The following is a 59432-nucleotide window of genomic DNA, read 5'->3' on the forward strand; positions in this document are numbered from 1 at the left end:
AGGATAGTGTGTGGGGGCAGCATAGTTACTGAGGGTTTATGATTGGGAAATTGAGGCTTACTAAGGAGAGGCGTTGTATAGTCCTTTCTATTTGTCCGTGATACCTGCTTTTCAGTAAACAATAGCTCTACATTAAAGATATTGAATCCCGGCCTTCGCTGGTTATTGGGTGCCCAGCTGTGGGCACATGAATTGATCTGAACAGTCGATCCAGCACTTTTCACCAGCCCTGAGTTCACAGGCAAACTCTCGTAGCCTAAGGAAATAGTGCTTTATTGCACAGGGGGACTTTTTACAAACAAGTAGAAATAGCCATGAAAATTTACTGTCCCCTCTTCTCGCCCACCCCCACTGTGCTCTGAGTCCTGGGGAGGGAACAGCCCGGCATGCTAGGAAGAGGCCAGGCCAGAATCTCTTCTCAGAACCACCCCTGAACATTGGTGGTTTGGGGAAAGTGGAACTTTCCCCCATTTAGAGTTTGCAACACCAGAGCAATTGCTTCCTCAGACCTTCCCTACAGCACATCGGTGAAAGGTCTGTCCCACAGGCATCTCCTCCAATGATCTATGAGAACGTCTTAGCAAGGCCACCTCTCTGATAGCAACTGCTCTGTAGAACAAAAGTAGCAGGTGGTTGTCCAAAGCTCTGAGAGGCAGAGCAAATGAAAGCGGGGATGCCAAGGTATGCTATCTCCTCTCCTGCCTCCATCCCATCAGAGCCTCCCGAAGAGTGATCCTTTCACTTGTGCCACCACAGTATCCTAACTTCCCCATGTTAATGTCACGTGGGCAATAACGTTCCACACGCAACAAGACTGATACTAGACGCCTTCTGAATCCCACTAGTTTCAGCTCTTCCACAAGGGGCTCTTAGTGACACACAAGGAAGCCCATCTCCTGCCGCCTAACTCTGATTTACATATGGCTGAACTATTTGCATAGACAACTTGGGAAATTTTCATCCCAGCTACATTTCTTTGGTTTCCAGGGCCCCTGCCTCCTCTGCCCTTGTTTAATTCACTGCAACCCCGTAGCCATGGTTTGTCACACCAACCACATTGTGACATCTCCAGACCAGGCTACGGCTTTAGTAGGCTGCCCGCCAGTCTCCGATCTGCCGAACAAAGCAAGACAGCTGGCTGCAAGACGGGAAACACCCTGCTGGCTATGGCTTGGCCTCTGCATCCCAGCTGCTGGCTCAGTTCTGTTGGCAAAGGGTGACTGCTCTGCCTTCGCACAGCCAGAAGACTGGGTAGAGCGGTTCAGTGAAGACACAGTGGAAAGAGTGGAGGAGCTTCATGTTGTCCCCAATGCCATAGAATGAGAGGACACCTGTGCCATAGTCCAGGCTGACGCCGAGGGACTTGTACAAGGGCTCTGTGATCTTATGCGACCGGTCCCCGTGCCACGCTAAGTAGCAGTCCTCCCGGACCTGCAGCCCCCAGGACGATCCATCCAGCCCGATGCTGAAGTTGCGACCGGCTCGCTTCTTCCTCTGGATTGTCTTGTATGTTACACCGATGATGACGGAGTGGCTGGAGATCCTGACTTCCCAGTAGTGACAGCCTTGGCTATAGCATTGGCTGCACAGAACCTGCCACAGCTCAAACCTGTCTGCATGATCTTGACTATAGCAATCAGGAGTAGGGGTGTGCTTGGCCTTTTGGTTCTGATTGGACAGCCGCAGGTACTTATTGGCTGTGTCCGGGTCAAAGGTCAAATTTCGATGCTCTGTGGGCAAAATGATCATTAACAGGATAAACCACGGAGGCTAGAACAGTTTAATTTTCCTTTAACCTTGCTCTTCCCTGACTCCCACCTCCTGCTGACGTCAGGAGTCCGGCCCCGGCCTCGCTCAGCTACGTAACATGCTCTGAAGATGGAAAACGCAAAGCACGGTTGATGGAAGGGCGGTCTGGAGGGCAAGGCCCGGGACTGGGAGTCATGAGCTCAGATCCTGGCTCTTGCATGGGCACAGTGCGCAACTTCGGGCAAGTCATGTCCATGCCCCATGCCTCAGTTTCCCCCCGCAGTAAAATGGGAATAGAGATACTCATGGGGGTAGCAGAAGGTTAAATGAATGAATTCTTGCCAAGTGCGTTGAGATCCTCTGATAGGAGGAGGATGCTGGCAGTGGCCTTCTGCCAGCACCGTCTTTGTTCTGGTTCTAAGAACTATTTCAGCTATCATAAGCCCTATCCACACCAATTCCCACTAGAGGCCCTGACCCATGTTGGGATGCTCGCTGCATCCCAACCATTAGCAACCCTGGAGATAACCTTGCTCAGTTAGCTACTATGGACTTTCATTTATTAATAATAAATAACACTATTACTATTAAAAATGTTTAGAACGTTATATGGTGCTGCTTATTAATGCATCTCTTTACAGACATTAACTGATTTATCCCCGTAACACCTCCGCGAGGCAGGTATTAACAACTGATCTTCCAGGCACTGTGGTGATGGATATGTTAGAAACGTGTAGTAAATAGCAATATCCCTCTTTTACAGATGGGGAAGCCGGGATGAAGTGGGTTAAATGGGCACGCTGGAAATTGGCGTCAAAGCTGAGAATAGAAGCCAGATGTTCCTGGATCTCAGCCCCTTGCTCAGAGCACTAGGTTATGTCACTTTCACAGAGACGTAGGCACAATAGCCTGCATGGCCCATTATTTGAAAGAAGGAGCTAACCAAGCCAAACAGGATGGTCTGCTAGACCCAGCGGGGTGACTGCTACTTGGAGAGGTAGAAATGGGAAAAGATCGTAAGCCGATAACATCCGGGGAGACGTGAAGTTCTTAAAACAAGGGAGCAGAGTCCAGGAGACTGCCTGGATCAGTTAAGATTTGGGGCAGGGAGGACTGGGGAGGGTCAAATGTATTGAGGGGGTGCAACCCTTTTCCCCTATCTCTGGAGCAGCTCTCTGTGGACTGTGCGCCCCGTCTCTTCAATTCTACATTGTGCCCTGGGACGTGCAGATCAGTTGTGACCAGCCAAGATGAATCCCCGCTCTGTGCCAGGCTGCTGGGTGCCTCGCAGCTGCCAGCATTCCCCTGGGAAAGTTCTGTGCCTAAATATGGCTGGGTGGGAGCAGGCACTTGACTCTTGTGGGGGAGAAAAGCCAGAGAGAGAGAGAGAGAGGGAGAGTGTGCGTGTGTGTAAGAGAGGGACACTCACCCATCGGCTGCACTGTGGAATTACTCTGCCTCCACAACTTACCCTGGGCCCCATTCTCCCATCACAGGAGACAAGGAATTCCTGCCGATGGCAGTGGGAGAATTGGGTCCCTTGTAACTAAAACGGTCCACTAAAGTCTCGTGAAAGTGCTTTAGTGAAGACTCTACTACGCCGACAAGAGAGCTTCTCCCGCTGGCGTAGTTAATGCACCTTCCCAAGAGGTGGTAGCTGTGTCGGCGGGTGAAGCTCTCCCGTCAACATAACGCCATCTGCGTGGAGGGTTAGGCCGGTATAAATACGTCGCTCAGGGGGGTGGATTTTTCACACCCGAGTGACGTAGCTATACCGATATAGGTCTGTAGTGTAGACCTGGCCTGAGTAATGGTAGCGGACGGATCTGTGCTTTGTAAGCTGCTGACAATGTTAATTTCTATCTGAAGATCTCCTTTGCACACATGGATGAATGGAGTAAAGTCCCACTCTGAGGCAAGGGTGTATTCTTCTCCCCGTTTGTGAGGGCAGCGGAGATACAGATGTGGGCAAACTCACCCAGGAAGCCAGTGTCAGAGGCAGGCGCAGAATTCAGATCACCTTAGCCACACAAGGCCGTCCCGCCTAGGGATTGCAGATTTTCCTCTAAAAAGTTTTCTGGAAGCTCTTTCAGATCCTCTGCCCACCCCCCAGGCACAGCCTTGGCTGCTAAATCGTTGTGTTGTTACCAGTCCAAGAAGGAAACACCGGTCCCCTTCCTAGGTTATAGACACTTTCATACGCTTCCCACCCACCAGCGCCTGTTATTCTGAATTGCACTCAGACACAGAACCGCCTCACCTTGCAGGAGAGCCGCTCTTAATTCACACTTGGGAAGGGCTGGTCCTGCCTTCACAACAGCAAGCACCCTTGGCTCTGTTGACTCTACAGAGCAAAAGAGAAAGGGAAAGCGACAGAAACAGGGAGGGAACTGGGCACACAGACAGAGGCATCTGGGAGGGATTTGAAGCCGTGCTGCCCAGAAGCATGGCCTGGGTGTCTCTGAAGGAAGGAAATGAGGGTTGAACAAAAATTCCAGCTTTGTCACTTTGATGTTCTTACAGCCAAATGAGCGGGTCCAGCTAGGCTTGCCAATAAGCCCAGGTCTATACACAAAGACCCCAGTGCATACAGGAAAGCACACCTTGATCAGAGCTAGACAGTGGGGAGCTGTAATCACTCTACTGACCACCTAAGAACTGGCAGATCCCATTATATCTACTGGCTAGTCCATCTCCCTCACCCCACCCGGCCTGTTTGTTCAAGAGGAAGGATGGCCCAGAGGTCAGGGTGCCAGCCTGGGACCTGGGAGACCTGCGTCAATTCCCTGCTCTGCTACACGCTCCCTGCATGACCTTGGGCAAGTCACTTAATCTACTCCAGGTCTCTGGTTCCTCCTCTGTCGCAGTTGTGAGGCACTAAGATGTTACAGCAATGGGGGCTAAGCACCTGACAGACATGTCTGTCTCTTCCACCTGTTGTCTGTCTTCTAGACTGTAAGCTCTTTGGGGCAGGGACTGTCATTTACTATTTGTTTGTACAGCCCTAGCACAATGGTTGTGACCTTTAGGCTACTGGTAGCGAAAGCCTGGCCATGCCAACAAGGGGGCCCTCTAGTGCCATGCGTGGGGAGGGATTCTTGTGATTCTTCACCCCACAACCCCTTGCACATCGGCCCAGCACATCTACAGCAGTTCCACCGCAGAGAAGTGATTAACACAGGTGCCGGGGAGTGGGGGAAAGGTCCCTAAGGAAAGAGCTTACCTTTGCTTTCAGCGTCAGCTGCCTTTGGGTTCAGGGAGTTGGGCAAATCCTCCAGCAAAAGCCTAGAGACCTCAGTGAGGATCTTAGCCGTGGAATCCACCGCGCTGGCTGCGTTGAACTCAACAGCTGGCAAAACGTCCAGGCTCCCTGGAGAAGGGAGCAGCGGGAATTCCTGCATGAGACAGGAAGAGGAGCACGTACAGGCATTTGGATCGGAGGCTCAATGGCACAGCAGCTCGGAAATCCCCTTCCCTTTGGAAGGGGGAAGGCACAGTCATTACATCCCCTGGCCTCTGCATTTACTTCCCCAACAGATCTGCTCTGGGGACTCACAGTAGCCCCGCGACTGTGGTGCTGAACAACTTGTCCTGGGCTATGCCTGTAGCCGAGCTGTGTTCAGCCGCACCCACTGCTCCAGCAATGGGTGACGTTCCTCTGTGGAGGGGCCTTTATGGAGGAACACCTGGGTAGAACAGTCTAATCCCCATCCTTTTCCCGCAGGCCTCCAACCGTTTCCCTTGCTCTCCTCTGGATTCTTCCACGTTCTTTTGGAGAGGGAGGGATCCGCACTGAACACAGCACCGGCAGCAAGGATATGCTGTCAGCTGGTAACGTGGCATTACACAAATGAATTCGCAGGCCTCAATCTATGCAGTTCTCTAGGGGGAGCTCACGTGCATCATCTTCCTGCCGGGAGGTGTTTCCCAGTAACAGCCGCAGCAAAGCTGAAGAGGCCACAGCAGCAGTGGCGTACTGAGGGAAGGATGGGGGGGCCAGGCCCCCAGGTGCCGGCCTGTGGGGGGGAAGGGGGTGCCAGCACCTCCAGCGCCTCCTGCCCCCTGCATGACATGAATGACCGGCCTGGTGCCCACCCCCACACAGCCCAGGGGGTGAGGCTGCCCCGTCCGAGCCAGCGCCGGGCTGGAGCCACAGGTAAGTGCAGGATGGCAGGCCAGCCCTTCAGGATGGGCCGGGGGAGGGCACAGGAGGCTTGGCCCTCGGGCGCTGGAGAGCCACGGTACACCACTGCACAGCAGTGCTTAATTTGTTGTGCCAGGGCAGAGCTCCGGCACCTCTGGGCTTGCCATGTCAGTTATGAAAGTAAAAAAATAATGGCTTGAGCGCTGGCATTATTAGAAACTGGATCCTGACGAAAACATTCAGGGTGCTCAAACTGGACTGGACGTTCACGCACTGGGGGTTATTCATAAAACACTGGATCCGTGCCCAGGATTAGATTTCAGGCACGCCAGAATTCTGGGGTCAGGAATTTGATTAGGCCCATCTCTAGTCCATACCCTACAATATTAAAATTGCCAGCCAGCCACTGTACAGCCTCAGATTTAGTCTCCACTGCATGCACGCAGGGAGGGGAGAGATGGCGGGGAGTCGGGGGGTCGTCTCTAACATGGTTCTGGCTGGACACAGTGCAGAGGGTGATCCGTCCCGTCAGCCACTCCTAGCTTCTGGAAGTGAGAGGCTCGGGACATCCACAGCATGGGATTGCATCCCTGACCGTCTTGGTTAACAGCCATTTTTATGGACCTATCCTCCATGCATCTGCGTCTCTCTTCCTGAGCTGATGTTGTTCACCCTCTCAGCTGGCTTTGAGACTGGTTCAGCTGCCCTATGTGGACGGGGCATTATACACAGAGTGAAATTGCCTTCGGAGTACACGTGACCTGGCCACTGACCACAGAGTAGTCGCAGCTCTCCCCGCTCTGGCTGGGCAGGTTTCAATACCTCTAGGAATTTCACGTCGTCCACACAGGTCAGCAGCTCCTGGACCTTCTGCCTGTACTGGGTGAGGTTGGTCAGATGATGCTGCAGCTGGCTCCAGTTCTCCTCCACTTGCCCTAGGGCAGCGGCCTGCTCTTGCTCTATCTTGTCCAAGGCCCCTCTCTGGCACTCCTCCAGGGCTTTCACCAGGTGGGCAAACTTCTGCAGGATCCCCGATTTCAGCCTCTCTGAAGAGTCCTGGATGGAGGGGGAAAAAAAAGAAAAAAATCAATGGAAACAATGAACCGAAGAAGTGAGGTGAGGGCAGCTTGGTGGCTTCCCCCCAGCAGAGGGAGAAGCACTCAGTGCCAGCCCCCTGCATCCCCAGCTGTGGGGAGGGGTCGCGGAGTTTGCCTTATACCTTTATGGTGCCGGTTTGTTCCTCCAGTTTGTGGATCTCCTCCTCGGTCTTTACCGTCTCCTCCTGGGTTTTCGCCTCAGACTCTTCTAAAAGGGCCTACGAAAGGGGCCAAACCCCAAAGTGGCATGTGATACAGTATTCAGTGTTACCGGTGCTGGGCAAACTGCCCCTCTGGTTACCAGAGAGCAGTAGAACACTATTAACCATTTAGTGTCCAAATATGCTGCCACGTCTGCCAGTTCTGCTGAGCCTTGGTCTAGTTAAACCTGTGAATACCTTGCGCTGGTATCGCTCCTTTCGCCCAAGGCATGTATTCACTGCCTCTTTCAGAGACAAGGCAAGGGAGGCACACAGAGGGTAAATGACTTAGCCAAGACCACACAGCAAGCTAGGCTCAGGAATAGCATCCCAGTCCCCAGGCCTCTGCTCCAACGGCGAGAGCACACCCACCCACCCCTCTTGAGGGCACTCGACTGCAGGGCTGACCCAAAGCTGGGCAGGGGAGCTGATTTCTCTCTCCATGGCCTTGCAGATTGGGAGCAGATCCCAGGGGAGACCCGGCCCCCCCACGCCTCACCTCCTTTCTTTTGCGCTCCTCCTCCAACAGAACCTTGCCGTGGTCCCGGCACTCCTTCACCGTGCACACACAGCAGATGCAGAGCTTCTCCTCTCGGCAGTAGAGCTCCAGGGGTCGCCGGTGTCTGGAGCATCTCCTCCGGTTGGCGGGGGTTTTCCTCTCGGGGCTGCAGGCCGGCACCTCGTCAGACCGAAGCAGCTCCACCACGCTGCAAAGGGAGACGTTCTTCTTGAGCTCCGGCCGCTTCTTGAAGCGTTTCCTGCAGTCGGGGCAAGTGTAATCCTTCTCCCCCAGAGGAGCCTCGGTCTCCTCCTTGTCCCAGTGGTTGTTGATGCACCCCATGCAGAAGTTGTGCCCACAGGGTACGGTCACTGCCGTCGAAAACATCTCCAGGCAGATGGAGCAGACCAGCTTCTCCTCCAGCTTCCGGGAGCCTTGAGATGCCATCCTGCCTGGGACAGGAGCAACGGAGGCAGAGAAGGAAGTCACAGCAGCGGCGTGAGAGCGGGCAGGGCTGAGCTATATTTGCTGTATATGCAAGAGGCGGGACGGGCACAGCGCCAACCAAGCTCTTAAAGAGACACCACACAGGCCGGCTGCATCCTGGTTTATCAACACACGGGCTCTGCTCTCTCAAGGGGGCTCTGTGGTTGCATCTCCCCTAACGCCACAGCCCCTCTGGCTGCCGCCTGCCTTGGCTCAGCATCGCCTTTGCTGGCTACATTTGTGGAGTCCCTTGTTTCCTCTGTAGCCCTTGCCGGGATGCTCAGCGTTCAACCCAAACGTGTTTTCTCCAGAGGCGGGGGTATCCCTTGCAACCAGGCAGAGCCTTGCATCCCCTTGCTGCCCGCTGCTCTGTTACAGGCACCACGACCCCAGCCACAGAGCGAGGGATGAAATGCCCCTGCCACAGCCCTTGGTATACCAGAGAGGAACTACAGGAAACAGGCTCCCTGGGCTTTTGATGCAGCTCTCTTGCCCCCTGCTGGTATGAGGAAGAGGAGCCCGGCAAAACCAGGTTTCTGGGGCACAGGGCAGCAGGACGGGCTCTAGCCGTACATAACCTGAGCACTAGCAGGGTGCCTGAAATGTAACATGTTGCAATGCACCTTCAGAACCCAACGTTGCATCCCCCCCCCCACGTTCTGTCAATACGGGAAGGCAGAGCTCATGCAAAAAGCTGCATCATGCATTTGGGAGGTCATTGCAAAGACTAGCCCCCAGGGCCGCCCACCATAAAGCCAGCTACACATGGCAGTGCAGCTCACTAACCTGGAGGCCACAGCCACGCCTGAGCGCAGCCCCAGATTCAGTAACAAGTGGAGTTAACACTCCCGGCTGAACAGCCAGTGAAGGATGGAGATGCACGGTTGAGAATGAAACCTCCAATATTTTAGGTCCCAGAGATGCAGGCCGAGGCTGACGTGCTGGGAGTTCAAAGCTCTTCTGCGGAATCAAATCGCCACCTTGAGATTGTGTCTATTTCTTGCTCTTTTGTGATTCCCACCACTCGTGATCGAGCAGGGTCCCACCCACCCCTGCCTGGACCCAATGATCTTTCTGTTGTTACCACTTCAACTGTCTCCAGGAAGTGTGTGGGTGGGAGAATGGTGCAGAGGCAGCTGCTGGTGGGTGAAGCACGGCACTCCTCCCCCCTGCATGCCATGAAATCAAGGCTATAACACATGCCAGCAGCTGAATAGTCTTTCTCTTTCGCTCCTAACCCAACCTCAGGAAATCAAAGAACAGGAGATATTTTTAGAAAAAGCTTATATCCTATTGTGATTTTTTTCCACCTGTCTTTTGATTGTTGAACTCCCAGTGCCTAGGGGGGGTGGGGGGGGGGCGTGTTTGCCAATTGGTGTTTCCCACCCTCTTGGGACTGGTGATTTTGGCCCTGGTGCAGGAGTTCCTCCTGTCCATCTAACCCCCCTCCTGCCCAGCAATTAATTCAGCCCCCATCAGTTGACACACAGACCCTCTGCCCGTGTCTCCAGCCTCACTCCTACTCCTCCTGAGGTTCTTCACCCCCATCTCCCAGGCCTGCGGAGGCTGCAAGAGGGTCCCCTTCCAGACTGGGAGGGGGCAGATCCAGGAGCTCTTCACTGCTTTGCCCCAGGCCAGCTGGTAGCAGGCACGTACCAGCGGATCTGTCTCCATTGCTCAAAGGGCGGGAGAAGGGACCCTGAGTTTGGGTTCATCATTACTGCGCTGGGGGAAGAGCTCTGCCCGCAGTGCCTCTCATTGCTACTCAGCTCCAGGAGGTCACACAATGGGGACAGGCAGCCAATCCGAAGACTCAGATTTGCAGCTGGGCAGGAGTGTCTCACCTCACAGGGAGACTGGCTCCAGCCCCAGCCAGAACAATCCTGCTACTTGCAAAAACAGTGGCAGCGCCATCCACAGAGACCCCGCTCCTTCTCCTTCCAGGATAGTTGCAGGGGTTGAGCTGAAAAACCCAGTGAGTTATAACTAGACCCTAACCCTCCCCACCACCACTCCAGGGGGCTGTTTCCCTACCTCCTCCCTGACTGCCCCCTCTCTCTGGTCCCTGCTCCTCACCCCACTCTCACCACCAGGCCCTCACTTGCCCCCCTAAAGATCTCTCTCTCTAAGGCACTTATTTCTGCAAGATTCCAGGCTACACAGTCTCCCCCCATATCAAGTCAAGTTGCCACCTGTGCTCTCCCTGCAGCACCAGGGGGTCTGTGGTTTGATTTAGAGGAAAATCAGGCCGTTATCCCATTACCAACAGAGAATGGCCCTGGAGCTGACAGGAGAGCGTCACTTTGCTCAGCCAATAAACTCCCTGTGCTCCTTCAGCAGAGGTTTCCCACCCTCTGAGCACAGATTTGTAGGCTGCCCAAGGCAGCAGAGAGAAGAAATCCCAGGGCAGCCCCCGGGCCCTGCAGTTGGTGCATCCATCGTTGTGGCACCGAAGGAGTTACATGGGAGGATGGATACTCTGACTCCTTTAACAGGAGGGATACCTCACCTACATTGACAGGCAGCCCATGTAAACAGGAGCTATTGCAGAGAACACAGCTGCGGAGGTGGAGCAGGGGTGTTGATGTTCTGGGGAGTCAATTTAAGGCTGGCGATAGGTGCTGGAGTCAGAGCCCTGGAAGGCATCGTGTCTCTATACAGCATGGGCAGCAGTGCAAGCTTCCCACACACATTCGTTTGCCAACGTGTCTCAGCCCTGACCCAGGCAGGTTTGACTTCTGGTTTTGACCCATCTCTATTAACAACATATAGACGTTATCCATGGCCAATGGGGAAGGAGGTGAGTTTGGAGTGTGTGCGTTCTCTCAATTGCGGGATAGGACCCAGCCCCTTCACACCCCTCCTCAAACTAAAGACAGCGTGGTCATCCTAATGTGATCTCTATTTCAACCCCCCTGTTGTGCCAGCGTTTCCTCCCACCTTGCAGTGACCAGCAGGGGTGGGGGAGTGAGGCTCCCGATCAGCAGGTGGCTGGACTTCAGCATATAGCATTGAGCCCATCAGTCCTGAAATGCACAAAGAATGGCAAAAAGAGCCAGATAAATTTCCAACTGCGGTATTAGCTGCTGGCAGGAGCCCCGAGTGCTCCCCGGAGCTCCCACCGATTCACACCAAGTCACGGCACCAGTTTCATTTGGAAAGTGTTTATTCATATTTTTAAAATCTCTGTACAAAATATGAAGGATGCCATGCAGAATCCCAGCACTGGGAAGTTTGTGATGGGGAAGGAGACACACCGGGATGGACAACTGTCCCTCTGCCAGGCTGCACAGATCATTGGATTGGATTTAGAGGAGGGCATTTTCCTGTCACTGCAGATACATGATTTGAACTGGCTAACCAGACTGAGTCAGGCTTGGCCCAGCTGCAACCATATATGCTTAGAGCTCTGGATCTTGCAGTGAAGTGAGACACAGTGCCTTTGGAGACACTGGGCTATTCAGCTACCACTAACAGCTGGCTCAAAGTCCGTAAGGACCTCAGAGTGGAGATGGATATGCTCTCAGGGCCATAAATACCTTTTAACGAGGCTTTTGACCAACTAACTGCCAATAGCAGAAATATCTGCAAACCTGAATTACACTTCCAGTGTTGTCCATGAATCAGAGCTTGGACCACATCATGCTGTGATTCTGAAAGTCCACACTCCCTTCTCCCAGAGACATGGAGCATCCCAGGCAGCAGAGTCACTTGATGCCTTTGGAGAAGGGAAATTATTCCTGCCCCAGTGGCCTGGAGCTCCCGTAGAGGTGGCAAACTCCTTAGTAAATGCCGTACGTGGGCTCATGGCTGTCCCTGTACCTATCCAGGTACCTCAGAGGCTGCAGGTGTGGAAACTTCTTCTGAGGTGGGTGATATACAGGGGGCCACACAAACTCAAATACTGGCTCCTTCATGTCTGCAAAGGGACAACGTTGAACATTAGCTAAGAGACAGCTCACAACCCAACCCTGTATCTCAACCAACCAGGTCCCACCCACTCTCCATCGTGTCCATCTTTGGGCAGAACGTGAGATTAATGATAGATCAAAAAAGCACAGATGGTTCATGGCCCCAGAACCTTTCTCCACCACATACTTTCCCATTGCTGTTTTAAAGTGCCCAGTCAAAATGGGATTCAAAGCCCAAAGCTGTACCCTATGGACACCCTGCAGCCTTTGAAAAATAGAACAACTGCTTCTAGTTCTACACTGTATGTTTCCAGCATCAGACTCGTGTTGGGATATGTGGCTATCTAGGAGTCAGTTAGAGCAATAGTCCCAAAGGGGGCAATTCAGAACCAGCCTTTGCATTCACCCTGCACAGACACACCCATGCCCCTAGGAAGCCTCATCTGCTCTATCACAGAGAGCCACATGGCTACAGCTGATTTCAATCAGGCACGTCTGATGTTTGAGCACACAGCTTTCGTCCTCCTTTCCCAACCCCATGCTCTACCAAATGTCTTCAGTCTCCTCCAGGATACATTTAGTTATGCTTGACTGCTGGATGGGAGGAGAAAAGGACCACCACTCCGTGCACCAGCCACTCCCCCCTCCCCCCGTATCCCTATAAAGTGAGTTTCTTACTGAGATGGTGGTGAAAGATGTGGGTAACAGAATCATCCCACTGGCATTGGAAAAATGCCAGCCCGGCCGGGGTCATGTCATTCTGGTGCTTCTTGTAGAAGTCAAATGTCTTGAAGGTTCTCATCTTGAGACTATGGCTGAAAACAAGACAGGAATAAAAGGACGGATCTCTCTTTTCCATGGCTAAGTAACTATCTTGAAGCTACAGTCCCATGTCATCACAGATTCGGCAGACAGAGATGGAGAAGAAACAGACACCAGGAGAGAAACCTACATGGCTATTTAGAGCCAAACTCCCTAGGTAACCCGCGGTGGCAGCATGCCAGCCGTGCATGAATTGCCCTTGTCACTTCAATCTGGTAAATAATTTTCTTAACATCCTGTTCTAATATCAAAGTCAATGGGACTCCATGGAGGTGCAAAGATCTTCCATAATGATCCCACTGCAGGACTGAGGCCTTCATTTAAGAAAAGATATATCAGGTGGGTGAAACAAATGGGGCAGGCTGTGGCAGCAGTAATACCAGTATGTGTCTTCACAGACCATATTGTGCATACATCCTGCAGAGGATTTGTTTTGTTAATGGAAACAAATAAGCAAGGGAAACAGTGAAACTGGCTATGCATCCAGGGCTGTCCAATGCCCAAAGGAAACAAGCTGAAACAGAGAAAAATCGCCTTTCAATTACAGTCAGTTATTTTTGTTACAAGTAATCTCAGTGGGTAAAATATTTTCAGACAGCAGTGGGATTTTTTCAGTCGATGGTGTCCTTTTAAGAACTTGGCTTTGCCTGGTATGATTATACAGGGTACAAGAACCTGGCAGGGATACAAGATTCAAAATTACCATGGATTCGGCCGAACCTCCTCGGTGAAATCGATGGGTCGGTCCTGTTTGAAGAGGAGGAAGACAAAGCGGTGGTAGCCAGTTCCCCTGGCAGGGAATGGGGAGAAGTAATGGCAAATTTCGTCCCCCGAATTTATGTTGTTGCCCGGAATGTTCGTCCTGTTAAGTGCAAGATATTTTTCAGTTAATTATCCAACTGCCTGGGTTTTGTTTGTTTGTTTGATTTTGTTTTTAACATCTCTGATCAAAATCATAGCACTGAAGTCTGTGGTCTCTCCTCTGGCATAGCAACCATGCAGCTACTAGACACTGACCTTGGCAGGAGAAGCAACAAATCACTTCCATAGATCCAAACAGAAAACAGTAACGATTCCTGGAACTACTCTATCTTTAGAGATAACAGTGCTCCAGGGCAGATGTCTGACCGGCACTACGCAGGTCAGGTGATCAGGGAAAAGCCAGGGGGATGTTTGCCAGGTTTTATCTTTATGGCAACTACATTTCAAAGCTCCGTTGGAAGTTCTTTCCCCATTTCTTTGACCATTTTCTCTCTCACGGGGCTTGGGAGGCTGGGGCTGCTGTCCCTGAGCCACACGCATTGCACAGATGTTTTGGTTTGCAATACTCACACCAGCCAGTGGACATACTCAGAATCGGTGTCTCGCAGGTGTCCATCTGTATGTACAGACAAAAAGGCATCTTAATGACAAATACTATGCATTTGCCTGCTGCCTTATTGATATGATCTATTCCAAAGCCAGAATCCCCTAGGTCTGACAGGAAAAGGGGATAATGCCTCCAGATCTCTCAGCTGCTTTCTACTAACCCTTTATTGTGTCAGAAAAAACTGGAACAAGTCCTCAAAGGATGGATGCTGACACCGACTCATTACATGACCTTGAGCAAGTCACTTTATTGCACTTTGATTCCCTAATCTATAAAATGGGGACAGAGAAACTGACCTACCTACTTCACAAGGATATTGTGGGAATCGGTTAATGTTTGTAAGAGCACTTTAGAAATGTAAAGCTGTGTGTATGAGACGTGTAGAAAAGGTCTTGTGGTTACGCACAAGACTGGGAGTCAGGAAACCAGCTTTCTTTTTCTGGCTTCCGCTACAGTGTGTCAGACACCGGGCAAATCATTTTACCACTCTATTTCTAGGCCCGCAAAATGAGCATAGTGCTACCACCCTCAGAGATTTTTGCAAAGCTGAACTCTGCAACGTAAATAAAGAATATTGTGACAACTTTTAGCATTCATACTACATTTTGCAAAATGACTAATCCCTTTGATTAAAGGCAGGCCAGAAGAGCAGAGTATTACTCTTCCTTCACACAACTACACCATCTTCTGCCAAGCAGATCTTTCCAATCTAATCTTTCTAATGCACAGTTTCTGGAGTGATTCTGCAGGTGTGGAAGAGACACAGCTCAAGGAACAATCCCTACAGAATAACTACCCTGTTCCATTTCTCAGTTTAATGCGGTTCTTGAAAGTCTTGATACACACCCAGATTAGTAAGCAACAGAGTCCACAGGGAGCCTTCATCTGCCTCATAGATCACTTCCGGGGGACTGGAAGCCTAAATACACAATGTAAAGAGACTGTAGTGAACGTAAGACTCTCAGGTAAAAGCTCCCAAGGATTGTTTGCATTAAAATTATGTATTTTTTCAAAAACAGAGAAATTGAATTAGCCCCTTGGACATAACCTGGTTGTACAATAAAAGCAGCACAGGCAGAATAAATCAAATCTGGCTTTGCCACAGAGTGAACCAATTTCAATCAGAAAAGGCAGGGGAGTTTTATTAAAAGCAAGTTTGCCATTTCATTTAAAAATTAATCCATTGTAATGCTGTTTCCTTATCTCAGCTAGAAGCATCGCCAACGCATATGACTTTCCTTAGGATTTCTTTTAAAAGAACATTCCTCTTACACTAAGTGACTGAGCTGTCAGGCCAGTTAAAATCTGTGTGGCTTCTGATTAACTTGGGCACACTTAAAATTCTTCCTAGTGATCGATTATAAGATACCTCAGTGGGTGTCACAAAGTTCCCGTGATATACTGGCATGACATGCTCATCATCTAGGCTGTATTCTACCCGCAGAACAACTCTGGGGACAAACGTGGCTCCATCAAACATATGGTGGTATATCCCATAGTGCTCTGCGACACGCTGCTTGTGAAACAGGCCATTGGTTTTCTCCCACTCTGCCTTGATTTCATCAAGTGGAATCACCACTGCAATTGCAAATAAGGAACAGTGAGACATGTGGAGGGGCTGTCTAACCCACCACAAATACAGAAGAGGAGGAAACTGAGACTGCAGGGTACAGACCTGTCCTGAGACGAGATGCTTTTTCCATTTCCACATTCTGGCGGTTCTGTTTCAATATCTCTTTTCTCTCCTTCAGTTGTTTTGCCCGTGATGGTCTATCGTAAGGCAGGCCAATGTCTATCTTTGCTTCTTCATCTAGGGTCAAAATCATGTAAGCGAGAAACCTAAAATAAGCCCCAGTCTGTTCTTTCTGTCCAGCAGCCATGGGCAACTACAATGGACAAACCAAAAATGCCTGCGAGATACAAACAATCAGATGAATTACCAGCATAAGCCCTGATCCTGCAATGAACTCTGTGAAGACAGACCCCTGCGTCTGCATGGAACTCATAACAAGACTGGGACAGTAGTTTGTCCACATCATGTAATTTAGCTGCCCGGCAAGTGAGCGACTGAGATCATTGAAACATTTAGTGTTGTCAGTGCTACAACTGCAGCACAATCCTTGTCTATACAGCCATTACAACCCCAGTATCTAACAATGTTTGTAAAAGCTTTGGATACATCTAAATATAAAAGGTACTTCATACTCTCTATGAAGCTCATTTGAGACTGAGTTTTGCTTGAGTAAGTATCAAGCCTATTAAGCAGGTCCACAGACACCCCCATGGATATTTCATACGAACGGCCATGCTGAGTCAGACCAATGGTCCATCTAGCCTGGTATCTATCCTGTCTTCCGACAGTGGCCAATGCCAGGTGCTTCAGAGGGGATGAACAGAACAGGTAATCACCACATGATCCATCCCCTGTTGCCCATTCCCAGCTTCTGGCAAACAGATGCTAGGGACACTTCAGAGCATGGATTTGTATCCCGGCCCATCCTGGCTAATAGCCATTGATGGACCTATCCGCCATGAACTTATCTAAATCTTTTTTTAACCCTGTTTTAGTCTTGGCCTTCACAACATTCTCTGGCAAAGAGTTCCACAGGTTGACCGTGTGTCGTGTGAAGAAATACTTCCTTTTAAAACTGCTGCCTATTAATTTCACTTGGTGACCCCTAGTTCTTGTGTTGAGAAGCAGTACATAACACTTCTTTTTTTACTTTCTCCACACCAGTCATGACTTTATAAACCTCTATCATATCCCCCCTTAGCTGTCTCTTTTCCAAGCTGAAAAGTCCCAGTCTTATTAATCTCTCCTCATATGGACGCTTCCAATTCCAATATATCTTTTTTGAGATGGAGCAACCAGATCTGCACACAATATTCCAGGTGTGGGCGTGCCATGGATTTATAAAGAGGCAATAAGATATTTTCTGTTTTATTATCTATCCCTTTCCTAATAATTCCCAACATTCTGTTAGCTTTTTCTACTGCCACTGCGCACTGAGGGAATGTTTTCAAAGAACTACCCACAATGACTCCAAGATCTCTTTCTTGAGTGGGAACAGCTAATTTAGATCCCATCATTTTATATAGTTGGGATTATGTTTTCCAATGTGCATTATTTGCACTGATCAATATTGAATTTCATCTGCCATTTTGTTGCCACATCACCCAGTTTTTGTGAGATCCCTTTGTAAGTCTATCTTTGTAAGTAACTATCTTGAGTAGTTTTGGATCATCTCCAAAATTTTGCTACCTCACTGTTTGCCCATTTTTCCAGATCATTTATGAATATGTTGAACAGTACCGGTCCCAGTACAGACCTGTGGGGGACACCACTATTTACCTCTCTCCATTTTCACTCCTTGCTTTACAATCACCGAAACGAAACTGTATCGTGGGTCTAATTTAGACTAAATTTTGGGACTATATTTTCCTTTATGTTTATACAATGTCAAGCACACTGGCAGTGCTCAAACAGTATCTAGCTTATAATATTGCCTCCTTACAAAGGAAAGCTGGATGTTTCCTTCACCTCACCACGGCACTACATAAAACCAGGTCCCTCAATCTTTGTCTATTGGAGTTATTGTTTCATTCTTAGATGAATGAGAATAATATGTCAGATATCCTTTTGACACGACTTTTCTCTGGAGCATTTGAGAAGGACTGGAGTGGGATGGGCTGGAGAGGTTATGAGATGTTATGCTTTTTACAAGAAGGGAATTTTGAGTTTACAGTGCTTGTAGGTATGAAACAGCTCATTATCTGGCTTGGTTAATTGAAAACTAAGTGGAGGAAAGGCACTGAGGCCCAGATCTCAAGGATATTTAGGCTCCTACCTTAGAGGCCCAGATTCTCAGAGTACAGGGTGGGTGCTCACTAGCTGTTTTATGAATTAAAATAAATACATCATTAGAAACTGAAAACCTGCAAACTTCAAAAGAAAGACTTGGAGATCTTGTGGTTTGTTTTCCTTTGTATTACAGGAGCCCCAGGAAATAGTTACTTTGCCAAAGATTTATCTGGCAAGCCCTTTCCTTTAAGAGGAAAATTCTATTCAGTTCCTCTGAAGGGAGCACAGCCTCTGCAAATTTGTACAGCAGCAATTTGCTCAATCCCTTGTGGAGCAGATTTTGATGCTACATGCATAAGTACTGGCCTACAAATAGCTCCCCCTTCCCTCCAGCAACAGAATATAAAAGTAACTCATCTCTCCACTTGGGTACCTTGCTTTGGTGTGATATACTTCCTGTACGTTTGCCACCAGGGAGTCTTCTTACTCTCTTTTTCAGCCACTTTGAAATAGCGACTGAAGCTGCGGTATTTCTCTAACGCCTCCAAGTTGCTGACATCTATGTCTTCATTAGGCATTGGCCCTAGAGGGGCTGCCCGCTTGCAGAGAGCAGCTGAAAACACAGGAGATTTCCATTTTACAAAGACACTGACAATCATACGCTAGATAGAAAAGATCAGAGGGGGCTTAGCTTGAGTGAAGAGTATAAGGATGGTCTTGTGACTACAGCATAGGGCTAGCAGGTAGGAGAGCTGGGTTCTATTCCCAGCTGTACCCCTAGCCTACGATAGTCTCAGGCCAGCAGCTTAACTTCTGTTCTCTCAGCTTCCCCAGCTGTAAAATGATGATACATAGCAGTGCAGGGGAGGCTTAATCCATTAATATTTGTACAGTACTTTAACATCCGGAAAGGAATGGTGCTAATAAAAGCAAACTGTTTGATTCTGAGGATAAGTTTCTACCATTTCCGACACACTCTACCTAGGTTTTTACACTCTGTTCATCACCATGTATCATAAATCAGTTTGTTTATTTGTGGTTTGTTTAACTTTTTCTCCCTGGTGTGTGTGTTTTTAAATCCCCCCACCACCACCATACACACACACACTTTTAAAAAATGGTTTTCAAGACAGTGAGATTCATGAACCCTGTGATGGGCTCCAGGAACGAGTGCCACCATCACAGCCCGCAGCTGAGAAAGCAGCGTTCCTTGTGCGTATAAGTGGAACTTTCCATCACATAACTACTGGGGACAGCTGCGGCCCCACAGGAAGGGACGGTCTGCGGAGGGCTTTGAATTGATATTGGGACCAAGACACAACGTTGTGTAATTGGGGCGGTGATCAAGCACGTGAGATCAGCGCAGGAAATCTGGTACCACCCCCGAATTCAGGGAAAGTGGGAACCCTACTTGTAAGGTGCTTCGCAGATGGGTGTGGAAGGAAGGAGCCCCCAACCCAAGGGCCAGCACAACAGGGCCAGGCTGTGTCTTGGGGCTGCTTCAATTCCCCGCCCGCTGCCCTCCTGCCACGTCGCTCGCAGTCACCGGACTCGCACTCGGTGCGCCACCGCCCTACAGGGGGTTACACCGGGCACCTCCCCTCGGCCAGCACGGAGAGGGGCAGCCCCAGGGGGCAGGCAGCTGCCCCGCACAGCCCGGGGGAGCTGGGAAGGGAACCCAGGCGTCCGAGACGCTGCCCCCCGCGCTGAAATCCCGGCACACCCGGCCGCCCCACACAGTGACTGGGAAGGGAACCCAGGCGTCCGAGAGCCAGCCCCGCCCCCCCGGAATCCCAGGAGAGGGGGTTGCCCTCCCCCCTCGCATCTGTACAGCCAGCCAGAGAACCCAGGCGTCCGAGAACCCCGCTCCGCCCGGGGACACAGAGAGACCCGAGGGGCAGGAGGTCGGGGGCTGGTGGAGTCACTCACCAGCCGTAGCGAACGCCCGCCCGCGCCCTATTCCGTACAGCGCCGCGCTCAGCATGGGCGCCGCCATTTTGCCAGAGCTGCCCGCGACGCCCCGCCCCGTATCGCGACAGATACGGCGGGCCCGAAAGGGCTGTCCACGCTAGTGCCTGACTCAACACGGTATAAAATATACTTAAAAAAGAAGCAAATCCTCCTCACGGGGCGAAGGACGAGAGACTCCAGCCCACGGCAGAGCGCTGCCATGGATTTATTTTGCCCAGGCAAATGTGATTGCCAGCTGCAAAATGGGGTCCTGATTAAACGGCTGGAGCCTGGTGTGTCTGTCACTCAGAGGGGGGCGGGGCTGGTGGGTGGCTCTGCTTGCAGCAGGGGGGCTGCAGAATACTTGTCCGAGTTGGTGGTGGTGGGGACAGCCCCAGGTGCATGAGCCGCTCACCTTGCTCTAGTATAAAGGGAACTCTGGAGCAACCTTAAATACAAGCAGGGCCCCTAGCTGCAGCCTAGAGCATGCTGGGTAATGATGGCGCCTTTGATGGTTGTATTGCCAATGCCCCACTTTTTGGCAAAGCTCCAGGTGCTGAAGTCAGGGGATCATGTGAGAATCTTAGCTTGGGTTTGATCCTTAGTTCCTGGGGGAGTTCATTCCACAGGCTGAGACGCCCCCCCAGGGCACTGAGTCTCCCACCCAGGCAAGCTGTGCCTGCTGTTCCACTGAGCCAGAGGAGAGCAATGGACAACCATGGGCTTCATCCTGGAGCTTTCAGATTTGTTGGATACCCTGCTGGGGCCCAGGCCACTGAGTGCCTCAAAGACAACAATGATTGTAATTACCTGACAAATGTTCTTAATTGGAAATCAAAAGAGCTAGGAATGGATGCAGTTAAATCAAGAGTTGGTCAATTGAGATGAAGGGAGCAGCGTGAGAAACTACTCAGCAAAAATGACCCTCCGGAGGCCCTGTCAGTACTACAGAAATTAACAAAGAGACAGTTAGATCCTCTCCATGCATCAAAATGGAACTACTTTGTGGTTTTATTTGTAGTTCTATTATGCACTAAGGCTCCTGACATGGGATCATGCAGACAGATCCTTGCACCTGAAGACCACCCCTTTGATTACAGTGGAGCCCTGTGCAGGGAGCCACACACATGGATTGGGGCCGGAATTAGTAAAATGGCATAAAATGCTGGTGAGCTTCCACTCATGTGAAAACAGCACCATCTGTGACGTGCTGAGGGGAATCATCACAGCCCGACCCCAGAATTGGGCAGAAGTGTCTAGGTGTTAAAGCAGGTGTGAATCAGGCAGAGTTGAGGCATAATTTGAAAAAAAGAGACACAGGAGAGCTGTCCTTTCCCATTCTTCCCAAGCCACCAGAGGTCAGTGTAACAGCAGGAATGGAACCAGAACTCGGGTAACTGACAGACTGGAATCACAAAGAAAAGACCATTAATACCTACTTTTTATCTAGCACTTTTCATCTCCAAGTGCTTCGCAAAGGGGGGGTCAGTCTCGGTATAGTAACAGCGAGAGGTATAGATTCCATACAGAACATTCCAAAGGACTGAGTGATAGTCAGCGACATGGTGTTTCTATTCGGAGACCAATGTTATATCCGTTCTCCACTCCATCTTAATTATCTTCTCTAAGAGAGATGAAACCTTCTAATAAAAGCCAGAAGTACAGTTGCTTCATGGGATGGGGGAGTTGGGTGAAACCAGCCACCTTGACCTTTAATTTTATGAAGGCAGATTGTTTGTAATGCGATGGGTAAATCTAGGGGCCCATCAACAAGTCGTTCCTAGCAGTGAGTGTGGATTAGTTTCCCATGGGAAGAAGTGGGATCCTCAGCACTTGAGAAGTTTGACATGAAACTCACATTGAAGACGGTGAGGGTGCAGTGGCTGGGAGAAGAGAAAGTGAGGACAGTGCAGACAGCAGGATTGGAAAGATGTACCCAGTGTGCTTTTTCATGGTCAACACAGACCATCCTAAGGCTGTGTCAAGGTAGAGGCCAGTTATTCATACAGAGCTACACATTGAAACACCCATTCTTTGCACCCATTTTTTTCTTGTTTTGCAGGCTGGACAGCTTGGCTGTCTTATGATCACATTAGCCCAGGTAACCCCTTCACATCCCCTCCTGCACTTGATGGCTATTGTGGCTCCTGGCAGCAGAAGGAAGAGGGAATTCAACCCAGCCTGCTGTCTGCTTTGAGGATGTGCCATTGATTCGCAGTGTAATAGCCACCAGGCTGTTATTGGGGGATCAGCTCTGCTCCTTCTGTGGAAGGGCTAGAGCATGGATTAGGGTTTTTCCACTGCCCTCCATCACCACTGGATGACCTCTATGTAAAGATCAGCAGAATGAAAAGGGGGAAAAAAAAACCCCATCTAAGCTCAGGTAACACTGAGTGGTTAAGGCCCCGCTGGGAATCCTGAAGGGTGTGGGTTCGAGTCTCACGTCATCTCATGCTGAAAGCCCACCTCCATTTCGCCCAGTTGCAAAATGGGCACTCAATTCAGTGAGTTGGGGCACTTGAAGGCAGTCAGGCATGATGCTGGCCACATTGCTTCTTTGTGCAGCGGTGGCTATGAAACTATGTGCCTTAACCCCGTCAGCCCGATGAGCCATTGGCCCGGGGGTCTTTGACCCAAGTGGGACGTTCTGGCAGGTAAGGGGAGCCCAGTCACATTGCGAACCAGTCGCTGTCCAGCACTGTAACCCCTAGGCAACACACCCTCCTGTTGTGAGCGTGCAGTAGCGTGCAAGATGCAGTACCGGAGCACAAGGGGGGATGCCACAGGTAGCGTCTATTAATTTTTAATGTGTTGGTGCACATGGGGTTAGATGAACCCTTTGGGTTCTTTTCTTATCTCTGCCACTCACTCCCTGGCTTCAGTGGTATAGCACAAATGTCACAGAGGGCAGCAGCTGAGCCTTTCCTTCTGTCTGGCCTCTTTGTCTCATTGCTGGAACAAAGGTGACAAACGGCTCAGTTACAGGAGGAGATACAGAAATCATTTAGACCCTGAAGCAAACCAGCCTTGTCTCCAGAATGGTCGATCAGCCTCCCCGCCAAGTCTCCATCTTTGTCTCCAATAGAACAAAGCACTCAAAGACTGGGGAAATCGATAACACCCAGGCACAGCAGCTGATAATAGAGCTGTCCAAGCCCCATTAGCCCCCTGCTGCACCTTAATTCACTCCTTGATAGAAGCACAGGGTTAGATTCTGATCTGACACCCATGTGTAAACATGGAGTTACCCTGCTGAAGTTACTTTTAGTGACTCCCGATTTACACTGGTGTAACGAGATAAGAATCCATTCTGTGGTATTTGACACTGTCCATCCCCATTATCTTCAGCTTCTCTTTCCTTCCAATCTCTCACCACATAAATGGCAGCCCAAATAAGCAGCATTTCTCTCCTTGATGGGTTGGCAAATAGATGATAATGGAGATTGACAAGGGTGATTAAATGCACAGACCTCTGGAAATTACTCTATAGGGCAGCAAAAGGGGAAAAAAAAATCATATTGTTCTCTTGCTAGGTCCTGGTTAGTGGTTAGAGCTTTTGCTCTTCTTCCAGGGCATTTGGATTTTGCTTTATTATTTAAAGTATAAAAGCAAATGCTAGGGCTGGTGAGGAGTAGATGCAAAAAGACCAATTATCCCCCTGGGTACGTGCTGCATTTGAGACTAATGAAAATGGAAGGTTGTTTTAAGACTAGCAGACATTTGGCACTGTTAAGTCACCCTTTCCTCTCTTCCCCTTCGTTAACAGCTAAAAGGATCGTGCGTTTGATATTCAAGGTCGTTGTACTCTTACAGCAGAGTGAGAGAGCGGCTCTGGTATGAATGTGAGAGCAGCACTCGGACTAAAACACTCGTAAGAGCAATGACATCTAAATCTCCCACCCTGCAGCAGCAGCCAGCGCTCAAGGCGTATAGGGAAATGCATGCCCGAAAGAGAATCCACAACCTCCTTCAGACTGTAGGGTCCTATGCTGGATTTTAAACAGTGGCCTAGTATTGAAATGCTCTTTGTGCCATTACCAACCCCAATAATGCAATTCCCCTTCCCACTCAAACTAACTTCTTCTGCAACAGCACGTAACCTGCCGGCATCCTGCGGCATCTCTGCTTGCCTGCCGCCGCTCAGGCCTAAGGCGTGACATGAACCCAACTAGACCACAGCCCACCCCCAAGAGTCGAGTCATTCAAAGCAACCCTTCCCCTGAAGCTCCATCAGCACCGCCGCCACCTCATTCTTGGGGGTCAGCCTGGGGGGCTCCCTGCTCCCCAAACTTGAGCCAGGGATCTGTCTCCAGCCTCCTGCCCGGGAGGGGAGGGCAGCAGCAGCTGCATGTGCCATGCCTGCCGGCCAGTGCCCCCTTGTGCTGTGGGCACGCCGCAGAGCAAAGCACGCTGGGGCTCGTCAACACATGCCACAGCACAGCCTGGGGAGAGAGGAGGGTGGACGGGACACCACCACGCTGACCCCACGGGCAGGAGGATGGGAATCAGGCGACCCAACCTGACCAAGCCCAAGAGTGTTAGGTTGTGTTTCAGACGCAACCCATCCCAAACTCGACTGTGATCCACGGACCGCTTGGTGCCAACTGGCAAAGTGCATTAGGATACTTAGGACTTTACAGGGAGCCCCTGGGTCAGGTGTAGGCATAATAGTTTGTCAAAGGGTGACACGGAAGGTCTCCACCGAGAGCCAGTGGCCATCAGGCATCACTGGAAAATGTATGTACGGCTGAGATTTAAGAAGTATCTGTACTGAAAACCATGCTCTTAAGGTGAGTTGAGAATATTCACTAGAAAGTGATAAATGGGTTTTGTACAGGCCGAGGGGAGTGAATGCTCGTGTCTCTGGCTGGTCATTGCATATTGTGTCTTACGCTGTAAGTCTATTGGCGTGACTCACCCTGCTGCTACTGAAGAGACTGTAGTTGACAAGAAAGGCGCACACAGGAAAATCAGCTAGCAGGAAGTATCCTGTTTACAAGTCCAGGCCAGAGATTGTTGGGGGTGTAACTCAGGGTGCAGGAAAAGACCCTGGATCCTTCACGGAGGAGACAAGCTGAAAGTGGGGCTTGTTTCATGAAAAAGGGGAACAAGCAGCTGGCTGAGAAATGCTGGGGAGCAATCCTGTCAGGCACGACATGACTAGTTAGGGCAGTCTAGGCTCTGGAATGCTGTTACGACTTTATTTTACATGTAGCCAGTGGTTTCCAAAATTTCTTCTTGCTACGACGGGACTCTCCAGACTTCGCTAAATAAACTTTTGTTTTCACTATGAACATATCGAAGTGCTGTGTTAAACAGAGCAGTGATCTGAAGGGGCGGGGGTAAGCGGGGCATTACCCTTCTTTGGGAGCAGCACGTCTGCGAATTCTGCGAATGCCCTTTGGAACAGGGGCTGGGCTTTCCGGGGGATGCTTGGAGAGTGCAATGGTTGGAGTGTGCCTAGCACCAGTTTGTAGAGAGAGCGGGGCCTGCGTAGACCCAGAGGGGAGGTCTTGTGTTGCCCATGGCCGGGGAGGGGCAGGGCAGGGTGTTGGGGAGCTGACCTCTGGTAGGCACAGACCAGGCTCCCTTGTGCTAAGGGCCGAGGGTAGCGAGATGTCTTCACAACCCGGGCACCCTCAGGCAGTGTCACACTGGCACGTGTAGTCAGGTTGCAAGGCTCTGATCCAGCCCATGAGTGCTCCGACAGGGCAGAGGGAGGACTGCAAAGCACCAAAGGCAGCGAGATGCCTTGGCAGTGAACCCTTCCTCAATCAGGAGAACTTGTTCCTGCTGGTCTCCTTCACTTGTCCCTTATCACTCAACATCCAGCCGTGGTACAGCAGAGGAGCTGCCTACCGGCTGGTTCATGGCTCCTGTGAAATGAGCGTGATGGGTCTTAGGCCATGTCCCCATGCACATGTGGGCACATCACCACAAACCACTACCACACTTGGCACCTTCGTTGGCAGCCTCAAGAGAAGCAATACGTTGTAAATGATCCATGGAGACTGAAAGAACTTCTCAGGCCTAGGAGATGGTCCCTCCCAGTCACAGCTGAGGCGCCGCAGCAGGGCAAGGCATGGAACATTTGCATTGGTGCAGCCCATGCTGTACCTGTTCTTATTCATTGTTATTGGTGTTGTGAGAGCACCTAGAGATCTGTACTCACGTGCCAGAGACTTCATGGAGACCACGAAGGACTTTGCTGTTGCCAGTCCATTGTACGTGGAAGGTGATTCAATACTATGGCGATGGGCGACAGCATAAAACCCGGAGAGAGAGCTGGTCATAATGAAAAGACAGTTCAAGCGTTGAAGGGCTCACAGCTGAAGTAATGGAAGACCTTATGCTGTAGGGATGTCAGTCGGACATAGTAAAAATTCACACGAGAAGGTTAGGTTTTGTTTTTGTTTTTTTTTAAACTAATTGCTGCCTGGCTGAGCCGCATCTAACAATTTTATATTTTTTCCATCCATTCGTTTTTGCATTTTAAAAAAAAAGATTATTAATGACAAAAATCCATCTTCTTCATAGAAAAAGGCAGCTCAACCAGCACTGCAAGTGGGGCTGAACTCCTCATGCTGTCTGGGAAGACACGTTGTAGGATGCTTTCTTCAGGGTCTCTAGAAAGAACTGCTCGTCTTCCAAGAAATCACGGTCCTGCAGGGAGAGATGGGAAGGGATATCACTGGTTGTGGCTGGAACTCCCTGAAGGTGGAGTAACAGATGCCCACGTGCCTGGTAGCTAATGATTGTCTGGTAAGTAAGTAAGTAAGTATCTTACTTGTAAGGTAAGTATCCATGAAGCAGTTAAAACCTAGACTTTGAGAGGTAAGTGCACCAGCAAGAACAGTTACTTACCTTATAGTAACTGGTTCTCCAAGATGTCTTGTCCATGTGAGTCCCAGTTAAGGCATGCATGAGGCACGTGTGTACCTTGAATGGGATCCACACAGACAACTTAAATAACCTTTCTTTTCTAGATAGGAACATCAGGATTTTAAGGGATCAAAGCAGAACCCCAATTACGCAGGGATGTTGGGGGAGGAGCAGGCGAGTGAGTGGGGAGGACGGAAACCTTAGAGGATCTGGAGCGGACAGGAACCTCAAAGAACCAGAAGAATGGGGAATAACCATCTTCCATCTGAGGATCTCAGAACACGTGTCTGGAGCAGTACATACACCCCACTCGAGCGGTGAATAAAGCTGATAAGATTATCACCTCAGACTAGGAGCCCATGTGGGACAAGCCAACTAGCAGCTTCGATGACCTTCTTGTCCAATAATTTAGGACTGTCATTGCTTCTGTTGTTCACTCACTTTGGCTGTGTGTGTATCAGGGAAGCAGCAGGGTGCCTGTTCTTTATAATGACTCTTTTGCAGTGCAGCACAGAGCTAATGGCTTTACTGCCCAGCAACAACCTGCAGAGGAAAATCCATCCCTTTCCAGGTGGCACAAGGCCCTCGCTTTCTCTCTTCCTGGGAGAGTCCGAATCTTTTCAGCACAGGTTGGTATGATGTTGGGTCCCTTTACGTTTGACCAAATACCATGGAACATCAGCTTACCCGCTCCGCTGTGTGCTTCAGCAGTACTAGTCTAGCGTACAACTCAGCTCGTGCTGTGCCCTGGGTGCCCCCCGTATGGCCAGAGTTGTGCCAAGGTAAATCACTAACGGGAGGGGGGAAATCTGCAAAGAAAGCACAATAGCGCAGAATACACACCTGGTTAGAGCAGCGTGGGCATACATCTATTCTACATAGAGAGACTCAGAGGGAGGTAAGAAAGTTGGACCCACTAGCTTCCCCAGTGTTATTCCTGTCCCCGTGTTTTCATGTCCTGCTGCAGCAATGGGGGTCCCTCTTCCCAGCCTCAGACAGAGGAAATTGTGGGGATTAATTACAATGATTATATGGCATTTCTATTGCCTCTTTCATGCAAGGATCCTAGAGCACTTTACAAATATTTAATTAACCCTCTGGGGTAGGTATCTCATTAGTTCCATTTTACAGAAGGGGAAAGTAAGGGACAGAGAAGTTAACCAGTTTCCCCGTCCAATGCTGCAAGTCAGTGGTGGAGGCAGGAATGGAACCCAGGAGTCCTAACTCCAATCCTTTGACCCGACCACGAGCCTGGCTCCGTCTTATGAAGAGGCGACTGCAGAACTCAGGAGTCAGCTCTGAGGTCTTAATCCTTTGAAAGCCAAAGAGCTGAACCCACACAGATGCCCCACCTCCACTGTGAGACAAAGATGCATGGGATGTTACCCCTTCGGCCCAGTCCACACTTACAAATTAGACCGACCGAGTGCCATCACTCAGGGCTGCGAAAAATGTTGCACCCTAAATGCTGTAGTTAGGTCAACCTAACCCCTGGTGTAGACACGGCTAGGTCGACAGAAGAATTTTTCTGTTGACTTAGCTACCAACTCTTGAAGAGAAGGATTAACTACGCGGACGAGAAAACCTGATCCGTCGACACAGGAAGCGTCTACGCTACCATGGCATAGCTATAGTGCCGAAGCTTCATCTCATTTCCTTGCTCACAGGAACATAAGTCTGGAGAGGACCTCTGGGGTCATCGAGTTCAGTCCCCTGCTACCACAGGCAACCCTGTTACATAGTCCTATTCATAAATGTATCAAGCTCTATCTTAAAACCAGTTTGGTTTCTCATCCTCACTCCTCCCATTGGAGGCTGTTCTCCAACTTCTCTTCTCTGATGGTTAAAAACCTTCTTCTAAATTTCCAGCCTATGTTTCCTCAAGGCCAGTTTATCCCAATTTATTCTGGGGCCAACATTGTCCTTTAGGTTAAATAGCTCTTTTTCCTCCCTGGGCTTTACCGGGTTGATGTATTTACAGAGAGCAATCACTGAGAGCAACCACTCAGAAGCTGTTCTGCCGGCGGGCGTGAAGGAGAAGCTTACAGTATGTGGTGGAGAGGCTCTTGGCGGGAACACTTGGGGTTGATGTCTGGGGTGTGGTCAGGAACTGCACCGGGCTGTTTGGAAGCTCCTCTCGCAGCTGTTCAAGCTGTCTCCTCTGACGAGCCAGGTTCTGGCGCTCCTACCCACCCGAGGGGAGAGAGAAATTCTGGTTTAACGGGGTCTGGCATGTTGCAGCACATAAAACAGAACGAGAGTGGAAATGCAAGGAGCTGATTGCCTGGTGCAGGTGCTGCTCTTGCTGCCTCAGCCGTTCCAGCTGCTGCTGCACAGTACGTAGCCTCGTCTGATGTTCTGACTCCACCTTCTTCGCCTCCAGCAGGGCTCTCTCCCCCTCCTCGTACTTCTGTGAGGACAGCTGGGGGACACAGCATCACAGAGAGTGAATTGGGGGGAGCCAGGGCGTGATGGTGCACAGTGGGGAGGACAGAGGGCCATGTAAGCACCTATGGAAACCCGCACTGCACTCAGGCACGCATGAAAGCCCGGGTCATTTTGTGTAGACCATGACACCCTGGCCACTCCCATCCTCTACTTACCCACCACACTAGTGAGGCAGGGGCAGGAATAGGGCAAGCTTCCTCTAGGCCACCCCCCTCCTGGGTCTCAACTAGAATCTGGGGGACCTCTCAAGGATTGCATGGGTTGCTCCATCTCTGCCAAGGCTTGTTCCACTGGGAACTCAAGTGAGACACAGTTCATTTCACAGACCACTCAACAGCCAGTGATCTGGCCTGGATTTGAAGTTCTATCAGAGGTGGAAGGCTATGTATCCAATTTCCTACCCCCTGAACCATCCAGATACTCTCCTCCCCCTCCTGTATCTATCAGACACACAGATCCTGGTATTCTGAAGCAGGTCTCTGTATCCCTTTTTTTGTTTTACAGTGCTAAAAAACTAATGAAAATTCATTTCAAGAACCATCGCTCCTGTCTATTTTAATAATAATAATTTTTCAGACTTCTATAGCTCTTCATCCAAACCTCTCCCAATTGTTTTATCAAGGACGGGAGATATCACTAGTCCCCCATTACAGAAGGAGAACCAAGTCACAGAGAGAGAACTGACGTGCCCAAGGTCACACGCAGGACGTTAAAAGAGCTGAGAACTGAAGTCCCATTCTCCAGCCCCTGCACCACTTTTACCTCCGCTTTCTGGGTGCCCTTTCCTGGATTCTAATGGGAAAGGAACATGGATGCACTGACTGGGTGGGGGTAAGAGAGGAGGAGGAGGAGGAGTCCTTCATACCTTGCTCATGCTGTCAATCTCCTCTGCCCTCTGTTTGACGTGCAAAGCAGCAGCATTAACTCTTTCTTTCTCCAGTCTCAGCTCCTGCCTCTCTCGCTCCACAGATTCCCTTTCTCTAGCCAGCTGCTCCTCCTTAGCTCTCAGCTCACTGGCCTTGATTTTCAGATCTGCCTGTTCCTAGGAAGAGAGCATCAATGGTGGCTCTAGATCACCTCCTCTCCTGAGCACTCTCTGTGATAGAACAGACCCATCCCACCACCCCTCAATTCCTGGCCCACTGGAGGATTGTTCCCTGCTGTACATTTACTAGAGCACTGGTTTTGTTTTGCAGGGGAAGGTCCCCAAGCAGTTCTGTGCAGGCTGCTTCCTTCACCCTGCCCAGACAGAGCAAATGGCTCAGGAATCTGAACCAGTGAGAGTAAGGATTGGAAGGCTTCCCTTCACCTATTCATTCAGGGCTCCATATTCCCGCAGAGATGACTCCTTCATATGGCAGGAACACGTGCCACAGGCAAGTGCTGCATTCGCCGGGCGGCCAGGAAGGCAACCGACATCTACTGAGATTGCTGTGCTGCTCCACAACATGCAGCTAGAGGGGGTGGAAGAACACCACACACTGCACCCCTCCTTTCCCTGCCATGTCCCTGATGCTGGGAACATGCACAAATAATGGTAATTTGTCAGCAGTAAAAATATTAGCACTGAATTATTAGCCCACCATCCCCAGCGGTTAATAAAATACATTTGATGCTGAGATCTGCTCTTAGACTGCCATCATCTGTATACATGGAGAGAGAGAGAGAGCTTTCCCAATGGTAATGCTCACAGACGGCAGGGCAGGGACTACATGAATGGGGGAGAGGATGCAGGAAGGCTAATTTACACTGCTACCATGTGAAATCACTGAGTTTCTGGTGAGGGAACATGTCAGCGAAGCTGCTGTCTGTCTGTCTGCCCAGCTGCTCCAGCACATCAGTCTCCAAAGCTGAAATCAAGCACTGAAGGACTGAAACGGGAACATGCTTCACTGTGGTACCTTTGCCAGGGTCATGATGGTGCCTTCCCTCTGGGAGTCTATCTGCAGGGCACGGTCGACATCACGCTCTGTCCGCTCTTTGCTCAGCTTCTGCTGGGTGTGGAACTCCGACCACTCCATGGCGAGCTTTTGACGCTCCTCAGCGCACTTCTGCATGACCGACTTCTGCTCCTCCAGCAAGGCACTCTGGGGGAACAAAGCATGAGCGAGAGATGCAATTGAGTCCTCCAAACCACAGAGACATAGGTAAGGTTGGCTTGAAATCCCAGAGAGTACCCCCTCCACTAGGAAGAGTGAAAGAGGGGCTCCTTATGCTGCTCTTCAGACTGAAAAGGACTCCCGCTACTAAGAGTCCCACGACTGCCCTCGAGAGATGCCTGGACCTGGGTATCGTTCTTGTCACAGGGGACCCAGACAGTGGAACCCCCTTTCTGTGCTACTGGGGCAGGGTTTTGCACTGCTCCCGCGCCATGGCAATGAAACAGAGGTAGTGATAGTAGATCTCCCCATCCTTTGGTGAAGTCCCTATCAAACATATACAGAGTTTACACACGGGTGCTTTTTAGGAGGGAAGCATTACAGCACTAGGTTTTAAAAGGGCTGGTGACTATTACCCTCCACTTTACATTTTTTTCCCCCTCCTTTCAGCCACAATCTGTAGCTTTTCTCTCTCCCGTGAGCTAGTGTGTGTCACTGTGACTCTGTACAACAACTAATGCCTACAAAACCTGGACAAACCTACCACCTTCCTGCTGCCCTGCCGTCCCAATGCCGCCTTGGTCACTCACACGGTCAAGCACCACCCCGCATCTCTGGGAAGAGCGTTTAATTGCCACCCCAGCAAACACAAAAGGTTCCAGCTCCAGAAGGCTTGCCCAAGAACAACAAGTGCAGTCTGACAGGCTCACGTGCTGGCTTATGGTTCTGATTGACATGACACCAGGAGGGCCAAGATATTGCACAGTAAAGCTTATGCTACTGAGATACCTCACTGAAGTTCCAGGTGGTTAATCTCAGAGTGGATCTGCTTCCCATCCATCCCCAAATCTTCCACTCCTGTTAGTTTAATAGCGCTGAGCTATGCTGAAATCTATGTGGATTTATTTCCATCCTGCGCCTTGTCCTGTGCTGCTTTGCAAGCACAAGGATTTTTCGCCTGGCCTCAGTGCCATCTGAATTACTAATACATAACAGGAGCACTTCCTCCCTGGGCCCATCGCTTTCATTAAACATCATGAACCACCTGACCTTTGCCCTCTCCAGCTCTGCCCTCTCCATGGTCAGCTGCTGGGTCATGACCCTTCGTTGTTCCTCCAGCGAGCGCTGTAGAGATTCCATTTTGGATTGTTCTGCCGACACCCTCCAGCGTTCCTGAAGCATGGAGACAACAGTGGATATGATGAAAACAATGCATGGGGTACGTGTGCCTATGGTAAATCATGCCTTAAGATGGAGCAGATGCTTTTCCACCACCACCTCCATTTTCTTTGGCTTTTGAACCTCCAAGAGTCAGGCCCTGCCCTGATTTTTCCCCACCGGGCAAGAAGACAGTTTTCCACCTGTAGAAAAAACTGGCCTCTCCCCATGGCTGTTGCAAGTTGGAAAATGGGATTTTCCACCAATGGCTCAGCTGTCCTTCCAGCTGCAGCTGGGACATGAGCTTATTGGCTTTGCACACCATGCAATTCATGCGCTTGATACACAAGAGAAACTCATGCCCAAATAATTCTCCATCACGAGCATTTAACATGCATGAAATTAGGTCTCGATTATGCCATTCACAGCAAAGCACTCTGGGGTTTCTTACCCACTGGCAGAAATATGCCCTAGCTGCAAAGTCTGCATGCAGAGCTGGGTCTCCTCTGGTGTCAGGAAAAGAACAGGAGACGTGGAGTTGCAAGACAAGCTTGACTCAGACAGTAGGTCGAGTATGTTCCTGTCACGGCAGGAGCCCTCCGTAACTTTCAGGGGAGGTCTCGTATCAGACTCAGAGGCTGAGATGGTGCAGGCCCTTCCCTCAGAGCCGTTCTCAAACAGAGGCTCGAGACCCAAGTTGTTAGCCTGGCCTCACCTGCTCCAGGACACGAGACTGCTCGCTCAGCCTGGCCTCCATTTTAGCAATGACCTCCTGCAGCCGACTCCGCTCTTCCTCCATGTCCCTCTGCTGCCGCGTCAGTCTGTCCTGCAGCACTGAGGGGAGAAAAGCCACCGTGCAGCAAACCGCAGCCATTTGCAGGCTAATCCCACAGACCAGCGCAAGCCACCGTTCTATCCATCTTGCAGGGCCAGATCCTCAGCTGGTTTAAATCAGCGTCACTCCATTGGACTCCACTGGAGTGATGCTGGTACACAACAGCCAGGGAACTGAGCCTCGGTCTCAGCTAGCTGGGATGGAAGCTCTGCTGGGAGTGCTATCTGGCCCCAGGACACCCCCAGGGGAGCCGCTTTCAGCACGGAGGATCTTTTGGCTTTGGCACTGTTGTCTTGCTCAGGGACAGCCCTTGGCACGCCAAGATTCTTTTCAGAAAGGTCAGTGCATAGTAGAGACACAAGGTGGGAATATTCGCTAGAGAGGATGGATGATCTTGTGATTAAGACACTGGACTGGGATCTGGGTCCAATGTTCTGCCACAGACACCCTATGTGCTTTTGGGCAAGACCCTTAATCTCTCTCTCTATGCCTCAGTTCCCTGTCTATAAAATGGGGCGGGGATCATCTTTGTACAGTGCCTAGCACAGTGGGGCCTGGTCCATGATTAGAGCTCCTAGGTGCTTCCACAATACACAGAACACCTCTTTTACCACCCCCTCTTTGGGATTATAAATTCTTCAGGGCACTGACTGTGTGTGACACTCTGTCCAAGAACACCACCCCAGAAACGCCATAGTCACCTGTGTCATGTAATTACAACATGTTCTGTACGAGGTATGCCCTGTTTGGTATTAACAACGAAGTGGCTAGATGTCCTAATGGGCCATCAAGGAAAGAAACCACTACCAGGGATCCTTTGGAGAGAAGGGTTCACTGTAGGGAGCATGCTCACTGATTGACCAATGGAGAGCAGCCCCTAGGTCACATGCATGACCTGTTCAGCAAGCTGGGAGTAGCTATAAGAGGGGGGGAATGACATCATCACTTGTCTTCACTCCCCCTCACCTGGAGAGAGGCTGAACGACAAAGAACAGTGGACAAGGGGAGGGGAGTCCCAGGCGGGGAAAGCAGCCTCTGCCCGTGTGAACTGAAAACTTGTAGTCTGCTTGTACCATCTCTCAGGGTGGGACATTTCTAGATTCAAATCCTGTTAGAATCTAGATTGTTTTGTTCTTATTTTTATTTTTCCTTTGGTAACTATTTCTACTCTCTTTACGTTTGCAACTTATAATCACTTCTAATCTATTTTTCTGTAGTTAATAAACTTGTTTAATGTTCTGTCTTAATCAGTTTGTTTTTGAGTGAAGTGTTTAGGCAACTCAGCTCAGTAACAAAAGCTGGTGCATGTTCCTTCACTTTGCGGGAAGGGCAGACTGGACAATAAACTTCACTACTCAGGCTTTTGACAAGGGCAAGCCATTACAGTCCTGGAGTCCTGGGCTGGGAGCCAGCTGGAGCTTCTCTATTGTTGGTTTGAGAGTGGCTGGGAGAAAGCGTTCATTGAACTACGCTGGGTGTGTGGTACCCCCTGCTGTCGGGTTGGGTGATAACAGGGTTTGGAGAGGCTGTCTGTGTGTCACCAGCCAGAGTATGGTGGAGAGCTCACCCCAAGCTAAATAGCTGATAAGGGTACCCGGCAGTTCCACAGCTCCCAGGATCCCCAGCGGTTCTGCACACCGTCACACTATGTGTGCATACAATGGGGCTGGGGCCACGTAATAAATAACCATGGCACTAGAAAAACAAAGCAGGTACCCCTGAGTTGTTCGTTCCGCTGACGGGCTCCCATCTCAAGCTCCTGCGAAGTGTTGTGGTGGGTAGCCTCCACTTTGTAGGATAGGTCATTCAGGTTACTGGAAAACTTTTCCATCTGCTCAATGACGCCGTTCAGAGACCTGCAAGAGGAAAGGCCGGGGCCTCAATGCCATGGCAGCTACCTCGGTGCACACTGGGTTCGTGTTTTCACCGTTATCTTCACACTACAAAGGGCTAGAAAGGTTTATTTTAAAAGAGAAGCTTAGATTCTGAGCCCAACCCCAGGACAGGGGGTGGCTTCTGCAGCAGGTTCCCCAGGCAATGAAATTTCAGCAAGTACGATAGCTCTGTGCTGAGCCTCTCCTAGTCAATTGGCCCTCCCCTTGACGGCAGCAGAGGAGAGTAGCTGCTTTTTTCTGGGGGTAACACTGAGGCCTTCGAACAAAGCTCACGTATCGACTGACAGAGCTTGAGAGGTGACGAGGGCCAGTCACTCACTGAGCTGGTGGCTTCTGTGCAGACACATCACCAACCTCAGGTGTTCTCCCTCGGGTTGGGATCCACCCAACACCTCGCATTCCCCTGCAGACAGCCCCCCGTTTGGAGACTGTGCCCGGAGATTCATAGTTTCCAAGGACAGAAGGGACCACTGTGATCATCCAGTCTGGGTGCATGTGACTTTTCCCCAGCCATCCCATGGAGGGACGTCAGGTTTATGTAGTTTGCTGTGACAGACCAGCCCAGCTCCGTAGCAGCTCTGTTTCTCAGAGATTCTCCAAACCCTGAAGCAGCCTACTCAGTGGCTTGCTTTTTTCCTTCAGAACTGGAAGAGGAACCTGACGTCTATCACGGTTTACAGGGGACGGGGAAAAAAAACACAAAAGAGCTGAAGGACCAAGGCAAGGAGGCTGTGCTGGGTAGCAGCTGATACCTGGTATAGGAGGTAGCACTGGTTACCGCGTCAATCTCCTGATCTTTCAATCGTTTCAGCCTCTGCAGCTGCTCTTCATGGCCTTTGCGCATCTCCTGAATGGATGCCCTGCAGGACCCAGAGGGAGAAGCCCGTTAACAACATCTAGTGACTTACGAACCCCACGGCATGTACTGCAGTCGGGGCTCAGACACACACCACTTGTGGCCACAGCAAGAGCCTAGAGAAACACACAGCCAGAGCCAAATGGGAGCAGCCGGCTGATCTCAGCCCTCTTGCTGTGGGCAAGACTGATTGTGGACGGTCACCGGATAAGCCCATGGAGACGACTTGTTCCTAGAGGAAATCTGCTGACTCTGGCCCAGACATGAGCAGAAGGGTGAAGAGGGGGAGAATAACTGCCCCAAAGGGCCCCTCCGCAGGTGCAAGTGCCTGTGCTGTGACAGCCCGATGAGCGTCTGCCTTGGGTGATGTGGGCAAGCTGGAGCCCATGTGCAGGGAGCTGCTGCCTGCCAGCGAGAGGAGCCCAGCCTCCTCACAAGCGGATGCAAGTGTTCGTGGCTAGCTGTGCAACTGCGACTGGGACAAATGTTGAATCACTTCCCACCAGGGCTGTTGTGGTTCTTCACACTGGTGAACTAGCCTGAGTTTTCCTGCCACCACGATCCCAGCGAAGCCCGTTTTCCTGTCCGCTCAGACATCGATTCAATCTCTTTCCAAGAGCTTTGGCCCCCCAAGATGTCAGACCCCGGCCTGGCTGGCTGTCCCCTCCCTCAGCCCTCCTTACCACTGCAGCTCCCGCAGCCTCTCCACCTCCCGGACCTTCTCCTGCTCCATCTCCGCCAGCCTGCGCTGCTGTTGGGCCAGGAGCTCCGACTTGGCCCGCTCGGCACTTTGGCAGCGGGACAAGTACTGAGCCGCCAGTTCCTCATTTTCCTGCCGCAGCCTCTCCTCGCGCTGCCGGGATGACTCCTCAATCACCTTCACACGGCTCCTGCCCACAAGGAAATGCACAGAAGCTGGAGGAGCTGGTTGCATGGTGCCTGCTGGGCTGGGGCGCTAATGAATGGTCATGACCTGAAATATGCTGCTTACGGGCCAATCTTCAAATGCAGGGACCCTAATTTAAGTGCCAGTTTAGGTGCCTACTGCTGATTTAATAGTAAATAAATAATAATACCCCGTTCTTTATATTTCTGTATATATACTGTATAGCACTTTCCAGCGATAGATCTCCCAGCACTTCACAAAGGGGATCAGATCCCCGTTTACTGATTGGGAAACTGAGGCACAGAGCTGTGAGGTGTCTTGCTCGAAGTCACACAGCACTGCAGCAGGAGATCTGGAAGTAGCCCCTTGATGCCCAGTCCCCTGCTCCAACGATAAGCTGAGCCAAGTGCTGTCGGCTGGGCCCCGGTATGCTGTGCGTCAGGCAGGACCCTGTGTGCGGGGGTGAAGGGCCGTGTCCCCGGGGTGTGTGTGTGCCTGGGGCGGAGGCCCACGATACCTGTGTGCGTTTTCAACGAGCTCCAAGTCTTCCAGCTGACGCTGCTGCAGGCTCTCCAGGAGCAGCTTCTGCTGATTCCTCTCCAGCTCCAGCTTCCGCACCTGACGTGGCAAGTCACTGAGACGGGCTGAGAAAACCCTTCTTTGCTGGCCTGCAGTCAGGCCCCCGCCCCCCCCCCAGCACACTAGGGCACAGGGAGGCATTCACCCTTAGTGCAGGGATCGCTCCCTGGGGGGGCAGCCAGCAGCTCTGCACGGAAAGGAGGGGTCTGGAGGCTGTACTAGGAGGGCTGATGGCCCTCCCTGCAACCCTCAGCAGACTGTACCATCTGTTACCCACCCACTTTCTCTCTCTGGGCAGGGAGGAACCATGTCTGACAGCCCTAATCCTGCTGCCCCTTGGAGCCCAGGTATTTCCAGCCTAACTATTGCTCTCGCAGCCCAGTACGATCACTCCTAGTTTGGCTCCAGTGGGCAGACCAGTGCTAATAAAGAGAGACCAACCCTGCCTCAGCCCGGCAGGCTGGGTCCCTCACCTGGCTCTCCAGCTCAGCGAGGTGAATCTGGGCACTCAGCAGCTCCCCCTGGTGCCCTGCCGCGTTCTCCCTCAGCTGTGCCTGCAAAGCCACCAGCCTCTTCTCGTACTCACTGGCATTCAGCAAGCCCAGCGCCAGGGGCTCGGCCTGCAGGAGCTGCAAGGGGAGAGCACCAAGGGGTGGGGAGACACAACCACGCTCTTTTAGACTGAAGAGTGGGAGAAGCACCCGGTCAGCCCGCAATCTGAGGAGCCACGCCCTGTCCTCACCTGCTGCTGCAGTAGAACCTGCTGGAGAGGAGCCCCGGACCCGGCAACCTACAACGATCCAAGGAAAAGCTCATCCACTTTCTCCTCTTAAAGGCCTCCACTCTGTGGGGAACATCTTAACTCTGTTTAGCCTGGGGGCCTCCCCTGCATGGCTGCCATTCATTCTGGTCCTACCTTGCCCCCCTCCTCTGGGCTTGCCAACCCTTTTCTGATTTTACCCCGCTGCAAATCTGGATTTTCTCTCCCAGAAGAGCACCTCTATGAAACCTCCAGAGGGTCCTGCCCAAGAAGGCAGCATGGGCAGGACAAGAGACGTCCAACCTGCGGCAGAGCAGGCAATGGCACAGGCTAGGTGTTTAGCTCGGTCTTATTGCTGGAGTGGACTCAGGAGTAATAAGATCAATTATTTTTAATTAAAACACACACACACCCCACAACTGAGGGCAGGAAACGAAAAGGACCCAGAAAGTCTAGCTTCAGCTTCTTAGTGAGCTGTTAGGAGCTAAGGAAGGATTGTTGGACACACTCATTTTTAAAAGCTTTGATAATTTCCCCCCTTAAATTGCTAATAAAAAGATTTTAAACACACACACACACACACACACACACACACACACACACACACACACTTTCACCTCAAAACTAAGAAATCAGACTGTTATTATGAAAACCTGGCAATGTAAAACCCAGTAATGAGCTAGAATCCCCGACTCGTTATTAACGAATACACTCACACGTGTATTCCCGAGCACTTCCAGTCAAGGCCCTCAGAGCATTTTGTAAACACAGAGGCCTGGTCTACACTGGCTGTGGATTTCGGAGGCAGTCGATGGGAGATACGCAAGCTACATACAGTAACTTGCATGTCTCCCGTCGACTTCCTAACGTCTATTTACTGTGGCGTCTGCCCTCCCGTCGAGGGAGCGCTACGCTACTTGTCGGCGCGGATTTACAGAATCGACTTCCAGGTTCAACTGAGCGAGTCTTTACTGCCGCTCAATCGAACCTGCAAAATCAATCCTGCACTGCTGGCTGTGCCGCCGGCAGTGTAGTCATAGCCTAATTAAAACCTCACAGGACTCCTGCAAAGGAAGGAAGGGTGTGTTATTTCACCCCTTCTACTGCTGAGGAAACTGAGGCATGGAGAATATAAGTGACTTGCCTGAGGTCACATCACACAGCCATTCAGTGAGGGAGTGGGGAACTGAACCCAGACTCCCGATTCCCACTTCAACTCCTGTGTTTTAACCACTGCATAATGACTGTACAGCTAGGATGTATTATCCCCAATACACCATGATCTGTGTTGCAGCGTCTCACACCTACCTGAGTCAGTGTGGAAGGCCCCAGACCCTCTGCATGTCCTTGGAGAGAAGCTGCAGGTGGTGAAAATTCAACACATTTATAACTCCGACATGGCAGTGGCTTTAGGCATTTTCAGCGTAAAGAGCAGTGAGAACAGTAGCATGGGAAGACTGCTAGAAATAAATGGAGCCTTCCACATCTAATCATAACCTGCTTCAGCATGAGGAGGGAACGCTAGTGTCACAAGAGCACCATCAGCCACTGAAGCAGAGGGGACCAGGTACCCATGAGGAGCTGGAAGGTCCTCTAGGCCCTAAAGAAAGATGCGTCTTTAATGAAACCCCTGAACCCCACAAGTGCCTCCTTAAATGCTTTATACACATTTGCCTGGAGCAGGTCATTCCCTTCATCAGCCTTGCTACGTCCCTGCATGCAGGATGTCCTGGAATTAATTACTTCAAGCAGGGCCCCCACATGGGGGGGAAAGGGTACACTTTACCGGGACCCGGATGCCCGGGGGAGCCTGGCCCAGGCTGCAAACCCCATAAGTACGTGTGTGGGAGGGGGCCCGTGTTACAAGTTTGTACTGGGCCTGAAAAAATTATGTGTGGGTCCTGACTCCAAGGAGCTGGCTGGTGGCGGGGCAGATTTCCTCCCGTGCATATGGACTGGCACATGGCAGATGCTCGCTACGCAGCATGGGTCTGATTTTCATCCACAACCTCCACCACAATCACTAGAGTTGCAAGTGCACAGCACCTCTAGGAAATCAGGCCCTACTTCCAGGAGGGTCTGTCTACACAGCAGTAAGAGACCTGCAGCTGGCCTGTGCCGGTGCAAATCCTGGCAGGGTCAGCAAGCTCACTCTCCAACCCAAGTGCCACCATTTCTGTATCCCCTTGAGCTCCCTCCTGCTTGGACAGCCTCATCATGGTGCTTGTCCTCCAGACAGGAGACAGGTTATTGACCTCAATGCGAGACTGAATCAGCTGCAAAGAGAGGATGTGCTCACTCTCCAGGTGGAATCCCAGTGTGTTACCTCTGCAACACACCTGCCCCCCGCCAGCACTGAGAGAAAGGGGCCTAGCACCCCAGCAGCACCTGGTTCCCGCAGCCTGCCCTTCAGTCACACAACTGACCACACGCGTTTGCTTTGAGCCTTTCATGTTATCTCTGCTTCTTCCAGGCGCCAACCCAACAGCATTCGCCGCCTAAAGGGGAAACACCTCCCACCCCCGTTGGCTTTGCTCTCATCCCTTAGACACACGACCGAGGCCGCTGTCTGCTACTTCCAGACTGTGTCAGGCCCATCCTCTTTTTATGTATTCCGTGGAGAAGAGTTACACATGCGAGGCCCCGGGGGCAGGGCTCTGTCACGGCTGGCACTGAGATGGGCATGACAGGGAGAGGCTGCGGATGGCTGACAGTCACACTGCCTGCCGTGTGGCGGGGGTGGGTAGGAATACGAGGGTCTGTCTACACAGCAGTAAGAGACCTGCAGCTGGCCTGTGCCAGCTGACTCGGGGTCAGGCTGCGGGGCTGTTTCGTCGCTATGTAGGTATCTGGGCTCGGGCTGGAATCGTAGATGATGAGGGTTTGGGAGGGACCTCAGGAGGTATCTAGTCTCACCCCCTGCTCAAAGCAGAACCGACCCCAACTAAACCATCCCAGCCAGGGCTTTGTCAAGCTGGGCCTTAAAAATCCCTAAGGATGGAGACTCCACCACCTCCCTAGGTAACCCATTCCTGTGCTTCACTACCTGCCTAGCGAAAAGGTTTTTCCCAATAACCAACGTAATCCTCCCCCACTGCAACTTGAGACCATTGCTCCTTGTTCTGTCATCTGCCACCATGCAGAACAGCCTAGCTGCATCCTCCCTGGAACCCACCTTCAGGTAGTTAAAGGCTGCTATCAAATGCCTCCTCACTCTTCTCTTCTGAAGACTAAACAAACCCAGTTCCCTCAGACTCTCCTCATAAGTCATGTGATCCAGCCCCCCTCATCATTTTTGTTGCCCAGGGACCCTCGCACCTTGCAATGTCCTGAAGCCTGGGCCCAGATGTCTACAAAGCAATGAAACAGCCCTGCAGCCCAGGCCCCACAGCCCAAGTTGGCTGGCATTAGCCAGCCGCGGGTTTTTCTTTGTTGTGTAGACATACTCTAAGGGCTAACATCAGGATGCAAAGTGGATGAGGGGGAATGTTTAAGTGGGGAAATCCAAAGAGGCAAGAGGAGTGTGGAAGAGGAGGATGAAGGGCAAAGGTGACTGAGGAAGGCTGAGGACTGGTCATCCTCCCTATGCTAAAGTGTCAAGGAAAATGTGACTGCACAGGTCTGGCCCTTCTTCAACACCAGACAGGCAATGTTAGGCCAGACACTAAACTAGCATCCATGGCCTCTAATTGGAGGGGACTCTGTCCACGCTCAGAAAGGCGCAGGAGGGGGAGGAGCTGCCATGATGTAGGTCTAAGAGGAAGAGAAAGGGGGACAAAAGGGAGCTGAGACAGAGACAGAATAAGAATGTGTGATCAGCCATACTTCCATCTACTGTTCAGTTGTGAGGCAAGCCCCAAGGGTCCCTATAGACATCACAACAAATACGTTTGGGCTTTTGGGATTTCGTAAGGAAACCTTTTTGATACATGACCTGGAAGTTTGCTAGGCCCATCTTTTCCCCATTTTTGTCTCCTCTGCAAAGGCAACAATGCAGAGATCATTTCACTTTAAAACATCCAACTTTGTGTTCCCCATCTGGGGAGAGATAGTAGAATTTGGGAATCCTCCAGGTTACACCATGTGTCTCTATGGCTCCTGATTACTCAACTCGGTGCGAAAGCAGTGTGTGTGGCCTTCCCAGTAGCTGGGCCAATTTGGGATGCAAAACTTACCGGCCTTACTGGTTTCTCCAGAGGCTGCCCCTTTCCTGGACTCAGATGTAAGAGATAAGGCTTGTTTCTGAGTGGTTGGCCAAGGAACAGGATACCTGTGGGATGCAGAGAGTAGATGAGTAACTAGGAATGGCATTATAGCCCCAGACAGGGCGTGTGGGGAAAGAGAGATTAAAAGGATACGTTCCGGTTAATGTGCATAGCTTTTGTAAGAAGAAAGTTTCACAAAACATATAATCAGCAATTTTGTACAGCACCAGGCCAGCAAATTCATACACATGGAGTCACAAAGACAATGTTCAAAGGTCAAAAGTTGGAGTTGTCAACCCAAGGTGATTTTTCTTTAAAACATACTGCATCTGATTTCACTGTTCACACAAATCACAGATTTATAGCAATCAAAAGCCACCACAAAGTCCTCCCTGTTCTCCCACAAAGTTCTCTTCCTGCCTAACCTCATTCAGGGTGAAATGATTTAACAAAGTGATTTAGATAAGTAACTAGGAAATCAAAGTAATTTAAATCATCCATTTGTACCAGCAAGCAGGAAATTGATTTAAATCATTGATTTTAATTGTGTTTTACATTTGTACTTTTTCATTATTTTCCTAAAGAAAAGTTGATTCTCACTGGTTGGTAACCATTAAAACATATTGAATTGCGACTAAAATATAGCCTTGACACTAAATTTGATGCTTCTGTTTGCCAACCAGGAGGGTGCACTATATCTGTACACATTTAGTTAAGCAATTATATCTTAAACGTACATGTATTCAGAGTCTTAATTTTTACATTTCTTCATTATGTTAGAAAATGGTGAATGATGCATTTCTTATTTATTAGATGATGATTAATTTTTTACTTGTGATTTGTATCAAGCTCTATTTGGAAGGAAATATAAATTTGATTAAAAATGCACAAAACCAGATTTTTTAAATTTAATAAAATGACCTTAAATGTGCTGGATATCTAAGAAAACCAGTTTATCATAACGTTTTGCATTTCAAACTAACTAATTTATTAAACAAAGCAAGTATTATCTGTATTTAGTGAATTCAATTGATTGTTTCTGATCACCATGTCCTTCAAGATATTAGAACTAATAGATTTCATCATCTCACAACCTAGTTTTTATTCATAGACTGGAAGAGGAAAACAAGTTTTCTGCTTTTTTAATTCCCAAAAGTTGAAAGTTTCTTAAACGTTGAATGAACTAGACATTGAACTAAACTAGATGAATAACCTGAAATGAAGAAAATATTCTCTCTGCATGCACAGAAGAGGCCACCCTGCTGTCAAAAGTTGGTTTAGAACTTCAATACATTCTGGTTCCATGTGCCTAGCCAGGGACTGCCACCAGTTCAGGGGTCTGACTTTCTTTAAAATTTGACAACAAACGTGTGCTGCTTAATTTTTTTTGTATTTAATTTAAATGATTTTAATAAATTATAATAAGCTTAGGCCTTAACATATATGATCAGTTTCATGTTTAATTTTAAGTAGGTTTATTTTTAAAAAATAAATCTGTATTTAATTTAAATAAAAACCATCTGATTTAAATTTAAAAATCCAATTTAAATAAAAAAATCCATTTTCATTCTTTTTTAAATCATTGTTTTTTATTTACCCTGTTTTGCCTCCCAACACTGCCATGTCTGACTCCATTTAATTCATTTCAATAGTTCCTGCTGAAAAGGCAGATTAGTGGCACATCTATAGTGAAGGAGACATACCCTGAGTCTTCCATCCTGGTGGACTTATCTTCTGGGACAGCCGATGGCTGACGTTCTCTCACAGAGGGAGCCGGTTGGCTGAAAACAAGTAACTTATATGAAAGAGCAAAGAATCTTAATATAAATTGACAATCCGCCAGTGTCAGCTGCAACCATATCTTGCAGCCTCAAAGACAGCTAAGGTCTCCTGTCAATCAAAAGCAATCTCTTCCTTCTAACATAGTTATGGAAGTATTCAGCATTCACACTGTATGAAAAATTTAGGCCGGTCTACACTATCAAGTTGGGTCGATATAAGGCAGTAATGTAAGCGTCCAACATTACAATATTGCTCCCACCAATGTAAATTGCGCACTACACAGACCTAATAAATGAAAGGCGACAAGGTCTGAACTAGGCATTGGCCTAGAAGCCGGGAAGTCTCATGCTCTTATCCCAGCTCTATATCTATAGCCTGGGGCAAGTAAGCAAAAATAGTCACACTTGGGTGCCTAAAGGTAGGCCTTTAAAAATGGCCTGAGCTGAGCACCTGTGTTGAGCACTAGTGACCCCAGTGAAACCTGGGGGAGATGCAGGAGCTCTGCACCTCTGAAAATCAGCCCACTGGTATGTCTTTACCTGGTAATAGTAATGGGGTCCACCTCGTCGTCCTGTCTCAGGGAGCCCGAAGGCCCAGTCCTTTTCTCCTTGACTTTCTCCTGCACCTGGGATTTCTTTCGAGACAAGGCGTTACTCAGCCAATTATCGTCCTCCTCCTCCTCTCGTGGTCTGGGTTTAGCTGCTGCTTCCTCTGCGGCTGACTTTGTCCCCGAAAGGAGCTGGCTGGCTGGGCTGGGCCGCTTGGTGGCTGAGGGGCTTGATGGCCTGCCCAAAGGGGCTGCTACAGGACTACCTTTGGCGGCGTCCTTGACTGGAGATGGAGGGTCCAAATTGAGAAAGTCCTCATCTTTCAAGCCAAGCCAGTCAGCACCAGTCTTACTGACTCGCATGGGGCTCGTGGTGGTTGGCGTGGTCGGTTTGGACCTTTGGTCCGTTTTCAGTTCATTGATATTCTCTGCTGAAAATCTGCAACAGGAGAAACACACACACACACCTGAGAGCGCTCGGATGTCGGCAGCTCCCTGTGGGAGGCAGCACACTCAGCGGTTAGCACAGTAGACACATGCAGAGATCAGATCAAAACACATACCTGACAGATTGTCGTCTTGACTGCCGGCCCTCGGGGGTGGAGGCCAGGGTGGGCTGGTAGGCTCCGAAGGTGAAATCCTCATTGCCCCAACTGTTTTCCTTGTCTGTTTAGACAAGTGGAGACAAAAGTCAGTCCCCAGGGGAGCAAGCAGGCTGCATTCACCCACACACGCTCTCGCTTGTGTCTTTTATATAAGAGTTTCACTGTAATTCACTTATTCCCTGCCTACACTAGAAAAGTTGGCTGGTCTAGCTGTACTGGTACCACTATGCTAGCAAACACTCTCTGACAGAAAGTGCCCTGTGTCCAGACCCTATGAACTATTGTAACAATCGTTGTACAAGGTATGTCTTGTAAGGTATCATTTGAAAACTCATAATTTGCTGGTCAATATTGTCCTGATAAAACATGTGTGGCAACATCGTATGTGAAGTTATAAGATTTTCCTGTAAGATGTTACTAACACATGTTCCAAACTGAGGTTAGCAAACAGATCTGTCTGAATAAAAAGAAGGTGTGCTTTACTTCATTTGCATTTAAGGTGTAAACAGAGTCATCAAGCAGGAAGAGAGACAAAGGGAGTTCAAACAGGTTCTACATCCTTACATGTAGACAATCTGTCTCCAGAGCCTTGGCTGGAAATGGTTTCCAAGAAGGGGACCGATGCTATAAAAAAGGAGGAATAAATGTCCCCAGGTACCTCCTCCCTCTCTCTGTCCATTGATTCATGGCACGAGAAGGGACAATTTAAGGAAGCAGCCATTACACAGAAGAAGGGGTCCTGGCCTAAGAAGTCTGGCCAGTAAGACTGTTGAGAGTATGTGCTGAGAAAAACTTTGCTTTGAATTGAACATAGTTTGTTAAGTTAGGCACTAGCTGCATTTTATCTTTATTTTTCATGTAACCATTTCTGACTTTTATGCCTCATGCTTGTATTCACTTAAAATCTCTCTCTTTATAGTTAATTTGTTTTACTGTTTAATCTAATCCAATGTGTTTAAATTGAAGTGTCTGAAGAACTACCTGACATCATAAACTGGCCTATTATTATCTTAAAGAGATAAAGGATTTAACATACTTGTATTGTTCAGGAGAGGCCTGGGCTGTACTAGACATATATTTCTGGAGGAAAATCAAAGACTGGGAGTGAATTGAGGTCACCCTCTACTATAGCCAAGGCTGGTAGGAGACAAGGTGTGGCTGTCTGGGTGCAGCTCACACAAAGACATAGTTGGGAGTGACTTACATGCTGGAGGCTGTTTGGGAGCAGTCCAGACTGGAGATGACAGCAGCAAAGTCTTGTAAAGGGCACTCCAAGTTAAAGGGCAGGGGTGACACAGCTACTCAGTCTGGATTGTACCCTGGATAGGTCACACCCTCCCAGTGTGAATGCAGATAGTCATGAAAGTGCTTTTGTTGGCATAGCTTATACTGGTTCCCCAAGCAAAATATACTGTACCAGCAAAAGCACTTTTATGCTAGTATAACTGTGTCTACACTGGGGCTTTTACTAGTATAGCAATGTTGCAAAAAATTGCCACCCTACACAACGTTGCTAAACTGGCAAGAGTTTCTAGTGTACATCTGGCCTTACTCACCGGGCTGCTTTTGGTATTTTTTATCCAGTTTGAACTCCTTGCGTTCTCCTGTGGTTGGTCGCTCCAGGAGTCTGGCTGCAGTCCCACTTCCCAACAACTCATCCAGCTTGGAGCGGGCAGGGCGGGGCTCTTCCCTGCCAGAGGGCAAAAAGAGTTCCAAGTTTCTGAGACAGGGGTAGAAATCCTTGAAGCTCTGTCTGTCTCTCTCTGCAGGCAAACGAGGCTGCACTCAGGAGCTGGCCTAGGAGTGGCTGGCATGACCTAGCACTTCTCTGCACAATCTGAGCTGCTTCTTCTGCTGCTGCTTTTTTTTTTTTTAAATTCTATTTATATATAATTTCTAGCCCTTATAGTTGCAAGGAAATGTGACCCATTGCAGGACTGCCTGAATAAGTCTGCAATCAGCCAGCCTGAAACAATAGCTCTGAGAGGTGAGAATTGCTCCTGTTCATTTCAACAGGGTCTTACTTAGACTGTAAATTCTCTGGGGCAGGGACCATCCTTTTGTGCTGTGTTTGTACAGTGCCTAGCACAATGGGGTCCTGGGCCATCTTGAGTGAGGCTCCTAGCTGCTACTGCAATACAAATAATTAACAATCACAACAGTTTAAATGGGACCAAAGTTAACTATTTCACTGCTGATCATTTTAGTGGATATATCCAGCTATACTCTGGGGTTGTGATCAGAACTTCAGTACCGTGCCCTCTTCCTCCCTTCCCATTTTGTCCATGGCTTCGGCTGTGTCTGCACTACAAGCGCTCCAGCGGCACAGCTGTAGTGCTGCAATTATGCTGCTGTAGCGTAGACGCTTCCTGCATTGAGGGAAGGGCTTTTTCCATCAGCACAGTTAATCCACCTCTGTGAGAGGCAGCAGCTAGGTCTTTTGCTGATGGAGTCATGCCTACAGCAGGGATTAGGGGGCGATATTTTTCATGGCCCTGAGTGATGTCGCTTAGTCCATCTAATTTTTAAGTGTAGACCAGGCCTTTGAAACCACTCCAGTGATAAAGAATAGTCAAAACAGTGGTTCAGCTCAGGGGATTCATGCCCTCCAGACCCACATAGATCTCGGGTAACAAAGTACTTCTAATATACTTCTGCTCTTTTTCAATCCGAGGCACTTAATGACTGAACCCCAGTGTGACTATCTCATGAGTCACTCTGCACTTTATTTCCATTGCCTTTTATTGCATAGCAACGCCTTACTCTTCTCCCTTCCTCTCCTGCTTCAGCTCTGCCTTCGGACTCTCGCCAAACCCCAGTGCCTCCATCAGGTCATCCCCATCATCTTCAAATGTCAGCTCCTCTTTCTTCCGCATGGGGATGATAGCGCGGCCAGGAGCGGAGGGGGGAGACAGTCCTGTTAAATGGAATTAAGGTCGTTCTTAGCAGAGACGGCTGGGTTTACAGCGCTAGTTTAAACAACACACGATGCTTCTCCCATTGTTAGGAACTTTGGCCTAGTCACCCGTAACTGGTTCTTTTGCAGTCAAAGACCAAATCCCCGGGAAGTGACAAAGCATTAGTGCGCTGCTTTGCTGAGCCCTCTTGCTCTCTTTATTTCAACGTATCTTTTGATGAGTTTGGTGACTATTAACAGGGAGAGGTTTTTTAGCACTTGCTCATGCTGCAGATATTACAGGCTCTCAGTGCTGCTTTGTAGGACTCCTGCGATCCCAGTCTGCCCCCATCTCTGCCAACGCATCTCAGACCTACAGTAGTCCCGGCTATTCCAGACCTTGCTTTCACTCTCCCAGTTCTGCCAACATACCTCAGTACTGAATTGCAGCACCTCCCCGCTCTACTATCCTGGATGTTCCCCTCTGGCCCAACTGCTCTACCCCCTGAACCTCCAGCTTGGCCTGCAGTGCCCCTAACGCTACCAATCCTGGGCAGCTCCAGAGATACCAAATATGCCTTGATAAAAAATCCATCAGGGATGAGACTATTGGTAGGATTTGAACCCAAGTCCACAGAGGTGAAAGGTCAGTTCGTTAATCTACTGTCCCCATTGGTGATAGGGAGAATGTCTGGCACCCAGTGAGTCCCAATAAAATTCATACGTCAGTCATTTAAGAGATGGAAAAAGCATGGTGTTGATACTACTGAAACCATTTACTGAGCAGCCCAGACTAGTTCATTGGAGAAGGTATAATTCTAGCACCCTCCGCCCCCCAGTACCTTTCTCTTTGGCTGGTCCAGTATTTCTTTCAGGGCTATTTTTGGTGCCTGTTGGAGGCAACTTCTTAGCAGCCTCTTCCTCCTCATCAGATAAAAGCCCTGCCAAAGGATCATCCAAATCTAGCAATCAGCCCATGGGAATAAAAGGGGGGGGGGAACATTTGGTCATTTGGAAGTAATCCAGCTCCAAGAAGACAATCTGCTAAGAGCTAAATATTGAGATGATCTTCTATAACTGGAGATTCTGCATGAGCCAGATCATGCTCCTGTTGGAGTCACTGGCAAAAATCAATGGGTCCTTGCGCTTGTATTAGTGCTTGGAAGCAAACTCCTCATAGGGGTACCTGGAGTCGCAGATCAAGCTATATTGTCTTTGGGAGAGACAGGTTAGCCTATTTTTGCCATACAGTCTTGGATCTCTCCCATGACCTCAATGTCAGTGTCATGTGAATTTGGACATTCTCAAAACGCCGATTCCTTGGATGGCTGCTTCCGCTGGTAACAAAACAGAGCTATGAATTCAGATTCTGCAGGGAACCACCTGAATCTCTCTGGATTTGGGTGAGCTCCAGTATCTCAAGAGTTCTATATATGTCCAGGATTTTCTACCCTATTTTCTTCCCTCAAGGGATCATTTATGGGGCTGAAATCACTTGAGGTCTGGCCCTCTCTTAGCACTCACACTGCCCAGGTATTGAAATGCCACAAGATGGCCAGTTCTCACATTATCTCAGCCCCATATATAGCTGTTTACTGGCCTGATCCAAAGCCCATTGAAGTCACTGGGTTTCTTTCCACTGATTTCAGTAGGCCCTAGAACAGGGAGCCTAGGCGCCTGATTAAAGCACAGGACTGGCAAATCAGAAGACATAGATTCTATTTGCAGGTCTGTAATTTTAGGCTGCCATGCCTCAGTTTCACCATCTATAAAGCAGGTATAATATCTACCTACCTCACCAGGGTGAGAGGTATTTAAATTATTCATGCTTGTCAGGCATTATACTTCTAAAAAACCTCAGCGTGGTACATAGATTATCATTTAAAAACGCATGGGACAATATAGCCCCAAATACCGCACACAGAGGAATCCCATCTAAAGACCAGAGCCCACCTACACGCCCCACTACAGGGTATTTTTTTAAAGCCAGGGCCCCTGTTCTCTTACGTGGTTGTTTTTTAGACTCATCCTCGTTGTCTGTTGAGCAAAGAGAAATGGGAGTGAAGAAGATGCAAGGCAGAGGAAGGAACTGAAGACAAATTCACCCCTACCCCGCACTCCTTTACCTCTATGGCATGGTTTTCTCGTGTTACCATGACACACTGCTGTACAGTTTTTTCTACCTGATGTTCCCCTCCTACACATTTGGCAGCAAGATTTATGGGAATTTGGTGCCTAGAGAACAAGTCCTTTCTGTAGCGAAAGAACTAGTTCAGCATGGCAGTTTTGGATTCTCACACTGCCCCATGGCCCCGGTTTGCCTCAGCTCTGACCTGTAGGGAGCACCATCAGGCCTGAGAGGGTACTCAGGGTTCATGGCCCATGTAGTCCTTGGCCTCTCTACCAATTGCGGCCACCAGTCCTGGTGATGACTTTTGTGCTATGGACCCAGTAGGAACCACAGTAGGAGATCAGCAACTCATTTCACACAGGTCACCCTCGTGGTACTTTGAGCTGGGTGAGGTTTGAACTGGTGACCTAGAGGTGAAAGGCTCTGTCTGTATCCTATTACCCATCGACTCTTTCAGCAAACTTATCCTTAAAGGAGGTGAAGATCTACTGGTTTGTCATCAAATTAAAGGTGATATCCAAGCAGTGAGAGCTGAAAGTGCCCAACTGTCCCCGCCCCAAATCCTACCTTCAAAGGAAAACTTCTTATACTGCAGCCGGGGGGTGGTGGGAGTTGAGAGGGGTTTCTTTTCAATTCCAGTGGCAGACTCTCCTGCAAAAATTGTCAGATAGGGAGGTTTGCAGACAGACAGGCAGAGCCCCTGCACTTTCCATGTTTGCCTCCCCTGCTCCACCGTATGGAAATAAATCATCTATCAGAGTCAATGCAAGTTTAACATTTCCAGCCAGGAGCCTGTTTTGCTCTCTGCAGCAACCTGAGTGCACATACAGCAGGACACAATTCCCCCAAGAAATTCAAGGGTTGGAATATCTTTGGAGTGGGTTCCTCATGCAAACATCTCTCCTCCGTTGGTGTTCTGATCTTGATCCTTACTTTGTAGATGGCTCCTTTATAACCAGTGAGGCCAAAAACCTGGCCGCCAACTTTAATTCTGCAGTTCCGGTCCATGTCTCATTATAATCTGTACTTCCAATGGTCTTCTGCGGTAGGCTGCAGCCATAAAAAGGATGCAGGTCAATGCAGCCTGGAACATAATCTCTTTGGGAGCAGCCCCACCATAAGAGGCTGGCTCTCACAGTCCATGCAGCTTTATTCTGAGTGTTTCCAGACATGGCTAATGCGTGCTGCTGGCAGACCACATGCCACCTACGGTGCTACAACATGATCCAGAGTCACAGTCATCTTTAACACCGGTGTGCAGTGCCCCACAGCCTACAGGTCGCAGTGGGCGGTGCTCCATTTCCACCTCGGCAGCCTGCCTGATTGGATCAAGGCAGAGAGCACTGCATACTGGGACATGCAGGTTCACGGGGCAGCACCTGTGTCTGAAGGGGACGACAGCGACAGTCTGCTTGTTATGAGAATAAGGTGTGACCCTCTGACTCTGGACAAGTAGCCTGCGTGGCCCTTGGCTGGGCAAGGTTTAGGTGCCCCTAGGTTCATCCCTGCATGTAAGTGAACAGAAAGGGCTGGTTCCAGGTAGGAAACTGTCAGTCTTTTATTACTATTATAATATTGCCATGCCGAGCAGCCCCAGTCACGGCCCACGATCCCATTGTGCTAGGCATTGTACAAACACACCACAAAACTCAGTTTTAAATGTTCACAAATGTGAGCCACTGAACATATTTGTAGGCCCTGGTTCTGATGTAAACAGACCAAATCCACCTTTTGTCCTGGGAATGTCCCTGTCCCTCAGGATGTCCAAGAATCAAATATTCAAAGCCCCAGAGTGCAACAGCTTCATTCATAGCCCGTTTACAATCAGCCAGACTGGGTATAAAGGAAGCGCAAGCAGAAGATTAAGCTCATCACACTCACCTTTCTCAGCAGTTGTTAGCTTCCCTGCCATTTTTGCCAGGTTGCCTGAGGATTCAAGTTTCTCTGAACCCTTTGCTGTTGTCCTCGTAGGCCCAGAGCTAGACTTCTTTATGCCTAGGAGATCAGCTTCCATGTCATCCATATCCTGGAAATAAAAAGAACCTACAGGGGAGCATGATGAAACTGATGCTCTGATGCTCAGGCAGCAGAGCACATGGAGACAGTCTTGTTTTGACATTATATTCTTGAACATGGGACTATGGATATGTAAACCAAAACTGGGCTGCGGCATGTGCCGCTTTTCTTATCTGCTGGCCTGGGATGATGTTCTCAGAGCCCTGTGGTCTGCTTTGGAAGGATTTATCCACAGGGTGGCCTGTGGACCTTCCCCCCACACCTGGCTTCCAGTCTGGCTCTAGTCCAATCACTCACCAGAAAAGCGAGGGGAGCTCAGCCCCGATACTTGCCCAGCCTGCACTCTTCACTTTGGGTGGGCCCAGGGAGCAGTAAAGACCGCGCCACAAAGAGCACACGTCAGCAAACATGCTGGCCTCACCTGTTTACTCACCAGTGGGGAGGTTTTGAACTGGACATGGCTGGGAAATATGGAAGGAGGAAAAACAAACAGAGGCCTGATGCTGCACGCCTTCCTCATACACATAAAGTTCACTGCCGTGTCGCAGTGCTCTGAGCTAAAGAGCTCCCAGCAACCAAGGGCACAACAGGGGTTTCTATGAAGAATAGTTCTTGGAGGAAGAGGTTACAATTAAACACTGATTAGGGAAAACAGCCCAAGAGCACGTCAATACAGCAATACATGGCCAAGCTAGCTTGAGTAACAATAGCAGTGAAGTGGTGGGAGCACAGGTAGCAGCAGGGACTGCACAAGCCTGTCTGGGACCCTGTGTATGTACTCCAGCTGTTAGCGCGTTGCCATGGCTTCACTGTTATTTGATTTAGTTCCATCAAAGCTAGCAACAGAGGCAATGCATGGGCGGGCTTGGCTTGTACTGAGCATGCTCAGTAACACTGATGAAAGCCAGCTGTCCTCACTCTGCCCCCCACCCCGCCTATCAGCAGGCATGGCTCTCTGGTGGGTACAATCTACATGTGGCAGTCACTTCCCTGACTGCAGTGTAGACAGACCCTGCGAGGAAGAAGGCTGAGGTTAGTTCTAGCACTGTCACAGCCACGGTTTGGGCAGTTCTGAGACAAGTGATATTTTATTCACTTACCTTCAGGGTCTCCAGCAAAGCTTGTGGGTCTGCATCTGAGATGTCGGATCCCTGCATGCGAAGGCAGGAGAGATGAGATCACACTAACCCACAGTCAGAGGCAGGTAGCACCAGAGGAGGCTCCAGAAAGCCCCATGCACATAAAAGGCATGTTTTCACTTTGCTGAAGTGTTTTCACTTGCCTTGGCAAACTCTGCATTCATTGTTAAATGCCAACTAGTCTCCATCTAGTCCAAAGTGGAAATGAGCCAGCAAGTGAATCAAACAGGCTGTCCTGTTTGCGTTTAAGATAAAGTACCAGAGAGTCAGACTCACAAGGTTACAGTGGAGGTAGCATATCTACAGTTGTTACACCCAGAGTCTAGGAATCATGACTTCTGGGCTTTGTTTCTGACTCTGCCACAGGTTCACTGTGACCCTGGGCAAGTCACTTCAACACTGTATCTCAGCTTTCCTCCTTTGTAACACAGAGGTAATAATACACACCCAACTCCCAGGAGTGCTATGAGGCCTATTTCAGTCCTATTTGTAAAGTGCTTTGAGATCCTTTCACTGTATGTCTTCTGAAGGCTGGGTATTTTTCAGTTGGGAAACCCTCACTCTAAGGAACTTTGTTTCCCTGCTGAAATCTGGCTGTGATTGGGGGAAGTGACTTTACACAGGAAGAAAACCTAGATTATTGCTTAGCTTATCAATTCTCACCAGAAAGTGCTTTGTGATACAATGCAATACAATTAACACCCATCAGACAAAGTAAGTCACCCCACCAGTGCTCACCACCAACTAGGATATTTGCTTCTCATTTTCTCACCATTCATGCAAACATCTGCTCCCATTTTACAATGATTAGAGGGGCATCCAAATAAGATCTTCAGTCAATGGGTCTCCTAGAATTAAATTAATCCCTACTCTAACTACTGGTTTCAATGAAATTATGGCAGGGCTGAATTTGGTTCTGTGTGTTCACTAGGAACCTCCCATTCTAACCTCTTCTCATTCACACACACACACATTCTCCCCCCAGCCCCACCCAACCATCCCCCAGGCCTTAGTTCACCTCAGCTGCTGCATCTTCGTCTGCAGCCATCTTGCTGAAGAGATCCTCCTCCAGAACAGACCTGCAACAAAAGCAAGAGGGTTAAAAACTTCCCTGTTACTCACGGCACAAAATCACAAGAAAGGAGGCCAAGTTGGAGGTTACTGCAGAAGCCACCTGCAATCTGAAGGTGGGACACGTCTCACTCACAGTGAGAGAAGCCTGGCAGACGTCCCTGCAGTGAGGGGGTTATTCTGACCCTTACAAAGAGACATTTAGGTGAAGTTACACTAGAACTAGGACGACTGTTTCTTCAGAGAGAGCTGAATGCTGCCCTCAGCAACACCTGCATGACCTTATTATTTTGCTACACTGATACAGGTGTAACTGAGGGGAGAATACATCCTTAAGAGGGATGGAGATTTGAGAGCCAGACACCAAACTCCTAGTTGTGCCTTTGAAAAAATCTTCCCCTAAAGCAATAATTGTGAAGCCAGAAAATAAATGACTAGTACCAAGAAGTGAAATAAAGGACACGGCTGAAGGGCTTCTGGGGTGCAGGGACACCAGTCAGTAGCAAGGTCTCCCTCTGCAATCTCTTCTTTAATAGCGTGATTCAGATATACTCACTTTTTGCTGGTCCTGGAGATGTTTTCTCTGGATCTCCCTCCGCTGCCCCCAGAGTGCTGGAGAGGCTTGCTGGCTTTAATGGGGATTTCATCTAGAAACAAATCATGGAGAATATGGAACGTTTGGGCGAGGGCTTGCTCCAGCCCTTCAAAAACTGCATCTCAAGGACCACCACCACAACTGACCCTCCCCCTTGTCACCCGTGTCAGCTGAAAAGCCAAGGACTGCATGGAAACTGAACGTCCCACTCAGCCTGAGAGGGCAGGACTGATGCACTGTGGCAAAAGAAGTTTGCGCTGTCACAGCCCGTGCTGGAGCTGCTCTATGGATAAAGAGAAGGCTCCATTCTCCAAGGCTGCGAAGCCGGCTCCTCTCACCAGCTCTGCCTCCACATGAAACGCGCGGTATGTCAAAAAAAAAAACAACCCTTCCTTTTCAATGTCATTGAAAGCCCATTTACCGTCATCTCCCAGGAGGTCACTGAGCATGTCATGGATGGAACCTAGAATGAAACAGAGTAAGGTCATCACATCCGGGGAGCTGGGCAACCCATGGGGGGAAAAAGCAGTTTTTCAGCTATTCAGAGAGCACTTGGTCTGATCGAAAGCCTCCAATCTCAAGGACAAAAGTTTGGTCATAAGCATCAGCAGCTTAAGATCCTGAATCCTCCTGGTCAGCTTAAAGATGATGTATCAAACCCTGGCCCCATTGAAGTCGATGGCAAAACTTCCATTGACTTCAGCAGGGCCACGTTTTCAGCCAGTATCTTGTGAACGTAAGAAAGTTTGGCCCAGATGGGGCCCTCTATGGAGAAGTTTGCCCTCACCTAGCCAAAGTAGTGGATTTCTTTATTTACTGGATTTGCAAGATGCCCCACATCACTCTGTCACTGGGCACATGCAGATTAAAGTAACCTAATGAGACTCTCATTCTAAAATATGTGAAGGACCCACAAAGGCGCAGAAAGCCAGAAGCTGTTCTGTACTGTGGCAGCATACAGCGGGGGAGAAGATGACGGCTTCTGTCATGTCATCAGAGAATTGAGGCTGATCGCGGGGAAAGAACACGCTGAGGCTGATAAAGATATATTCTCCTCAAGGTTTGCATAATTCCCCAAGGGAGGGGAAATGCCCCCCTGGGTGAAGCTGCCTAATTTGAGAGGCAGTTGAATTTCACTGCTGGTTCAGTGATGACTTAACACAAGCAATGCTAATACTTTGCACATTCTTAGCTTTGAGACAAGGGTCCTGAAACCAGTAGCCAGGATTCCTCCTTGTACCTGTGCGTGTGTCAGTGACACCTCAGTGTTGGCTTATCTTCCCCCCCACTTCTCAAACAGCCCAAGGGGCACCGTAGTGAGAAACACACAAGCGCACATACCTTTTAAACCTTTCTTCGGTTTTGCAGCCTAACAGAAAAAGAAAAGTTCCCTTGTTACAAGAATAAAAGCACTGAAAGCAAGACTTGTTGTCTAACCTGGACTTTTCATGCAAGACATTAATTCTCTGCATCACATAACTGCGGTTCAGATAACTCATGGGCCAGATACACCCCAGATCTGACATGTCACCATCCTCATAGTGAACTCTATGTGGACAATGCATGGCGTCAATGGAGCCTGCACCATGTAATGAACTATAGGAGACTGCAACTAGCACGGTTCCTTCTGAACAGACAGGATCTGCCATCAAAACTTACCAGCGCACAAGAGCATGTTTGCCTGAGCCAGTGCATGTCACAATAATGAAATCAACGTGATTCTGTTTTAGATGACATGAGACTGCTAACCAATAGGGTTTGCTTTATCCTTACCATCTCATGACTTCCAACGGTTCTCTCTCTCTCTGGCGATTCAGTTTATACAGCCATTCAGTCTTCACCTTCACATATTGTAGTGAAGTACGATGCTCATATATACGTGAGCTTCACCTAGTGAAAGGGAGAGTTAAAATTTCCTGATTCACCTTCATGTTCAGGATCTTTGTGAAATGGAATTCCTTTTACAATCTAGACATGTCAAGTTTTCCACCTCTCTGCTTTCTCAAACTCACTCACCCGTTAGAATTATGGTTTTGCCAAGGAAATCACTTTAAATGTTTCAAAGACATTAACAAATTAAGCCTTAAAATACACCTATATGGTGGGTAAATGTTATTATCCCTGTTTCATACATGTAAATTTAGGCACAGAGAGAGAGTGTATGATTTTCCCATCTGCCTATCTTTCTGGATTGCTTGTCAACTATTCATCACACTAATATCTGTGTGCAAAATAAATCAAATCAAACGGCAAACTAGTGGCAAGGCTGGGAATATAATCCACATTTTACGCTGTGCCTAAACCCCAGAGTATCCTTCCTCCCACATTAAATTGAGCAATGTTTGGATGTCCTACAGATATATCCAAACTTCGCCCAGCTCTGAACCACAGGGACACCTTGCCAGGACTGGGAAGGTCATACTCAGTTTGTATAAAACGGAGCAGATTATAAGCATCTTCAATTTGATTTAAAGAGCTACAGCCTACAGAGAATCCAGATCCAAGCATGCAACGCTGCTTCTTGATCTGACCAGTCCAGGAACACACAGATGCTGACTGAGAAGACTGCAGCTCCCACCATGCAGTGCTCCTGGAACCAATTAACCCTCAGATGCAGCCTGCCACAATAGCAGGCCCTGCTCAGCTCCATCTGGATTCATGTAACCCCTGACGTAGGGATGGGGGCTCCAGGTACTACAGCTGCAGGTGCCCAAGAGCAACATGCATCTACCACTTGGATCAAGATGGAGCACTGCATGCTGGGCCTTGGTCTTGTCTGTGGCCTCTTTAGTAAAGAGACGGCATTTGGGTCACACTTCATTCGAGTCACTATCGCTGCCGTCCTGCTTTGGGGGCAAGGGCCTCCTACTGGAGCTAAAATCCACTGCCCACTTGTTAGCGGCGAGTAGGAACTTTCCTTGGCAAACAGAAGAATCTGGGTTATCAGAAACTAAATTCTCAGGAGCGTTCCAAGCTCTTGTAGTTCTGGGTGCCGGAGCAGCGACACCTTCCTGAGTCTGCAGGCAGACAGCTCCACCGCGCTGCCCAGCGCTGCCCACACTCCAGCCTCCTCCATTTCCACCCGGGGTTTTCAGCAGCCTGGGGGCAGCGATGAAAACTGACGACACTGACATGGGCGCCCACCCTGCTGCTCCCGGGGGGGGGGGGGGACGACACACGACACGACACACACTCTGAGCAGCGGCGGGTGCTGGAGCTCTCTCTGTGGGGGAGGGGTGATGATGACCCCCCAAAAGGTGGGAGGAGGGGAACAGGGAGAAAAGAGCCTTCCCCTTTGCACCAGCCGGAACGTAGGGCTGGAGCGTTTCAGGGGGCTCAGGTCAGACACCAACGACCGGTGCAGAAAGTGACGCCCCGCAGCAGCTGATGGCGTCAGAGCTCCCCCAGCTCTGCCCCTGGCTAGCAGGGGCCTCCCTCCCTGCTTTCCCTTCACCCCCGGCCCTGGCCAGCCCCTGGCACCGGCGTGTCCGCCCCGCCCCGGATCACGCTCGCCCGCAGCGCTAAAACTGGCCCGGGACGGGAGCGCCCAGCCCTGCCTGGTTACCATAGCGCCCGGCCCCCAGCCCCGGAGAACATCCTGCCCCCCCCGATTTGATTCATTGTATCCAGGGACCTGACACACTGTAGCCCCGCCGCGCGCACAGACAGGCAGCAACGCTCCACCTCTCGCCACCCTCCGCTCCACCGCCCCCTCCCCAGCCAGGGACGGGAGCCCAGGCAGAGCCCAAGGGGCCCTGGGAGCTGTAGTTCCTTGGCCGGCTCCCTGCCCGCAGAGCAGGCCCTGGAGCAGGAAAGGAACTACATCTCCCATCATTCCCTGGGCGGCTCTCAAGCGGAAATGGAGGGGGAGGGAGCGGAATGGGAGGAACTGGGAGAGGCCAGGGCTGGGGAGACCCACGGGGACTGGAACTAGGGGTGCTGCTCTTGTAGTCCCTGGCTTGGTGTTTCCCAGCATATCTAGGATTTACAGTTTGGTTCAATGGCTCTCAGCACCCCC

At 49.8% G+C, this 59432-nt stretch overlaps 3 protein-coding genes across 4 annotated transcripts; all 3 read right to left on the reverse strand.

Annotated features, from left to right (window-relative positions):
- Positions 1-267: 267 nt before the first annotated feature.
- On the reverse strand, positions 268-8213 carry TRIM65 (tripartite motif containing 65). Its single transcript, XM_067547840.1, has 6 exons — positions 7690-8213; positions 7113-7208; positions 6716-6949; positions 4973-5144; positions 4010-4093; positions 268-1730 (listed from the first exon to the last, which is right to left on the reverse strand). Exons 1-6 carry the CDS (start codon positions 8134-8136, stop codon positions 1198-1200), a joined length of 1566 nt encoding a protein of 521 aa, XP_067403941.1. The 5' UTR covers positions 8137-8213; the 3' UTR covers positions 268-1197.
- A 3110-nt stretch (positions 8214-11323) lies between these two features.
- Positions 11324-20270, reverse strand: MRPL38 (mitochondrial ribosomal protein L38). The gene is made up of 9 exons (XM_067547586.1): positions 20009-20270; positions 18513-18692; positions 15953-16087; positions 15647-15855; positions 15124-15196; positions 14241-14286; positions 13612-13770; positions 12765-12901; positions 11324-12094 (listed from the first exon to the last, which is right to left on the reverse strand). The coding sequence occupies exons 1-9, from the start codon at positions 20073-20075 to the stop codon at positions 11958-11960; spliced, it is 1143 nt and encodes a 380-aa protein (XP_067403687.1). The 5' UTR covers positions 20076-20270; the 3' UTR covers positions 11324-11957.
- A 5982-nt stretch (positions 20271-26252) lies between these two features.
- FBF1 (Fas binding factor 1) lies at positions 26253-59099 on the reverse strand. Of its 2 annotated transcripts, XM_067547843.1 has the most exons (31): positions 59049-59099; positions 57188-57304; positions 56756-56783; positions 55836-55877; positions 55376-55466; positions 54767-54827; positions 53710-53760; positions 52475-52619; positions 51161-51244; positions 49305-49424; positions 48330-48483; positions 47123-47256; positions 45525-45627; positions 44954-45400; positions 44336-44413; positions 42603-42697; positions 39736-39785; positions 38410-38457; positions 38141-38296; positions 37606-37706; positions 36886-37092; positions 36099-36206; positions 35168-35307; positions 33332-33450; positions 32509-32631; positions 31261-31446; positions 30225-30401; positions 29196-29333; positions 28958-29096; positions 27599-27720; positions 26253-26692 (listed from the first exon to the last, which is right to left on the reverse strand). In XM_067547843.1, exons 2-31 carry the CDS (start codon positions 57188-57190, stop codon positions 26609-26611), a joined length of 3534 nt encoding a protein of 1177 aa, XP_067403944.1. In that variant the 5' UTR covers positions 57191-57304; positions 59049-59099; the 3' UTR covers positions 26253-26608. The 2 variants fall into 2 exon arrangements, with proteins under 2 accessions (XP_067403944.1, XP_067403942.1); XM_067547841.1 differs by lacking the exon at positions 38410-38457.
- Between the last annotated feature and the right edge of the window lie 333 nt (positions 59100-59432).

This window comes from Emydura macquarii, unplaced genomic scaffold, assembly GCF_026122565.2.
Source record: "Emydura macquarii macquarii isolate MOO-44397 ecotype Brisbane River unplaced genomic scaffold, CSIRO-AGI_Emac_v2 contig_1230, whole genome shotgun sequence".
Taxonomy (NCBI): Eukaryota; Metazoa; Chordata; order Testudines; family Chelidae; genus Emydura; species Emydura macquarii.

Excerpts from the sequence above, each read along its gene's own strand:
- TRIM65 (XM_067547840.1), bottom strand. The coding sequence starts at position 8,136 with ATGGCATCTCAAGGCTCCCGGAAGCTGGAGGAGAAGCTGGTCTGCTCC. Across the intron at positions 7,209-7,689 it reads AGGAGCGCAAAAGAAAGGAG|GCCCTTTTAGAAGAGTCTGA; the intron begins GTGAGGCGTGGG and ends CCCCTTTCGTAG. Across the intron at positions 6,950-7,112 it reads AACAAACCGGCACCATAAAG|GACTCTTCAGAGAGGCTGAA; the intron begins GTATAAGGCAAA and ends CCCTCCATCCAG.
- MRPL38 (XM_067547586.1), bottom strand. The coding sequence starts at position 20,075 with ATGGCGGCGCCCATGCTGAGCGCGGCGCTGTACGGAATAGGGCGCGGG. Across the intron at positions 15,197-15,646 it reads ACTTTGTGACACCCACTGAG|GCTTCCAGTCCCCCGGAAGT; the intron begins GTATCTTATAAT and ends TTGTGTATTTAG. Across the intron at positions 12,095-12,764 it reads CATCTTTCACCACCATCTCA|ACATGAAGGAGCCAGTATTT; the intron begins GTAAGAAACTCA and ends GTCCCTTTGCAG.
- FBF1 (XM_067547843.1), bottom strand. Across the intron at positions 51,245-52,474 it reads GCTAACAACTGCTGAGAAAG|GAGAGTCTGCCACTGGAATT; the intron begins GTGAGTGTGATG and ends CAATTTTTGCAG. Across the intron at positions 32,632-33,331 it reads AGTCTCGTGTCCTGGAGCAG|GAACGCTGGAGGGTGTCGGC; the intron begins GTGAGGCCAGGC and ends TCCATGCTTCAG.